General features: G+C 49.2%; 3 protein-coding genes across 3 annotated transcripts; all 3 read right to left on the bottom strand.

Moving 5' to 3' along the window:
- Window positions 1-3,574: 3,574 nt before the first annotated feature.
- OPTC (opticin) lies at window positions 3,575-19,290 on the bottom strand. Its single transcript, XM_033195800.1, has 8 exons — window positions 19,038-19,290; window positions 16,704-16,975; window positions 15,812-15,950; window positions 14,083-14,241; window positions 13,093-13,295; window positions 9,417-9,512; window positions 8,680-8,875; window positions 3,575-3,794 (listed from the first exon to the last, which is right to left on the bottom strand). Exons 2-7 carry the CDS (start codon window positions 16,932-16,934, stop codon window positions 8,705-8,707), a joined length of 999 nt encoding a protein of 332 aa, XP_033051691.1. The 5' UTR covers window positions 16,935-16,975; window positions 19,038-19,290; the 3' UTR covers window positions 3,575-3,794; window positions 8,680-8,704.
- A 3,922-nt stretch (window positions 19,291-23,212) lies between these two features.
- On the bottom strand, window positions 23,213-38,357 carry PRELP (proline and arginine rich end leucine rich repeat protein). The gene is made up of 3 exons (XM_033196968.1): window positions 38,198-38,357; window positions 28,722-29,710; window positions 23,213-26,163 (listed from the first exon to the last, which is right to left on the bottom strand). Exons 2-3 carry the CDS (start codon window positions 29,692-29,694, stop codon window positions 25,988-25,990), a joined length of 1,149 nt encoding a protein of 382 aa, XP_033052859.1. The 5' UTR covers window positions 29,695-29,710; window positions 38,198-38,357; the 3' UTR covers window positions 23,213-25,987.
- A 20,265-nt stretch (window positions 38,358-58,622) lies between these two features.
- Window positions 58,623-58,952, bottom strand: LOC117074477 (40S ribosomal protein S27-like). The gene has a single exon (XM_033195939.1). The coding sequence runs from the start codon at window positions 58,950-58,952 to the stop codon at window positions 58,677-58,679; it is 276 nt and encodes a 91-aa protein (XP_033051830.1). The 3' UTR covers window positions 58,623-58,676.
- Between the last annotated feature and the right edge of the window lie 11,109 nt (window positions 58,953-70,061).

The following is a 70,061-nucleotide window of genomic DNA, read 5'->3' as shown; positions in this document are numbered from 1 at the left end:
CTGACCCTGGTGCTCAGCACTTAATAAAGAATCATTTTAAAAAATGAATGAAGGACACTAAAGGTGGATAAGATTGAGGCAGGGCCTGGATCTGAGTAAATCTCTTTGTTGATGGGCCTTGCACACTCAAGGGCTCCTTCTCTACCCTGCTCAGGAAGCTGAGACTCAGCATTCATGGGAGACGGGGGACCTCCTTGGTTAAGAGGACATCCCCTTCAGCCCCTGAGACGCTGTGTTCCAGGTGGGGTGTGTGCTATTGCTTCTGGGGTGTTGATGTCCCCACCTTGTCTGCTTCTGCTTCTTTGCAGGCTGTCATAGAAGTTACCTGGACACCACCCACCCCTGGGGAGTGGGGTGATGGGAACTTGCTTGGTGATGACAACAAACAAACAAACACTTTCCCTTTCCCACTTCTCTCCCGGTATTCCAGGCAGGAGGTAAGTGGGCAGTTCCTGGACATCGTGGAAGGAATGAGGCAGTAAGTTTCGTGCTGTACCCACTTGCCCCTCAAACTGTAATGCTCTAGAATGGAGAGGAGCAGCAGAGAGGCAGGGGTGTGCCAGGCCACCTCTCTAGGAGTTCATGTTCCCATTAGAAAAAAAAACTGGAACAAGAAGGCTGAGAGAGAGGCTCAATCAAGAGCTCAAACCTGGCCTAGAACACACTTGGGCTTGTTGTGACTCTGTTTACCAATAAGCAGGAAGGAGCCTATTGTACTCAGGGTTACAGAAGCGGAAAGAAATCCCGTGAATAGGAGCACAGGAGCCAAGAAGTTGGGCTCAGAGACAATAGATAGGAAGGGAGGGGGTGTGGGAAGGGAGATCCAGACTGGTGAAGCTTAGAGGAGAAAGCCAGGTGTGCAGGGGCCACCACTTAGGAACATCAGGAGAGGAGGGGTAGAAAAAGAGCCATTTACATGGTCAGATTTCTGTTGCAGGTCTGCCTCCCCACCGTGCCGTGAAGCGAGCTGGCCTAGCACAAGGTTTATTGGGTATGTTCTATGAGCAAGGAAGTGTGAGGCAAGACATGATTCAGCAGGTGTGTCAGACATGCAGCTCCAAGGCCAGAGGGCCAGCAGGCTTTGCACTCAGGCCAAATTTCAATATCTAGTCTGCCTCTTACTTAACTTCTCTGCCTTCTTTTTTTTTGAGACGGAGTCTCACTCTGTCGCCCAAGCTGGAGTTCAGTGGTGCGATCTCGGCTCACTGCAAGCTCCGCCTTCAGGGTTCAAGCAATTTTCCTGCCTCAGCCTCCTGAGTAGCTGGATTTACAGGTGACTGCCACTACACCTGCCAAATTTTTGTATTTTTAGTAGAGACAGGGTTTCACCATGTTGGTCAGACTGGTCTCGAACTCCTGACCTCAGGAGATCTGTCTGCCTCTGCTTCCCAAAGTCTGCCTTCTGTAAAACTGGGGCAGCACCCACCTTATCAGGCTACGATGGAGATGAAATGTAATGATGCATGTAATGCGCAGGGCTAGTGTGATGTCCTACAGATGGTGGCAGGTGCTTTCTGCAGCCCGCACCTCTGGCCCTGGCGTAAACCAGAGAAGATCACCATCAGCACTAGGTAAAGCCCTGCCTGGACACAGGTGCATGGACCAAAGAACCCTGAGGACTCTTTGATCCTTTGAAATACTGACTTTCTGACAGCTTCCTGTCGTTCTCTATTTCCTATCATCTCTGCAGGGATAATGCACTGATCTGCTGACTTTAGGAAGGATCCTGTTTTCAGACTGATTTCTTCAAAGGGGTAGCGTCTACATTGGCAAGGTGATTACAGCCCAGGCTCACAGCTGATTTGGAAAACTTCAGTCCCAAAAGACGACTTTTTTTTCCCCTCCTCTGCAGGATGCTTTAGCTTGAAACATCTGGTTAACTGCTTAACACCTTCCTACTTTGCAGAACATTCCCAGCATGGGGGCTGTTTGCATCTTTCTGGGCTAGTATGTTTCAAGATTATTTAAAGCCAAAGACCTCATGCACTGTGGGAGGTCCCGCTCTTCTCTGCCCACCCCATTTCTCATGCTCCCACTCCCACCCCCAACACTCCCCCAAGGGCAGAAGCTCATCTTCCACTGTATGTCCACAGGGTTAAAACCTGCCATCTTGCCTGTCTCCCAGGGCATGGCTCCTTCAGGGATGTCTTTTCTTTTTCTTCTTCTTCTTCTTTTTTTTTTTTTTGAGACACAGTCTTGCTCTGCCGCCAAGGCCGGAATGCAATGGCATGATTTCGGCTCACTGCAACCTCCACCTCCCAGGTTCAAGCAATTCTCCTGCCTCAGGCACCTGAGTAGCTGGGATTACAGGCGCACGCCACCACTCCTGGCTATTTTTTGTATTTTTAGTAGAGATCACGTTTCACCATGTTGGTCAGGCTGGTCTCGAACTCCTGACCTTGTGATCTGCCTGCTCAGCCTCCCAAAGTGCTGGGATTACAGATGTGAGCCACCGTGCCCAGCCTCCTTCAGGGATTTCTTAGATCTCCAAGAGAGGTGCTGCAGCTCTCACAGGTGCTGGGCTCCAGGAGTCTGTCCTGGGAGGCAGGGGGCCTCTCTGTGGGAGAAGCACCTCTCCTAAGACTGCCCAGTGATCCTTGGGGGACACTGATTATGGACAATGTGTAATTCAAAGGTTGTTACCTTTGGTTTCAGGATGGGTCAGAAAGGACTTGAAAAGCTTGGATTATTCTCTCTTCTGCGTGGACCAGAGAATGATGAGGAAGGCCTGCAGCTAAGCCAGCTTTAAAGCCACGGTATAGTTGATTTGGGCTCAGAAAGCTCAACTTGTGAGACTAGACTGATTGTGTGTCTGTATTTCCTGTACTTCCTTCCTTGTCTCCTTTACCATTTGATCCCTCTTTGTCAATGTTAGTCTGTGCTATTGGGAACAATAGAAGAGGGTTGTGTCTTTGTTCTTAGACTAGAAATGTAATAAGATAGGGATAGGCACCACACCCCTTGGGCTTGGATATGCTTTGAGCAACAGATTTGGACTGAGGGAACTCCACAGGGCCAGGACAGAGTGAGGTGCTGGTGTGATCAGGATATGCGGTAGTCAAACTCAGGTCTTCAGACTCTCACTCCAGTGCTCACTCCCTTGCATCACAGTTCCTTTACAGGTGCCATAACAAGAAACACTTCCACTCCCTCCTGTATCTGAACTGTGTGTTAGACACAAGAGAATAGAATTCTGGAGCCGGCACACTGGCACACATCTGTAATCCTAGTTACTTAGGAGGCTGAGGCAGGTGGATGTTTGAGCCCAAGAGTTCAAGACCAGCCTAGGCAACCTAGTGAGACCCCATCTTTTAAAAAGAGAGAGAAAGAGAAAAGAACTCTGAAGGCAGGGCTGGGATTGGTAGTGCCAGGAGGAAACAAAAAGCTATTTGCTCTGGTGCCAGGGCACAGAAGGAGAACAGAGAAAAAGGAGGCAGAAGGAGTGCAGAGAGGAGGAAGAGGAGAGCAGGTGTTCTGTGTGGGCTCGTTCGAAAGGAAGTACACAAGCACGTCCAGGCCATGGGTTTGGACGTGTCTGGAAGGGCTGGACAGGCCAGGTTGAAGACAAGAAGGCCTCAGTATGGGGAATTTTATTACAATGAGGCAGGAAGGAGGTGGTCCTTGGGCTTCTTTGTCACCCGCAGGGAGAAGGGAGACGTGAGAGCCGTGGGGAAAGAGGCAGGCATCCTCCCTCTACATGGAGACTTTGGTCCACGCTGCCGGCAGCCACAGGAGGGAGGCGTGCCACATGGCGGCTGCTGGAGAATGTGAGGCCTGCTGGTCCAAGAGATGACCTTGAGAGAGAGGAGAGACAAAATTGAGCTGGTGTCTCCTGTCGGGAGAGGGGAGGGGCAGGTGAGGTGGGAGGAGAAAGCTGAGAGGGAGCTAGACAGGGAGGGTGCGGGGTGAGCTGCGGCCACCTCCCCGTCTGGTCTGTCTGCCTCTGTCCTGGCCAGAAGGAAGGAGGACACAGACACGGGCATGTGGGGGTGCGGCAGAGATGGGGGGCCATGTGTCCTTGAGCCCCAAGGTTCTCCCGGACTGAGACCTTCATTACCTCATGTGCTTCCTAAGGATACAGGCCTTGATCCTGCTGGGAGCAGGCCCTGGACTCAAGTTCCATAGGCAGCCCCCATTTTTCTAGCCTGGGTGATGCACTCCCGAGTCCTTGCTTTTCAAAGCATTTTGGGAGGTCATGGTGGGGGGCACCCATCCTCTGCTCCAGGAGCTGGAGACGGAATTTCCCATTTCTCTGACAAGAATTCCCAAGAAGTGATGGCTGTCACTGCAGCTCCACCCCCTTGCCCATCTTTCTTTTCTGTTATAGATTGTTTATGTTAAGTCATCTTTCTCTGGGACAAAGTACTTAGCCTCTCATTTTCTGTCAGTAAAAGGAGGGATAATAATTCCTTCCTTACAGAGTTGTTAGGACTATCAAATTAGGTTCCATATGTAAAGAGCTTGCTGAAGTGCAAACTGACAGCAGAAATGTAAAAGATTACTATTCCTAGGGAAGAGAAAAAAGGGAAAAGGAAGCAGGAAGGGAGCCCAGGCAAGGTCAGGGTGGGGAAACGGCCTTGGCTCCTAAAACAGACTTAGTTCCAGCCCCTCCAGCAGCCCCTCCCACCCTCCCTTCTCCACGAGCCTGCTGTGGCCCTGGGCCTTGCTGGTAACCTTCGTTAAAACAGGACCCTGGAACTGAGAATAAGGCAGTCAGAGGGGGAGGTCATTGCAAACTCATCCTTTCTCTCACAGAGAAGAGGGGCCCTAGCCTCTTCCCCACGACCTTCTCCCACTGATACTCATAGGACGGGTTAGGGCAGGACCCTCTTGAAGGCCACAGGGTGCCCCAAAGGAGGGAGGCACTCCCCTTCACACAGAGCTGGCAGAATAGTCACCAGAGTGCCTCCCAGAGCAAGTGCTCCTGCCAAGGTCAAATATGAGTGCTGCTGGGCCACGAAGGACCTGGATGAGTGAGGTTAGGAAAGTTTGGTGTTGGAGAAGGTGGATTTGATGCAAATCTAGACTGCCGGCTGGCATGAGACCCTCAAGCTGCCTGCCATGCCTGGCTGGACCCCACAGCCCCTCCTCTCTCTCCCTTCCTTTGTACTCTCTCAGGTCTGGCTTGCATCTGCCCTGTGTCATTCTCTCCATCTTTACCATCTGCAGGATAGCAGGGCCTCACTCTGGCTAAAGAGGTGCTCTCTGCCTTCCTTACCAGTTGCCCAACCCTAACCCCTTTAGGTCCCCGAGAAACAGGAGACCTAGCTGTTCACATCAAGATCAAGAAGCAGCAGCTGTGGGGTTTCTCTCTCTCTGTCTCTCCCCATCTCTCTTCCTCCCGCCCTCCCTGGTGCAGAGGGACAGATGCTCTGTTTAGAATTTCTTCAGGGAGACAGCCAACAAGAACATTCTTTCTCTTCCTTGGGCTTCCCTAGCCAAAAATGGGGGATTAGCCAAGAGACAGCTGCAGAGGCAGTGGCCCTTGGGGAACCCCTCCCGGAGTAGCAACAATGGCCTCGGGAAAGAAACTGTCTGGAGCCGGCCTCCTTTAATTGGAACTTGAAAGTGGTGTTTGCATTGGAGTGTGGCAGAGAGCAGGACTTCAGACTCTGGCTGGATGGACACAGGATCGAATCCTAGCTCTGCCACTCTCTTGCTGTTTGGGTTTAGGCCACTCCCCTTTCAGAAGCCTGTTTCTTCATGTGGAGTCGAGATGAGCATCCCTATTCACTAGGGTTGTTGCTGGGATTAAATGAGTTGATGCACAGAAAAGCTTCTGTTATAGGTCTGGCAAACTCCGGGAGTCCAGGGATTGTTAGATCCCCTGTCCCACAATAGAGCAGGAGCCAGGTAACTTTCTGTACTCAGCAAAGAGCAACTGAGAGGCATGTAGGAATGATGTGGCTTCCAGTACCCAAAAGCCCCAGTTCTAGAAAACCTTTTTTTTTAATTGGATTTTTTAAAAAATTGGATTCCTCGGTCAGGAGTGGTGGCTCACGCCTGTAATTCCAGCACTTTGGGAGGCCGAGCCAGGCAGATCACCTGAGGTCAGGAGTTCGAGACCAGCCTGACCAACATGGAGAAACCCTGTCTCTACTTAAAATACAAAATTAGCCAGGCGTGGTGGCGCATGCCTGTATTCCCAGCTACTCAGGAGGCTGAGGCAGGAGAATTGCTTGAACCCGGGAGGGGGAGGTTGCGGTGAGCCAAGATCATGCCATTACACTCCAGACTGGGCAACAAGAGTGAAACTCCATCTCAAACAAAAAAAAAAAAAGGAAAAAAAAAGAAAGAAAAAAAGAAAATTGGATTCCTCAATCCAGGGTCTCTTACATTTGGAGAACTTTAGGCTTTCAGCTGTTGCATGCCTAGGCCTTGCCATAATCCAATAAAGCAGGATATGGAATGGGATATTGGATATGGAAGGGGATAGGATTGGTGGATGAAACAGAGAAAGGGAGAGAGAGAAACAGAAAACACACACACACACAGAGAGGGAGGGAGAGAGAGAGAGATTTCGCTGTAACATACTCTTGGAAGACAGAAAGAGGAGACAAAGGAGAGGAAGGGCCAGTGACAGCTCTGCTGCTCTGAAAGGCAAGGGGCCCTCAGCTCACTGCCTTCCTCATCCTCCCCTGGGGCTAGGTGCACTGGAATCCTAGATTCCCTGGGAGTGAAGGCAGGTACCACGATGGCATGAAGGCATCTCCCGCCACCTTCAAGACTTCCCGTTGCCAGTCTGTAGCCTGTGTGTTGAGTCCTGGTCCAACCCTGAGTCACCCATGTGAACTGGGGTCAGTGATTGGTCTCTAGTTCTCCACCTCTCCATCTGAAGAATGTGAATAATAATTTCTGACTTGGCTGCTTACAGGACCGCCATGAAGATCCAAGTGCACAGTGAGGTGCCAGACAGAGGTGGGGGAAGGCAGATACATGAATTCCTTTCCATGTAGCCCACAAAAAACACCTGCCCCTCCTGACTCGGAGACCACCAGGGACCTTGAATAGTTGCCTTGGCAACTCATTGCCTGGCTAACTCCCACTCCTTTGGGTTTCAGCTTAAACATCAGTTCTGCAAGATCTTCTGGACCCCTAAGCTGGGTCTTCCTCTTGTAAGCATTTGTAGCATTCTGTACATACCCTTTATAGCACTTTTACGAGTTGAATAGCGTGGTTATTGGTGTGCTTGTTTCACACCTGTCTTTTGCACTAAATTCTAAGCTCTGTGAGGAAAAGGAATATGTTTCTGTTGTGCACCATCTTATTACCACATAGCAGTGGGTGCTCCATAAGATCCTCCTGCATGAGTAGGTGAATTCCCTGCCTTATCCCTCTCTCATGCCTTGACATGAGGCGTGAGGCCAAGTGCCCATCCATCACATTCCCCTTGCCCAAAACCTCCTTATAAGGGTGAGGAGAAGGGTAGCATCTCCTATCCCTTCTAACTCAAGGAATAAATCATTGGCTGCATGATAGTTACCCTTCTTCCCATCCTCCCAGCATAGCAGCCCCTGCCCAGGATCCAAAAGGCAGTGGTGAGTAATTGCTATTTTTATATATTTATCTTTGCACAAGGCTGCCCTCTGGTGGTCGAACATGCAGGAGCAAATGGGAAGGATGGAAACCACAGTGGCCAGGAGCGAGCTGGCTGAGCCCTCCACGCTCAGAGACTGGCCAGTGAGCCAGGGAAGAGGTAAGTGCTACAAGAAGCGCATCTGGGTGAAGATTCATGTCAGTTCTCCATCCTTATGAATGGCTCCCTCCAAATCTAACAGGAGGCCCTGGCCTCAGAAGAACAGGAAATGAAGGAATGCCCTGTAGAAACCCTACCTACCCCAGTAGGATGGCGTGCGGGTAGAGGGAGCTGGTTTAAGTAGCTATTCTTTCTCCTCAGTGGTATGCAGGCAAACATTTTATAGCCGGCTCTCAAAAAAGGAAATCCCAATTTGTAGCGTTTACCAAGTTCTGTAGTGTAAATACCCCTACCATGGCCAATTTTAAACCTCCAATGTGATGTCACTGAATGAGGAGCTGGAAGAGATCCGAGGAGCACACCATTACCTAGAAGTTCCCCCATACAGATACCACGGACAGAAATAACTTCAAGGGCATGGTTAATAGTGAAATATAGTGAACAAATTGAAAAATGATGATTTTTGAATAATTATTACATTTGTTTTCAATATAATATATTTAATTGTGAGTTTATATAATTTAATTTTTCATAATGGCTGTGTTTAACAACTGACTTGCAAAATTCGGGAAAATTTAATAATCGGTTCCTGCAAGTAGTAAGAGCTGGCTCCAGCATATCACTGCTTCTTCTCTTCCCCCCTTCTTCCTTCTCTTCCTCCTCCCCTCTTCCTCTCCCACGGCTTTCTTGGCATTCTGTGTGGGTACAAGAGATGGGGAATATGGAAAAGAGTTCCACTGCAGACATTGCTATTTTCTGAGCCAGGAGCCATAAGTGTCAAGGAAAGAAGATGAAGAAATGCAAATTTGGCTGCTGAAAGACGTTTCAGTATGAGTGTGTGTGTGCATGCATGCGTGTACGTGTGTGTGATTTTTGCAAGGGATTGAGAGGTCGATTAATGCCTGGGCTAAAGATCACTGTCGAAAGATATTGGGCTTTATGGCTGGAGGCCCATGCCTGCATGGTCCTTGGAGGCCTCTTACCTGGGAGCAGCGGAAGGGCTCTGAACTAGGTGAAGCGGCCGATGGGGAGCCGAGGCAGGCAGAAGTAGGCGCTGGGGAAGAGGCTGAGGTTGATGGGGTTGCCGTCCAGGCGGATGTCTTCCAGCTGCCTGCGGGTGTGTTTGTGCTCCTCGGGATCACAGAATACATCTCTCTGCATGGTCTCTATCAGGTTATTCTGGGAAGAACACACACCAGCTGAGCCCCACCAAGACGGTCTGCCCCTTAAGCAGCACCGAAGGCTCACATCAGCTGTCCCTACCAGCTCTGCCTGCTCTGGTGCAACTGGAGAAACTGAAACATCTAGGGCCAAAGCCACACAACAAGGGTGAGAAGAGGAGCCCCACGGGGGATGGATGGAGAGAGAGGGCACAGAAGAAGAGGAAAAGAAGGGCAGAGAGGAAGGAGGGAAGGACTGAAGGGAAGGAAAGAGACAGAGGGTAGGAAAAAGAGAGAAGGAAAAGCAGTTGGGTGAGATAAAATAAAGTGGTGGAGGGAGAGAAAGTGTTTTAAAAAGAAAAAAATGGAGAAAATCAAACTGGGGTCATGGAAAACTATTTAGACAAGACCTCCCAATTCTTGTCTCCAATAAACCCTCCAATCAAGGAGACCTCACAGGTGCCTAAGTCTCATGCCTCTCACTGCCATGACCTGCTCATGGTATCTAACTTTCATCCTCCATGCTGTTTATCACCCTTGCTCTGGGTGAGGCTCCTTACCTGCAGGTGTACAGAGCGCAGGCTCAGGGGCAAAGGCCCTGGGATGGAATCCAGCAGGTTATCTGATAGGTAAAGGAACTGCAGCTTCTCCATTGCCTGGGAGAAAACAGAGTGTAGGAGGCTGGTGGGTCCAACATGTTGGACCCTGGCAGTGAGGATGGCTATGAGGCCAGAGACATTTGTTCACTCGGGGCTCACTTAGCATCAGTCATGAGCCAGGCTCTGTACTGGGTGCCACAGGGGTTGCCCAGGTCTTTAAGGAGCTTACAGACACTAACTCCAACTGGATGCAGGAGGAAAGCTGCTACCACTGAGGTGCCAGCCACTGAAGTAGGAAAGAACTAATCAGCTGGTAATGACACTGGGTGGTGCAGGGGAGGGGCAGGGACAGGGTAGAAGGGAGGACCAGGGAACATTTCAGCTCTGCCTCAACTTCTCTGCTATCAGAAGGGACTTTCCCCAATGACAAGTCTCCAAATGCTAAACCTGGGGCCATGGATAATTATCTAGACAAGACCTCCCAATCAGTGTCTCCAATAAACCCTCCAATAAAGGAGACCCCACAGCTGCGTAAGTCTCATGCCTCTCACTGGCATGACCTGCTCCCTGGTATCTAACTTCCATCCTCCATGCTCTGTTTCTCGTCCTTGCTCTGGGTGAGGAGCAGGTACGGAGCAGATGCTCGGGAGACAGCCAGACTATTAGAATGAGAACCGCAGGCACAGAGAGGCACACAGCCTGTGCATGGGACTGCGCTCTCGGAATCAACAGTGTTCATCAGAGAAGGGTTTGGGAAGAGACGAGCCTTCAGCAGGGCTCAGTGAGCAAAGAAAAATGATAGCTACCATTTATGGAGCATCTACTATGCATATCTAACCCTCCTGTTCTCTTTGTAAATGCTATCTTATTTAACCCTCCAGCAGCTGTGTCAAGCAGGTATCATTACCCTCATTTTGCAGATGAGAAAACAAGGTCAGAGAGGTTGGTGACTCTCACACAAACCCAAGTCTCTGTGGCTTCCAAGCCCAGGCCTTATCCTGGGCTGAGAAAACAGCTCTGAGTCAAGGCAAAGCAGCACCCCCTAATATGGAGACAGCTGGAATGTTGCTGAGGCTGAGCAGTGGGGAACTTCAGGGATCATGCAATCCCGTTCTTAGAGACCGAAAGACTGAGGCCCAAGGTCACGTGGCAGGCTTCTGATTCCCAGTCTAGTGCTCTTCCACCACAACAGTGGTAGTGACACTGTGTTCTGTAAAATTCCCTCAAAGACCACTGCAGACAGGAGAAGGCTGAGAGGGTAGAAGGCACTGGGGAGGGCGGGGCGAGAGAGCAAGCAGGTGTGCCTCTGTGCCCTCATCCTATTTCAAAAATACAAGTCTAATTTGGTTTATTTGATGCTTCTAAATAGGAATTAGATTGCATAAAGGATTCTACTACTTGAGAGACAGACAGACAGAGAGCGAGCACGCGGGCGAGCATACCTGGGGCTCCTCCTAGCCCTATTGAATGGGCCGTCCCAGGGGGCATATTTGTGTCATATAACTTAGCCCTTCCCATCAAAACTGGCCAGCCAATGACCAATCAAATAGTCTCTCTTGGACAGGCGCAGTGGCTCACGCCTGCAATCCCTGCACTTCGGGAGGCCAAGGTGGGCAGATCACCTGAGGTCAGGAGTTCGAGATCAGCCTGGCCAACATGGTGAAACCCCATTTCTACTAAAAATACAAAAACTAGCTGGGCATGGTGGTGCATCCTGTAATCCCAGCTACTCAGGAGGCTGAGGCTGGAGAATTGCTTGAACATGGGAGACAGAGGTTGCAGTGAGCCGAGATCATGCCACTGCACTCCAGCCTGGGCGACAGAGGGAGATCTGTCTCAAAACAACAACAAAAAAGTCTCTCTTGAGCATTTGATCATAGAAAGACAATGATTAATCAGTCACTTAGTGGCGGGTTTTGGAAAAAAAGGATATGTAGAGTTAGGGCCAGAATCAGCACTATTCCAAGCCAAACTCATGTGTAAGTTTTCAGGGAGCAGAACCTGTGAGTGTGCAGAGGATGCTGGTGAGCAGACAGGTGAATTGAGCAGATGCACAGAAAGAAGCCAAGACAAGAGGCCTTGTGCCCCAAAGAGGGAGAGAGAGTTGTCCACCTTGACTTCTGAACCCCCATTCCCAGTACAGGTTGAGATCCCAAATCTGAATATCCAAAATCCAAAATGCTCCAAAACCCAAAACTTTTTGAATGTCAACAAGATGCTTAAAGGAAATGCTTATTGGAGCATTTTGGATTCTGGATTTCAGGTTAGGGATACTCAGCCAGTAACAGGCCCATTAGGCCTAATAGTGCTGTTTCCATTCATGGCGGTTCTTGGGATTGCCTTTTCTTGGGTCAGAATCAGTTTCTTGCAACTGAAAGAAACAGTAAATAGCAAATTTAAAAGGATGAAAACAGTAGGTGGTGGTGGTGGAAGTGTGTGGTGTGAGTGCAGGTGGGTGGTAGAGGTGGGTGGTGGGGGCGGGGGAGGAGGTGGAAGTGGGTGGTGGTGGGGGAGGACGTGGGTGGTGGGGATGGAGGTGGTGGTGGGTGGAGGTGGGTGGTGGTGGGGATGGAGGTGGGTGGTGGAGGTGGGTGGTGGTGGGGATGGAGGTGGGTGGTGGGGATGGAGGTGGGTGGTGGTGGTGGAGGTGGGTGGTGGGGATGGAGGTGGGTGGTGGTGGTGGAGGTGGGTGTGGGGATGGAGGTGGGTGGTGGTGGAGGTGGGTGGTGGGGATGGAGGTGGGTGGTGGAGGTGGAGGTGGGGGTGGGGATGGAGGTGGGTGGTGGTGGTGGAGGTGGGTGGGGGGATGGAGGTGGGTGGTGGGGATGGAGGTGGGTGGTGGGGATGGGTGGTGGTGGGGATGGAGGGGGGGGGTGTGTGGTGGGGATGGAGTTGGGTGTGGGGGTGGAGGTGGGTGGTGGGGATGGAGGTGGGTGGTGGAGGTGGAGGTGGGTGTTGGGGATGGAGGTGGTGTGGGGATGGAGGTGGGGGTGGGGATGGAGGTGGGGGTGGAGGTGGGTGGTGGAGGTGGGTGGTGGTGGTGGAGGTGGGTGGTGGGGATGGAGGTGGGTGGTGGTGGTGGAGGTGGGTGTTGGGGATGGAGTGGGTGGTGGAGGTGGAGTGGGTGGTGGGGATGGAGGGGGGTGGTGGTGGAGGTGGGTGGTGGTGGTGGAGGTGGGTGTGGGGATGGAGGTGGGTGGTGGTGGTGGAGGTGGGTGTTGGGGACGGAGGTGGTGGTGGTGGTGGAGGTGGGTGGTGGGGATGGAGGTGGGTGTTGGGGATGGAGGTGGTGGTGGTGGTGGAGGTGGGTGGTAGAGGTGGAGGTGGGTGGTGGTGTGGATGTGGTTGGTGGGGATGGAGGTGGTGTTGGGGATGGAGGTGGGTGGTGGTGGTGGAGGTGGGTGGTGGGGATGGAGGTGGGTGGTGTTGGGGATGGAGGTGGGTGGTGGTGGTGGAGGTGGGTGGTGGGGATGGAGGTGGGTGGTGGTGGTGGAGGTGGGTGGTGGGGATGGAGGTGGGTGGTGGTGGTGGATGTGGTTGGTGGGGATGGAGGTGGGTGGTGGGGATGGAGGTGGGTGGTGGTGGGTGGAGGTGGGTGGTGGAGGTGATAGATAGTGGACCTAAGGCCTTGACTCACCCTGAAGGCCACAGGTTGTATCCCCGAACTCCGGAGCCGATTTTGGCGGACATCCAGGATCTCAATGCCACTGGGCAGCACGGGCAGAGCTTCCAGCTGGTTCTCTGGGAGGATGAGGTCCTGGAGGGCATGTAGCAGGCGGAAGGCATCATTATCGATGGAAGAAATGAGGTTGCTGGAGAGGTCAATCCTCTTCAACTTTGCTGAGAGAGGTTGGGGAGAACAAAGACATGAACCAGAACACAGTCTTTCCTTGCCCAGAATGGAGCTGTCTCCACACCTTGCTCCTTCCTTTTCAAGATGAGGGGATTCTAACCAGCTCCCCACCTGCACTAACCCAAACCAGAGGAAATAACATAAACCAGAACTCCTTGGAAAAGCCCTCGGATGCCTCAGTGCCCCTCCCTGGAATCCTGTCCTGTGTGGTGGCCGCCGACCTTGGATCCTTTAGAAGTCTCTTAAGAGCGAGAACCAACAGGCCCAGGAATCCCTGGATCCACCTCACCTCCACTTGTGAGTCTACACAAAAGGGCACTGAGGCCCAGAAAGGTTCTGGGTAATTAGTGGTAGAATCGGGATCAGAGCCCAGGTCTCCTGTCTCAAGCAGGGCATAGGGCATAAAATAGCAAAAAGCACACAAACAACCTTGTAAACAGCATCAGTGCCATGGAGAGTAGATTTAAGACAGTCCTGCCCAGAGGCCAGCTGATCACACAGCTGTCATTGCTGGGACATCCTGAAGATGTTGGCAGATCATACCTTCCCCTTCCAGCTTCCCAGACCTTTTTGTAGAACAAATAAACATAGGTCCCTTCCACCATCTAAACATTTCAAGGAAGGGACTTCTAGAGACTTCGGGCTATGACCCTTTGACAGCTGGATGGACTGAGAGCCAACAGGAAAGAGTTAACCCAGTGTTGGTGACTGTTCTAGTGGCAGGGTGGCTTCCTATGCCTGCCCCTACTCATCTTTTCCCAGGGCATTACATACTCAGCCCTTCGAAGTCTTCGGCCCTGATACGGCTGATGCGGTTGAAGCGGGCATACAGGTAGGCAGTCCTCCGGGGAAGAGGAGGAATGTCCTCTAGGTCAATGTCATCGCAATACACAGAGGAACCAAGACACACACAAACCAGGCAGGTGGGCAGACCTGGCCCAGGTGAAAGACAAAACAAAGGGAGATCTCTTTAGCCTCTGGGGCCAATGGCCCTTGCTGCAGGGAGTGTCTGAACCATGGCCATCTGTGCCTTTTTGATAGCCTATCGGTTGCTGCCCAGAACTGACAGGCACCATGTACTCAGTGCTGTGGGCTGCTCCCAGCCTGTCACTCTGTCCTTGACCCCAGAGAGGCAGGTCCATCCTCAGTTACTACCCAGTCTAAGCCCATTTATAGTTTCAGCAGACCCTGGTTCTGTGTACATTTTCCTGGGCCTATGTGGGTATTTCTAGGACATCCCTTGGTCTCTTTTCCATAGGATTCCTCTCTGGTCCCAAAAAGTAAAGCCAGAATTAAGTGGGATGGCCAGTGGTTGCTGGCTCTGCCATCTGCCTCGGGGAAGAGAAATTAGATATGTTCTGTGTGGCTCCAAGAAGCACAATAGAACCAAGGTGGAGAGCACAATGCCCACTCAGCATCCACTTCCCCTTCTTATGGCATCAGCATGCCAATTTTTCTTTGGGAAGTAGCCCTCTCCTGTTCTGTTCTGTCCATAACCCTGTCTTTGTACCCAGGGGTCATGAGGTTAGGCCAGGTCACCCACCCCAAGTAGTTGGGGAGACTTTATTGGATCATACAACTGAATAGCACAGGTGGTTTCTGTCACCTGCTGTCACAAGGCACAGAAATTACTGAGAGACCAGTTTAGCTCACCTCAAGGAAGAACTCTGGTAGCAGTGACACAGCCCCAAGATTAAGGAGCTCTTCTCTGCCCGCAGTGACCAGGAGGAGTGGGTGGAGCAGAGGGGCCCCAGCATCTTTCTTATCCTGAGGCTGTGAATGGGTTCAGCTGAGGCCCTTTATGGCCTCTTTAAGCCTGAGACTGTAGCTCTGAGAGGTCACGGATTCCTGACTGAATGGTTTTCCTACGGATGCCCCAATACCCCCGGTCCACCCAAGGCAAACATCCCAAGAAGAGAACAGGGAAGCTGGGGGCAAGCAGGTCCAGAATGAACTTCACCCTTCCTCTGCCCACTTCTGACTGCCAGCAGAGTGCCGAGGCCTCACTGCCAGGCATGCCAGCTCCAGCCTCCAGGAGGGCATCGGGAAAGGAAAGAGAGCTGCTGAAGAGGGACTTTGAAGCTGAAAAGCAGTGTGACTACTTCATTTGCTCCCATGCCAAGTGGCAGCCACAAAGTTACTTATTCTTCTCTACAGGTTTTTAATTGTCTCTAATCTAATCACCACTCAACCTGCTTCCCCTGTCATGCTATTAATTAAGGCAGGGTGGCTTTGCTAGGGCATAAGGGAGTTCCTGCATTCTTTGCTTCTTACTCAACTTGTACATTCAGGCAAAAGTATTAGGGACAGCCAGTGCCTGTCTTTGATTTCTTTTTTCCTGTTCTTATTGTGGCTATTTCCCCTCCTCTCTCTGCTAGTAAGGGTAGCCCTGACCCTCCACGTCCCAACACTGACCACGTTCCACTTTGGTACCCCTGGTGCTGGGTCATAGCTGCTTGGCCTATGACCTAGGGATATTGTGACCATGTGACTGTGCACTTACCATGGTTGGGCTGGGAACTCAGTAGCAGCCTCGCTGTAGTAGGTCTGGTCATCGTGGGGTTTGATGAGGGTGTCCTTGGAGCTGTAGTGCTCTTGGCGGGACTGATCCTGGTTGCGGGAGCGAAGCTAGTCACCTTAACCTGGAGATGTAGCACAGAGTACACAGTAACCCAGCTTTTGCCTGAAAGGGACTTAACTTTGGACCCTGGAAACCTCAGTGATGGATTTTAAACCAGCAAAAAGTCACTGTGGAGAAGGAGGGGGAAGGGATAGCAGAAAGACTGTGCGAAAAGGGGAACTGAGAGAGCATCGGGTCCGGCATGTCCATCCACTGGATGAAGAAACTGAGGCCCGGAGAGGAGAGGGATGAGGATCAAAGAGCCAGCAGGTGGTCAAGGCAGAGATGGAACCTGCTCTCCCAATTTCCCAGGCTAGCGCTCTTCCCCTGCTCCACACTGACCAGGCTCATGCAGCAATTGAGTGGGGGCTTCTGGGCTTGCATCCCATGCTGCTGCAGTGAAGGCCAAGAGGGCCTAGGAAAGAACTTCAGACTGGAGGACAGTTTCAGAAAAGAGACGGGGGATGTGGCACTTTTATTTCCCAGAGAATATGATGAGGACGTTCGAACCCCTCCCCAAGTGAGACATGGGTTTGGGTCCTACTTGACGGCAGAGGGAGGGATGTATGACTTCTGGAGAAGGAGGAGTCCCAGGTTTGTGTCCTCTTTCTTAGTATCATCTAAGTGACAAATCCCTATGGAGGGATAAGAATTTCCACCTCATAGAGAAAGAGGTAGAGGCTTGAGACCCCCATACTATGGGGCAGGTGGGAGGCCCGGGCCTCTGACTCCCAGTGTCATGCAGGGAATGCAGTCGGTCTCCCGTGTCCCTCACCTCGGGGAGCTGGTCCCCATAGTCTGTGAGCTCCTCATAGTTGCTCAGGTCAATGACTTCACCATAGTTGTCTGGGTTCAGGACGTCGTTCCCCAGAGGCAGAACTTCAAAGGAATCGCCTTCCCTCGGCATCTGCTCCTCTCTCCTCTTCCTCTCCTTCCTTGGGAGAGAAGCTGTCCCTGACTCCTGCAGCACCAAGGCCAGCAGACTCAGGAAAGCCAGGAGCCTCATGGGGAGGTGGATGGGAATGAGAATCCCTTCAGCGGCAGGTCCTGGCAAGTGGGCAGGAGGAAGGGCAGCGATCTGAGGGGTAGGCTCTCCAGAGGGTTGTGGGAACGGCTGGAAGATTTACCCCACTTCCCACTCCCACACTTGCAGACTCAGTGCCTTCATCACATGCACAGACTCCCTACCAGCTGGGACTATGTCTTGGGGGGTATCTCCTAGCAATCCCCACCCACCACTGCCCCACTTGAATGTTTTTACACTCTCACCCAAACACTGATATTCACTCACAGAGGCATGTGCAGACACATCTCAACACAGACACATTCACAAGAGTCCCCTTGTCTACAAACCAGGCACACACTGGTACATGCACACAGATGTCCTCTCTTAACCCCATGCTCAGAACATGACTGCTAATCACTAAGCTCGATTCAGAGAATGCCAACATCAAAGAATCTTATGGGGTCTTTTTGTTTGTTTGTTTGAGGTGGAGTTTCGTTCTTGTTGCCCAGGCTGGAGTGCAGTGGCGCTATCTTGGCTCAGTGCAACCTCCGCCTTCCAGGTTCAAGTGAACCTCCTTCCTTAGCCTCCCAAGTAGCTGAGATCACAGGCACCCAGCATGCCCGGCTAATTCTCAAATTTTTAGTAAAGAAGGGGTTTCACCATGTTGGTCAGGCTGGTCTCAGGTGATCCACCTGCCCTAGCCTCCCAAAGTGCTGGGATTACAGGCGTGAGCCACCACACCCAGTTGAATCTTATGGGTTTTTATAAAGATCATCTTTTCTTGCATTTGCTCAACAAACATTTATGGGTGTCTATTGAGTTCCAGGCACAGGACTTGTCTCTGTGGGTACAGAATGAATAAGGCACAGCCCTTTCTAGGAGCATCTAGTCTCCTTAGGAGACATAGACTTACAATACATTACATTCTTTTTTACATTGTATGTTGGACATGCAACCTACAATGTAAAAAAGAATGTTAGTTTATGAAATATACTTGTAAATGCAGTTTTTTAGAAACAGATTATTACAGGTACAACAGTTCTGGCTGGGTGTGGTGGCTCATGCCTGTAATCCCAGCATTTTGGAAGGCTCAGGTGGGTGGATCACTTGAGGTCGGGAGTTCGAGACCAGTCTGGTCAACATGGTGAAACCCCATCTCTACTACAAATACAAAAATGAGCCAGGTGTGGTGGTGGGCGCCTGTAATCCCAGCGACTAGGGAGGCTGAGGCAGAAGAATTGCTTGAACTCGGGAGACAGAGGTTGCAGTGAGCCAAGATGGTGCCACTGTACTCCAGCCTGGGCAACAGAGCAAGACTCCAGCTTAAAAAAAGAAAGAAAAAAAAGAGATCTTTGTGTGTGATTGCGTGAGTGTGTATGCATCTGGAAAGTTCCTTAGATAGCTGTGCGCATTTGTGTGTGTGCACAGACACCTGCGTATGATATGCATGTGAGTACACATGTTCATGTAATTTGTATATGTATAGACGGGTCAGGAAATGCATGTGGTGTGGTGCTGTATCCAGGCATAAGTGTATACCACAGTCATCCCCAGTGTAGGCTTAACACAGCCCTCCCCAAAGCTAGCTGCACAAATTTCTAGTAGGCTCTCCCCCTTTCTTTCTTTAAAATGTTTATTTTTTATCTTTTAATTTTAATTTTATTTTCTATTTTTAAGACAAGGTGTCACTGTGTTGCCCAGGCTGGAGTGTTACAGCATGATCACAGCTCACTGTAGCCCTAACATCCTGGGCTCAGGCAGTCCTCCTGCCTCAGCCTCCTGAGTAGCTGGGACTACTGCATGTGTTACCATGCCCAGTTAACCTCGCCGCCTTTCTTAATTTCAGCTGGGCAAGGGGGCAAGCCCCCAGCAGTAGCAAGAGGTGTTTCTTCACCTTACCTCCCATGCCTCACCCCAAACAAATTACATAATCTTAAAAAAAATTTCTAAGACAGTTTAGTGCCCACTCAGAAGTCTTGTCCAACTTCTTCGGCCAGAGGCCTAAACTCTCTTCATTTTCCCTGCCCAATCCCCTGCCCCAGCCAAAAGCTTTGCCCTCATTTGCATACTGATGGGCCAAAGGCCTTAAACCTTGAAACTTACCCCTTCAATGCTTCTGGATCCTGGGTGGAGAGCCCTGCAGCTTCCAGAAAGGTGGGGACTCTGGTGGAGGCAGTCTGAACTGGGGCTTGGGTTAGACAGTGGTGCCCAGGGGAGGGCAAGGAGTTGGCCAGGCCTGTGACCAATCAGACTTCTCATTCCTTCTGATGTCCAGCTGTTTCCCCTCCTCTTTCCTCAGGGGGTCCCCTGCCCCATTTCTGTGCTTGACAAAAGGGAATTCTCTCCCTGCCTTCTGCTTCGCCCCCCACCTCCAGCTCCTGCTCTGTCTCTCCTCTTACTCTGTCAGCTCCTTCTTTCTTTTCCTCGCCCACCCTCCTGATAAGGCCACATCTTTGAGGAACAGGCAGTGCCACCTCCCACAAGGAAGGGTCCCCATCCCTCATATTCTGAGTCCTCAGAGAAGGCTGGAGTGGGGGGATGTGGAGAGACAGAGCTTGTCTTTCCAGCTTCTTTCTCCAGCCAGAGAGTGATGAGGCTTCACTTCATAACCAGAATCCAAAGATAAAATGAAGTGGAACTGAGGCACTTCACCCCCACCTAGAGTGCCAGCACAGAGACCACAATTGAAGAAAATCACCAGAGGCAGGAGCTGCAGGCCTAGGTGGTTCAAAGAGAAGGTGTATGGGGGATGTGATAGGATTTGAATGCCAACTTCAAGTTCACAGATGATCATGAGGATACAGGAAATTCTCTAAATCTGCTAGGAAGAAACTAAATGGAAATTGGGAGATGGGCCCTAGAAAGGATCATAAACACCAGAAGACATTGTGTAGGGTCCTCGGGGGCCTGGGAAGTATCCTCTCCCCAACCCTCAGAGAGGTACAGTCGTCCCTCAGTAACCATGGGGGATTGGTTCTGCACATCCCATGGATACCAAATCCACAAATGATGAGGTCTTTTATATAAAATGGTGAATCTGCATATAACCTACGCACATCCTCCTGTGTACTTTAAATCATCTCTAGATTACCTATAGCACCAAACACAAGGCTTACACCTCACTCTGTTCACATAGATTCCACACAGTACTGGCACACAGTAAATTCAAGTTTTCCTTTTCAGAACGTTGTGAATATTTTTTTTCTGAATATTTTCAATCTGCAGTTGGTTGAATCCATGGATGTGGAACCCACAGATACAGAGGGCCAACGGCAATTATCTGGAAGCACTTCGCTTTCCTTGGTACCTCTAGCAGGCTGCCAAGCAAGTCCTTGATGAAGACAGATGTGGAGTGGTTAAAGAATCTTCCTCCAGCTTCTGCCAGCCTGTGCCCCGGCGTCCACCCAAGTTTCTCAGTGACTCTCCTTGTTCCCTACTCCTTTCCACCAACCAGATACTAAATTCCAGCTGTGAGCCCCCGTAAAGATCTAGTCCCAATCCTTGTGGTATAGATGAGGAAAGTGAGGCCCAAAGAGGTGACATGACTTGCCCTAGGTCACACTGAGCCAGGGCCAATGCCTAGATTTTTTGACGGTGGGGTTAGAGAGTTTTCTTTAGTTCATATGACCCTCCCTATTTCCACCTTCTTCCCCAGGAATCCTGAATCCATATGTTTCCAGGCCCTCAGAGCAGATGGCTTGGCAGAACTCATCTCTGCCCTGGCACACCAGGTGAAGAGGCAGATCTAATAGCCTGGCCCATGAGGGCAGCATTTGGCTTGCTGTGTTCCTGGGCACCAGCTGGTGTGAGAGGGGGCTTCCCTCAGCCCAAGAGCCTGGTCACCAGAGAAGAGCATGTTCCTGTACCCCTGGCAGCCCCCCACCTGGGGAGAGACACCATCAGAGGCTCTGCTGGGTGGAGGGAAAGACAGTCCTGGATCCTGGAGGGCACCCAGGAGGCAGATGGCACATTTGGCGGGCTGTGTGCCTCCCTCTTCTCTCCACAGCCTGGGCTTTGCAGCCAGAGGCCCTCCGCCCTCACAGCCAGCCTAGGCGATTTCCCCCCTCCCACCCCACACATTTATTCCTGGGAGAAATGCAAATGCGAGTGTTCATTCACTCTCCCTGCCGCCTGCTCCCACCCTCCCTCCCTGCTTTCCCAGTGACACACACGGTCCTGCCATCCCTGCTTGGTTGCTGCACCCCCACCATCGTTCCTTCCCAATACATACACACCTGCTCCCCCTACTCCCGGCAGGAGTCACATCCAGACACAGGCTCGCATCCTAGACCCTCTCCCAACTTCTCCTCTTGCTTTCCCAAGTTCGCAGGTCACACGCTCTTGTTCTCATGAATATAAGGGGCTGTCCATGGATGTATACATGCGACCTGGGGGGGAAACGGCTAACTCAGCAGACTGTTGTTCCAGGCAGCCCAGCTCCCCGAGAGCCTGGCAAAGGAAGCAGGAGGTGGGGGAGGCGTCCTAATCCTAATCTCTCATTAGGAGAGGCACACGGCGTATTGATGAATCGGAGGTGGCAGGTGGTATGGACAGAAGTCTGGCCAGCCAACCCTGTTGTTGCCCTTTTCATGGACAGGGAGAGAGAGGCAGGGAAGTTCAGGAACCCTCCTGTGTTTTGGAGGACGGGGGTATATCCCCTGCTGAGGGCTTGTAGCCACATAACTCCATGCCCGGAACATGACCCTCTCTTCTTTTTCAGACACACAAGCCCCACAGAGTAGACTCCACACCTTCCTACCTTTGTACTCATGCTGTTTCCCGTCCAGGTGGCGTCTTTTTTTCTTTTGTCCACCTGGCAAAACCTGATTTATCCTTAAGAGCCAGCTCACATGTTAGGAGCCTTTCTGGTTTTCCTCAGGTAGAGGGAAAAGCCCTCTCCTCTATGCTGTTCATACACAGCATTATTACAAACACTTAGGACACAGAGGTATCTACAGGTATCCATTCATGGATTTCTTTCCCTTTACCAAGGTAGAGTTCCTCAGGGGTGTGCCGCTGTGTATATTACCCGTCGTTGAATGCTTAGCGGGGGACCTGGCATGTGACCGATGTCTGCTGAACATCTGTGAAGTGAACTGAAGTAGATGTTTAGTAGCCAGGCAGCAGCAGCGAGGGCGTCACCTGGCAGTTCTCTTCTAAAGAAGATGGTGTAGGCTGGGAGGGTCAGGAACCCCACTTTTGCACCAACCTTCCCTTGGAAGAGAGGACACCCTGTTCTAACCCTTCTGTGGACTTCCGCATGGCATGTAGACCATTCCAGATGACTTGGCTCTATGTTCTCTGCCCTCGAGACAGCTCTTTTACTGTTTTGTATGCACACTACATCTCCCCAGTTAGTCTGTAAGCTTCACTTGGGCAGGAAAGACGACCGTTTTGTGTCTTTCTGTGTCTGCCTCGGTACAGAGCTCCTGGGAGACCCTCAACAATTTAGTACGTGTGGGTTGAAAGGACCTGAGGATTTGGGTTTCAAATGCAGTTGTTAGATTTCTGGTCTGACTTTAGGAATATATATATAGATATTTGGTCTGTGTGTGGTCAGTCTTGTGGAATTGAGGATTAATTTTTCATGAGGGTTGTGAGTTTGGGAGAAATTCTTCAAGAAAAGGCTTTGGGGCTCGGCACAGTGGCTCACACCTGTAATACCAGCACTTTGGGGAGGCCAAGGTGGGAGGATCACTTGAGGCCAGGAGTTCCAGACCAGCCTGGGCAACATAATGAGACCCTGCCTCTATTAAAAAATATGAAGAAAAAGAAAGAAAAGGCTTTAGGATAGCTTTCATAGGAATTTCTTAAGAATATAATCTTCTCTCCACTCATTTTGTTAGAGCAAGTAAGGCTTTGGGGCTTGGCATGGTGGCTCAACGGTAGGGGATGGGTGGCAAGATGACTTTATTTATATTTTTATTTATTTATTTTGAGATGAAGTCTCATTTTGTCTCCTAGGCTGGAGTGTAGTGGTGCAATCTCGGCTTACTGCAACTTCTGCCTCCCGGGTTCAAGCAATTATCCTGCCTCAGCCTCCCAAGTAGTTGGGATTACAGGCATGCGCCACTACACCTGGCCAATTTTTGTATTTTGAGAAGAGAAGGGGTTTCACTATGTTGGCCAGGCTGGTCTTGAACTCCTGACCTCAGGCAATCTGCCCGCTTTGGCCTCCCAAAGTGCTGGGATTACAGGCATGAGCCACTGTGCCCAGCCGGCAAGATGACTTTAAAGTGTTATTCTTGACCTTTTCACACCGTCCAGTTCAAGCAGGGTGTTTTTCATATTACTTTATTTCCTCTACTGTGAAGCGTGTTGAAATGTGGAAGTTATTTCACAAAGTTAACACGGTCTTCAAGAGAGAAGAGATATACGTGCAGAGTACACATGTACACCTACATACACACCTGTGTATGTCGATGACAACAGCATGGAGGGAATGAACTTGTGCATGGAGAAGGGGGCTTTTTTAAACTCAAAAGAAACCAGCCCATTGTGTGTGTGTTTGGGGGAGGGGAGCCTGTAAAGCCAATTTACCTTGCATCCCCTTTGGCTTAGAGCTGCAGAGGGCGATGGAGAGCAGACATATTCTAGATTGGGCAGTGGGATGATGGTGACTGCGTTGCTGCTAAATGAGTCTGGGTTTGCAGGATGGAGGGAATGACCTCTCCCCTGAGGGCCTCATCAAAGGGGCTGAGGTTGCAAGCTGTGAATAAGATGCAGAAGGAGCTCTTATCCAGGCCAAAGCACCAGGTTGCTTTCGGCCATAGCGCACCATAACGCATCGACTTTAAGCAGGAGCCTTGGAGAAACCAGCTGCAGCTAGAAAAGAATGCGGCAATTGTAGTGGAGCACGGGGGGGAAGGAGGCTATGATGAAATGGGCCCTATTTTCCATAATTAGCAAAAGAGAGAGGTGAGAAGGAGCATAATGGGAATTTCTTGAAGTCAGGGACCCAGCTTAATCCAATTTCTTAAAAACCTCTGGAACATTTTTCATCTTAACTTGGGGGTGGGCACTGTGTCTTACTCATTTCTAGAACATCCATCCCCTGTGCCTCCCACCAACATACACACGTAGGGGGCTGAGAAGGGGCAGCATCCCTTGGAGGAAGTTAGGGGGGAAGGTGAAGTCGAGGCAGCCCTGTCTGGACCGGGTTCCACTTGGAGACCTGCCAAGCCGCTCACCTGGGCCAGGCATGGAGGGTGGGGAAGCCTCTAGGGGAGAGACAGTCCATACAGAAAATAAATTACTCAAGGGAAGGGGCAAATATTTAGGACTTGTCCTGCATTCGAGTATGATTTAAGGTGTGGAGCCCCAGACTCAGAACATGAGCGCAGGAGGGACCTCAGAGGAACACCTTTTTTTTTTTTCTTTCTTTCTTTTTTGAGACGGAGTCTCACTCTGTCGCCCAAGCTGGAGTGCAGTGGCACGATCCCGGCTCACTGCAACCTCCGCCTCCCGGGCTCAAGCGATTCTCCCGCCTCAGCCTCCTAGTAGCTGGGATTACAGGCACGCGCCACTACACCTGGATAATTTTTTTTGTATTTTAGTAGAGACGGGGGTGGGGTGGGGGGGGGTGTTCACCATGTTGCCCAGGGTGGTTTCGAACTCCTGAGCTCAGGCAATAATCCGCCCGCCTCGGCCTCCCAAAGTGCTGGGATTACAGACGTGAGCCACCGCGTCCGGCCAGGAGCATCTTATCCACCTCCTCGGTTTACAGATGAGGGAGCTGAGAAGGAACCCGGAAAGGGCATACAACAAACAGGAGCCGACTGTGTCCTCACCTGGGCTCACTCACGATGGGAATGAGCCCAGCGTGGGGACGTTTGTGCCCGTTAGACCTTAGAGGAGAGCGACACCATGCATACGGCCCACGGTTATTCCATGTTGGGACCCCACTGGCCTCCTCCACCGAGGAAAATCACCCCAGGGAGAGGGCCAGGCGGAAGACTGGGGCCAGCTGTTACCTCCACCAGCCACTAGGTGGCACCCACGCGTCTGTCTCCGGGGAGGAGGCGCATTTTCAAACGTGGAGGGGCTTCTGGGAGATGTCCAGGTGCTCCGCCCCTTCCTCCCTGTTTCTCAGGAGCCGCCTCCCGGGGGTGGAAAAGGCTGGGCCACGCACACTGATGGAGAACAGATGGCGGGGGCGGGGCTGCTGCCTCTTCCCTCCCCCGCCCCCACACAAACACTGTGAACGCTGCTCCCTAAACCCGCGGCTGGGCAAGGGGGCCGCAGGACCCATCGACGCCACGCGGGCCCATCCGGGCTTGAACCCCTCCCCTCTCCCATGGCTGCTTCCTAGTTCCTTGGGCCATTCTTCTCCTTGGCTGTTCCCCCTGAGGCCCAGCCAGGAGAGTGTGTGCTATGTTCACTCTGGAACAGGAGAGATCCCCCTGCGCATCCCTGTGACCTGCTGGCCAGATGCAGGCCCCTGCGAGAGCCCTGACCCTGCAGCCCACCTCCGTCATTCCCTCGCTCCTCCTTCCCGGACACCCGGGCCAGCGGGGCCAGGGCGATGTCTGGTGCCGGGGAACCGCGCGGCGGAGCAGCAGCTTTGCCAGAAGGGATCCTTGGCCCAGGAGAACTGGGTTTCTCGGCCTCTTTAAGCCAGAGCTGCCCAAGATGGAGGAGTCCCCAGGGGGACTTTCTGAACCTTACCTCCGGGCTGCTTGCTCTGCCAGGACCATGATCAGATGTCAGTCCACGGCCCAGATGTACTCAGGAGTGGCGGGTGGGGGAGGAGAGAGAAGGGGACACCAAGTCTTTAGACACATCTGTGTTTCTGGAACAAAGGGAAACCACAGAAGGCCAGGAGTTTGGGTGTGCACTGGGTGTCTTTCAACTGGGTGGGACCAAACCGAGCCCTTGGAAGTCTCGCTCCTGAGGCTGCAGAAGAATAGATGGTTTTTCCCTGCCTCGAGGGTGGGATAAGGGAGGCAAAGCTGGGAGCAAGAAAGGGAGAGAGAGAAAATGAATGGCGGGCACAGGCGCCTGGGCCCCAGCCTTCAAGTGCGGTCAGAGCAGATCCGGTGGCGGAGTAGGGCCTAGATGACCACGGACTGCAGGAGGCGGAAGCACATCATGAGGTCCAGCGGGATGGGCGGCTTCAGGTAGTTCCCATCCAGCCGCAGGTAGCGCAGGTGTGGAACGTTCTCCAGGTCCGAGGAGAAGTCATGGAACGCCACTAGGTTGTTGGGGCAAATCTGGGTTCCGTTGATTTCTACGGAAAAAGAAGACGAGAAATCAGCGGGGAGTGGAGGCTGGCGGCCAAGATGAGGAAGCGGAAGGGGGAGGACACCCGAGAGCAAGGACTGTAGACTTCTCTCTGAAACTGGCTAGCTTTGGGAATGTGTGATCATAGATGAGCTGCCTTGACCTCCAGACTCAGTTTACTCATTTGTAAATTGAATTAAGTTGGAATTGATAAACAACTGTTATTACAAGTTCACTCTAGAGAATTGGAAGTACATTTTGAACCGGGCCTTCAAGAATAGGTAGGATTACAACAGGTGGAGACCTGGGGGATGGTGTTCTGATAGAGGAATCTTTGAATGAAGTTGTGGAGGCCAAAATTCTGCTTGTGGGCGAATCTGGGAATAGTAATAGTGCAATGTGGTGTACTAAGGAGAGTAAGCTGGGAAGGTAGTTAGGCTTTCAAACAGTCTTTCACTAAGAGGCTTTTGGTCTCTGGTCTGAGGAATGGCAGTGAACAGGACTGTCTTTATGAGAGCAATGTTATTAATAGGATACTTGAACCATGGTATCCTGGAGTGTTAAATCTGGAAGGGTCCTTAGGGATCCCTATGTTCAGGTTTATGCTGTACAAAGATGAATCTGGCTACAGTGTGGAGAAGCTATGGAGTAAGGTGAGATCTGAAGCCAGCAGATGGATGAGAAAATCACTCTGCAGGTTTTCCTTTGAATTGGATGTGAGACGTGAGGATGGGCAAAAGATGTTAACTGAAATAGGGATGACAGAAAGAGGAAAGAGGGTCTGGGGAGAGCTCTGGAGCCCCAGGGACATGATGAGCCTACTGATTCTGAAGGGTCTGTGGCCTGAGATTCCATTTCCTCCATCACATCTTGTTAGATGCCGGTGGCACCAGGCATGCCAGCATTTAAATGGACTGTTTTATTCTCCCTAAGCCTTGCCTCACTTATTTATGGAGGAGGAGGAGGAGGAAGAGTAGGCATCGTCTTCATTGTAATTGTCTTCCTCTTCCTTTTCCTCCTCTTTCTCCTTCACCATTGGAGTAGCAGAAGTGCCCTGACACAGGGGTTTTCTCTTATGAGCTTGGGGCTGGCTGTTGCCTATCCACACTGATGCTGAGTTCTTCAATCTGTGAAATGGTAAGAGTGGTGCCTGCCCTGTAATCAGGGGAGAGAATGTTGGCAAAGGCATTTTGCAAGCTGTTTGAGGACAGTACCAGTGGCAGCATTACGGTCATTGTGAAGAACGTAATTGTCACACTGACCTAGGCCCCACTCAGCCCATTCTGTCTGTGAAAGACACAGGAGACAGGCTGGATGGGGTGGGCCCATGTGGCTGAGGTGTGAGTTCTCTCACTTCAACCTTAGAAGGCTGGGATATCTTCTAGCAACCTGTTTTTCCATAATCTGGTAGAGACCTATCAGCCATTTATTAATCAAGGTATCCTTTCTGTCTGTATTTCGGCCTCATAGCTTCCTGGGGGTAATGTGTTTTATTTTAGTGTACTGTCTCCAGGGTAAAATTAGACAGTCTTCCCCTTTTCACATTTTGTTTTTTGTAAGATTAAAAAAAAATCCTCCCCTACTTCTTGAAATTATCCCAAATGAGTGAACAGATCTATTTGCCCATTGTTGGTGTCAGTAGAGACACCAACAATCTCCCTCTCATTCTTTGGCTTGGAACCTAAGGATCCCCAAATATCACTCTAAGGGTCCTTCTCTTCTCCCTGAATCCCTCTCTTTCCTTCTGCTGCTGCATCCCTTGTGTGAATGTAGGCTGATTTTGTTCAAGGACCAGAAAATATTATTTCACTTCTAAAACTTTCTGCTGATGCTCTACTCAGAGTTGAAATTTTTGATTGAAGCAAAACTGCAACTTCCAACCTCCTCTCCTGGGCTGCAACTGATACTCCAAGTTCAGGACCCTGTAAATGTCAGTCAGGCAAACTCTCCCTTAAGTCCACCTAAACATTGCACACTTCCACATAGATTCAGAAAGCAGCAGCATACAGACCTTCTTTTCCTGACTGCCACATTTTTACCAGTTGCGTACCCTGAATAAAAACCCAGGCTCAGGGTTGGGAAGAAACATCCTCCCACAGGGGCAGGTTTCTGCAGAGGGCCGGCCCAGGACATTTCAGGATAGGTATTAAAATGTCTCTGTTCTGTCTTTAGTATAATGTCCAGGAGTATATTCCATGTCTACCCTACCTATAGATCCAGTTGCCAAGGAACTGGGACTGAGGAAGAATGGAGGAAGAAAACCTATGGCCCTCCAGGTACGGTATTCTGGGCACTTTCTCCATATTAAACTATTACATCCTCATATCACCTTCGTGGTAGAAGGTATTATTACCATTCTCACTTTACAGATGAGGAAACTTCCCAGAGAGGTCAAATATCTTTTCAAGGTCGCCCAGATAGCAAGTGGCAAGGCCATAAATTGAAGTCCAGTGCCAAAGTGGATGCTTTTTATACCACCCCTCCCTGAGACTCCCTAGAGAGGGTGGAGGTGCTACACAAGCCAACATCCTTGCCTTTGGCCCCGCCCTGGCCCACCCCACTCACTCTCGATGCTGTTGTTGTTGAGGTACAGGTGTTCCAGCCTGTTGTTGATGGCAGGCACACTGCTGATCCTGTTGTGCGACAGGTGGAGCACGAGCAGGTTGGAGATGTTAAAGGAGTTCTTGGGGAGTCCCCTGTCTGTCAGCTTGTTGTAGTTAAGCCGAATGAAGGCAAGATTGGGAAAACTCTTGAAATATCCGTTAGGGATGGTCTCAATCTTGTTGCTGTCCAGGTAGAGCTGGTGAATGGCGGTAGGGACCCTGGGCGGCATCTTTCTCAGGATATTGTGGGCCAGGTTGAGCTGCATGAGGTTCTTGAGGCCCTGGAAAGTGTCGGGCTTGAAGACGCCGTCGCTCAGCCTGTTGTGCTGGAGATCCAGGAGCAGCAGGTTCTCCAGCTTGCTGAAGACGCCAGGTGGGATTCTGGAGATGTGGTTCTGGCTCAGCCTCAACTGCTCCAGGTTCCGGGGCAGGGCTGAGGGGACCTCTTCCAACTGGTTCTTCTCCATGTAGAGGAACACCAGGCCAGGCAATTTCTCCAGCACCCTCTGGTCTATCTTGCGGATTCGGTTGTTGTCCAGGTTAATCCATCGCAGGCCTGTGGCATTCTGGAAGGACTCCAGCGGGAGCTCAGTGATGAAGTTGTTCTGGAGATAGAGGTAATGGATGCGGGGTGGGATGACAGGGACCTTTCGCAGGTTGCGGCTATCACAGTAGAGGGCAGATGGGAAATCAGGGGGGCAGTAGCATTCGCGAGGACAGTCAGGGAAGACAGATGGAGGGCCTGGAGGGAGGGGAGGAGGCAGGTCTGTTGGCTCTGCTGGTTCATGAGGCTGAGGAAAGCTGGGTGTGGGCCTGGGCCTGGGCCTGGGTCTGCGCCCGGGCCCAGTCCCGGGTCTTGGTCGTCTTGTTGACTGGCCTTGGGCCACCGAGGCCAAGATGAGAAGTGGGAGGAGCCAGCAGAGGGGTGACCTCATGATCCAGGTGATACACCTGCAGGGAGAAGACACAGGAGGTCCTTAGCCTTGGGCCCTCAGTAACTAGATGTCATGTTTTTGAAGCCAGAATTGAGCAGAACTAGAGCTCCAGGGAAGATGGGCAGAGTTCGGGGAGCTGTAGAAGCATCTCCTTGTTTGCCTATACCCAGCAGGTGAGGGAGTAACAAGGGTTTGAGGCTCTGGATTCCTTGGCCATTGGCTTAGCCACTTGATGTGTTGAGCCTGCTTTGAAGAGGGCAGGGGGCATGCTGGTAGAAAGCACACTGGGGGCTGGGCACGGTGGCTCACGCCTGTAATCCCAGCACTTTGGGAGGCCAAGGTGGGTAGATCACGAGGTCAGGAGATCGAGACCATCCTGGCTAACACGGTGAAACATCTTGTTTCTAACAGAGATGTTAGAAACATCTCTACTAAAAATACAAAAAATTAGCTGGGTGTGGTGGAGGGCTCCTGTAGTCCCAGCTACTCGGGAGGCTGAGGCAGGAGAATGGCGTGAACATGGGAGGAGGAGCTTGCAATGAGCTGAGATCACTCCACTGCACTCCAGCCTGGGCGCGACAGAGTGAGACTCTGTCTCAAAAAAAAAAAAAAAAAAAAAAAGCACATTGGGGCTGGGGCTGGGGCGGTGGTGTACACACCTGTAATCCCAGCACTTTGGGAGACCAAGGCAGGTGGATCACTTGAGGTCAGGAGTTCGAGATCAGCCTGACCAACATGGAGAAACTCCGTCTCTACTAAATACAAAAAATTAGCAGGGTGTGGTGGTGGACACCTGTAATCCCAGCTACTTGGGAGGCTGAGGCAGGAGAATCTCTTGAACCCAGGAGGAGGTTGCAGTGAGCCGAGATTGCACCAATGCACTCCAGCCTGGGCAACAAGAACAAAACTCTGTCAAAAAAAAAAAAAGAAAGAAAGGAAAGAAAGAAAGAAAGGACACTGGACTTGGAGTCAGGAGTCCTGGGGCTTGTCAGAGCAGATCCTTAACCACTCTGGCCCTCAGTCCTCCCATTCACAAACTGAGAAAATCATCAGTGTCTTCATGAGAGGGATATTAGAATGTATGAACATCCTAATGGATGTATGAACCATAGTCCATAGTTAGGACTATGTACCGTAGTCCTGGTTAAATCCAGAAAAGTCCTTAAAGATCCCATAACATAGTAGTTTTCCAACTCTGCCTTCATTTCTGTGGAGCACCCCTGTGGGGAGGAGACTGAGGAGATGGCCCTGGGGTACCCTCAACCCGTCCCTGTGCCAACCTCAGCAGCTCTCTTTTTAAAAAACCTATTATATATAATGAGGTTTACCCAAAGCATTCATTTGGTGTAGGGAGGGAGGGGGACATGTTTCTTTGCTGAAAATGGCTTGAAATCCACCAATCAACTCCAGACCCCACCGTTTACAAAACTGAGGACGGGAGGGAAGAAGTGGCTTGCCAAGGCCAGGATGCTATTTAACAGCAGACCCAGGACAAGAACCAAGGCCTCCTCCCTTCCAGAGGAGAGCTAATGGGATCTTGGGAAGGGAGGGAAGTGCTGCCGACACCTTTGCATCCACCCTGGCTCATAGATGCTCTGGGCCTCCTCACCCCTCTCCCTACTCCCTGCACTTGGCTCAGAGAACGCTCGTCTTTGCCATTGGGAAACATGCCAAGAATGTCTCCCCAGATGTGGAGGCTCCCAGGAAAATAAACAGGGAAGGGATTGAAAGATGTGGAGAAACACTTTCCTTTCTTTTGATCAGATATTGCTTCTCCCATATCCTTTGGAGTTGGTGGTATTGAGGTGGGATATCAAGAAGAACCTCCCACTAGCCTCAGTGACATTGAAATATGCAGCTGAAGGATGTTTTGGTGTTGCCTTCCTTCCCATTGGCCCTGATGACCATCCAGATAAGGCCATGTGGTTTGAGTTGAACTGAAACTGGGGAAATAACAACAGACTCATGACTGCAGACAGAAATAGGCAGCTCCCACGGGCATCCCCCTGGCCTAGGCTAGGAAGGGTCCCTGGAGGGAATGACCTATACCTTCCCCTCTCCAAGGCTATCATTCCTATGACACCCCCAGCCAGGATCCACATTCTAACATTGCTTCAACTGGCCCTCCTTGCCTCTTCCTCAGAATTGGGGTGCCCCTTCCACTGCTTCGAGGTCTGGACACACTGGGGATAGAAGCTTCTCTGAGATAGGGTGGGCTGGAGTATGTCCCCAGCTTGCGTCTGGACCCTGTGATCACTGTGCTGATTCAGACACTCTGCCTCTCCTGCCTTCCCTCTGAACCCATGTCAGCTTAGACTCTTTTCTTGCTTGACCCAGTGCCTGGCTCCTTGCTGGCTTTGATCAAAGGAAGACAACAGAAGCCGCTCACAGCTGTTAAATTCTAGGACAGATGCTCAGGAGAAGCTGAATGTGACAAGAAACTGGAAAGAGAAGAGCTTAGCTATGGATGGGTGGAGGGTGTCTCACCGCAGCTTATGCGCAGGGACACACACACATACACCCTTGACCCCCCAGTCTGCACACTCTCACACACACACCTCTCCAGGTCCCATCACATAAGCAAACTCACTCACTTATCCTCTGTGTGCATATGTGAGCCCTTATGCAATACACTGAGTATCGGAAGGAAAGAAGGAAGGCAGGAGGGAAGGAGGGCAGAGACTGTCCTTCAGCCTCTATTGCTTCTCCACCTCCCTCTAAGGTGGTCTCCTCCAAGGCAGGCCTCTCCAAGGGGGTCCGGAAGGCCATTTTCCCTGGCCTCCTATCACAAAGGATCTTGCAGTTAGGTTTTTGGCTTAATCTGTTAAGGATGTAACATTCTCAGAGATACATTGCAAGGATTAAAAAGAGAAGGCATTAATTGCAAAACTTTAAGCTTGAGTCTTGTTGGCTGAACCCCACTTCACTTGTAATTGGTGAACTATGAATTAACATTGTGTAAGTTCTGTTATTTTCTGGAAAACAGAACAGTCATCTTGCATATAAATTAAGGGGGTGGTTAAAGCATTAGTATTCTAAAACAAACATTTCTAAAAGCTTCAATTTTTATGACCCTGATTTTAAAAAAGTATTTTCTAATCACCCAGAAGCCTAGAAATGAGCAAGAAATCTTTCGTACTGTGAAAAGCCCTGTCCCAAGGAGGCTCCCAGCACTGGCGGGGTTTTCCTGTATCCCTTCATTGCCTTTGTCACTGAAAGCATATGCCAGGGACTGGGCACCAATTTGCCCAGGGCTTCCAGCAAAAGCAGTGAGGCATCGTGACTGTGACTTGTGCTGAGGTGGGGGGGGGGGTGCGGGGGGCGGGTGGGTTTCCTTGGCTCAGTGCCAGGGCAGCCTGGTCTTCATCGTCAGGGGTGAGAGGAACAGGCAGGTCACTCATAGCTCCACCCAGCAGGCTAACCATGCACGCCTTCTCATCCACAGTAAACACAAGCCTTCCTCTTCCCCGTGTGCAGCACCAGACCCTTTGGTAACTTATCTTTTCACTAGGCCTCTGACCTGTTTACATTCCAAACCTCTGGGCCTACCCAAGCTGCTCCCAGAGCCAATAGGAGGTTCCCCAGGAAATCGCTCCCAGGAGCAAGTTATGTGGGGAAGCTGAACGTGCTCTCCTCCCCTTCCCTCAGCCCCAGGGCTGAATCAGAACCCTTCCAAGTGCAGGGATGCTTCTCTCTTAAGGAAATAGCGTTCATTTCTAAGGCTTTTCTCATGGGGTGATGCCTCTTCCTGCTGGAGCTTTGCCGTGAGGCAGGATGAGAAGTTGTGACAGCTGACAGCACAGCCATTCTCTCTGGCAGGGCTCCATGATGTCCTAGGTCTCTAAAACCAGAATCCATGTGACAGACTGAGAGTACCTGGACTCCATGGGTAGTCATAGTCCCTCCTACAAAGCCTCAGAGCCTCACTCTATGCTCCCCTTCTAGAAAATTCTGTCCAATCGTAAGATTCCTTAGGATGGGTCCGTGTGTGTTTTTAAATTTTTCTTGTGCTTTCGCAAGTGCACCTCTCCACCCACAGCTTTCTACTGGGCTCTGCTCATTGCTCAATCAGTGAAGGTTTGTTGACCACCTACAACAGCCAACTGCATGCAGTTCTGCTCTCCACCATTGGTTCTGGAAAAGCTGCTGCTTAATGATAGAGAAAAGCAATGCTTTGCCCAACCCAACACTCACTCTCTACATTTGAGAACGTTTCCTGAGAGAATTTTAATTTCTTTTTTTTCTTTTTTCACTTTAAACAAAAATGAGATGGGGGTCTCACTCTTTGCCCCGGCTGGTCTTGAACTCCTAAGCTCAAGTGGTCCTCCCACCTCGGCCTTTCAAATTGCTGGGATTACAGGTGTGAGCCACTGTGCCCAGCCCCTAAGAGAGTTTTAAATTCTAATTTCAATTCCAATTATTGTGGATCTGGGCTTGACTCCTGGCTCTGACTCCCCAACCCAGGCTTCTCATCTGTGTGAGGATCAAATGAGATCATGCATTTGAAGGCATGTTATAAAGTGCAAAATATCTGCAAGTGGCAGAGGCTTACTTACTCATTTATTTGCTTATAAAGAGCAGATTATCCAGAAAGACGCTTTGATTTTTTTTTTTTTTTTTTTTTTTTGGTGATACAGGGTCTCCCTTTGATCAGGCTAAAGTGCAGTAGTACAATCACAGCTCACTACAGCCTTAACCTCTCTGGGCTCAGGTGATCCTCCCATCACAGCGTCCTGAGTAGCTGGGACTACAGGCATGCGCTACCACACCAGGCTAATTTTTGTCTTTTTTGTAGAGATGGGGTTTTACCATGTTGCCCAGGCTGGTCTCAAACCCCTGAGCTCAAGTGATCTGCTCACCTCAGTCTCCCAAAGTGCTGGGATTACAGGTGTGAGCCACAGCGCCCTCATGGACTCCTTGATTTTTAAAGTGGGATAGCCCCCTTCCCTATCTCTCTCATTAATTTACTGTTACAACCCAGGACTGGTGGAATGTTTCTGCTCAGAGCAGGGATGGATGGAAGTCCTGATGGATTGGTCAAGTCATTAGGAGCAGCTATTTAAGGCTAATTGGCTTTGTATGGAGAGGTTGAGGTTGGGCTGGGAATGAGGTTGGGTTTGTCTCCCAGGGCTAGGCAGGGTTAGCAGCAGGGTTACTCTGCACTCTGAGCTGGCATTCTTCTTACTTGTCAGATCTCCTGTCTAATTGGTCACCCCTAAGCCTCCATGCCTTGACCCAGAGCTACCCTGCGGTAGAGAATGGGGCTGCTTCTGACCCAGCACTGTGCCTGTGAACATTGGAACATCCCTCTCTCTTTTTTCCCTTCTTTCTGTTCTCAACCTAGATGTCGAAAGCCATCCTGCTCTCTTTATCTCTTCCTGTAGTCCAGAAGGGGATTGAAAGCAGGGAGAATCAAGCAGTCTTTGCCAATTTATGAGCACAGTTAGCAGAGGAGTGAGCCTGAGGCCCTTTCAAGGCCCCCATTAGGACTGATACGGTCCTGAGATAACAAAGGAGCCTTATGGGGCGTGATGACTTCAAGATGCCCCTTTCTAGGAAGGTGAAATGATAGAAGGATGAGCTTGCCTGGGGCAGTGGGAGGAGAGTCTGCTAGGTGCATACTAGTTAGAAGAGAAGATTCTCACCCCTCCACCACTACCTAGTGATGTGAACCCTGTTCTGGGCCTCAGTTTTCTTATCTGTAAAATGGGAATAACAGAATCTTCCCTATACCTATATTCTTTACCCAGTTGTCAGAAGCAAGTGTGGTTAGCAGCTTTAAAATGCACTACAGATCAAAAAGTGCTAAAAATAAAAATAACACTATTATGGAGAGACCATCTGTCTCCCCAGTGTCTACCACAAGGCAAAGTGTAAACAGAATGAAGATTTTCTGGCCTCAGGCCACCAGTCTAGAAGAGCAAGTTTTCCATTCTGAGTGATGGGGAAGAAACCAGGGTGAGACGACTTTTTTCTGACAGCCTGCCACCTACCATATCCTTCTCTGCCCCTGCCACCTACCATATCCTTCTCTGCCCCGCTCCCCCAGCATCTCCAACCCTTGAAGAAAGCCTGGAAGAGTGTGTCTGATGCCTTGAGTAGTTATAGATCTGAGACCCAAACCTGCAGTTCTTCAGATGCTTAGCTGGGTAGGCTTAGGCAAAGCAATTGCTTTTCTCCTCTGTAAAATGGGCATATTAACACATTCTTTTCTGTTTTGAGAGTTAAATGAGTCAATACACGCAAAGTGAGTGTTCTGTGAATGTTAAGGTTTTGTTGATACTATTTCAAAGTAATGGGGTCTCTTTCCCTCCAGCCTGGCTAGAGGGCAGCCCCCATGCACTGCTCAAAGGCAGGGATCCTTGCGGGTGGGGTATCAGCTCTTCCACACAGAGCAACTTCCTCCCCTTTGTGGCTTTGTGAGATCACACTTGGGTCTCAGAAACGACTAATTGAGGAGACTCTGGAAGCCCCCAGCCACCTAGGAAAGCTTGTTCTTTCTTTTTTGTCTTTTTTTTTTTTTTGTCTTTCAAAATGGCTTTATTATTTTGCCTTCCCACCAACAGTAAATGAGAGTTCCTGTCATTCACCACCTTCTCACCCATGTGTTCTGCAACAGGTGAGGGGACACTGGCCAGAGAAGGTGCAAGTCTGCCTTCCTCAGCAGGCCGTGGAGTTCCACTGTGATTCATGACTTCTCCCAGCCTTTTGCACCCAGCTTTTTGCCCCTTCCAGCCTTGAAATACTTCACTCACATGCCCAATAAATGGGGTTGCCCACGAGGGAGGTGGAGGGGGAATGAAGAAAGTGTTCGGCCCACCCTTTGTGAGAGCCCAGACAGGCGGCTGCTGGGCAGGAGGAGCAGGGACCTAGAAGGGTCAGGGGAAGAGCCCAGCACGTGCTCCTGGGGTCCTGGGGCAGGCAGATGAGCGGGTGAGGGGAAACAGAAGCTCTGTGGAGCCATCTTGGGGGAACTTTCTGACTGGAATGTTCCTCTGTGGTATATATGGCTGCTTGTGCTTGCAAGGAGGAGAGAGGGAGACAGCTCTACCCTGTTTACTCCCACTCCCCCAAAAAAGGGATGGCCTATTTGGGACACTCTGGAGCTCCTTTTCCAGGACACAGTCCTTCTGCCCAGCTAACAGTGCCAGAGTCTTGGGCTTAAAAATTACAGCAAAGCTCTCTCTCAGGCCCCTGATTCTCAAGCCCTGGTGGACCATCAGAATCTCCTGAAGTATTAAAACGAGACTCCTGGATCTTGATTCAGTAGATCTGTAGTGAGAGCCGACATCTGTATTTTTAGTAAGCCCTCCACACTCCTCCCTCTCCTGCCCTCGGGTGATTGTGAAGATCAGCTGTGTGTGGGACCCTGATCTCCCTCCACCCTGCCTGCCTTGGGACATCTCCTCTCTATTAATGGAGAGGAATGAGCAGGGGAGCAGGAGAGGGGCCACCCTTCAGTTTTCCCCTCCCCAACTGCTTAAGGAACTGCCGCCTTTTTTTTTTTTTTCCTCCTCTGCCACAGGACCTTTTGCCAACCTGAATGGTTGGAATAATTTCAGAACGTCTTTAAAGAAAAATATTTTTCTGGCTGCCTGCAGGAAAAATAAAAAATAAAAAATCAACTGTCCACAGAGCTGGGAATTAGGACCTGCAAGGACTGAGAACTGGGTTGCTTTTCTTTCTTTCCAAAAGCCAAGTGGTTTGGCCCAGTGAGACAGAAATTCAAAACTGCTGAGAAGACCCTGTGCAGGTTGGAAAAAGCCACTTTTCTCCCGCTCCTACCCAGTCAAGCCCTAAATAATGAAGAAACCCTTCCAGCTCCCACTCTTGCTTATCTCCTCCCTATTCAGCCTGGACTTGGGATGCAAGATTTTCTTCTGGCTCCGCCATCTCAACGGGAAGACGTACTTTGCCGTTGTTCTTACAGATGGGGAGGTGTGTGAAAGGGTGAGAGACAAGATGCGGGAAACATGTGTGGCTGTGTGTGTGTGTCCGCTGGTATCTGGTGACGATGTGGTCTAGCTCTGCATGTCAGATGCAGAGGGCAGAGGTGAATGGACAGGATGTCTTCATTTTGTATGGCCATGTGGGGTGGTGGTAGTGAAAGTGCAGCCTCCGTGTGATGTGTGTGACTTCCACAATGTGTGACAATACACAAAAGGTGCAAAGAAATGGGTTCTGGAGTCCAGTTTCTATGGAAACACCTGATCTGTAGAGACACTGTGCAGCGTGGCTCACTGTGCTACAACAAACATCTGTAGCAGAAAGCTTAACTTTTGCAGCAAGCAAATTAGGGGTATAGAGTGATGAAAAGAAGAGGAAGAGGCTATAGGAAAGAAATTAGGAAGACTAAATTTGAACTCATTTGAGAGGAGAAAGTGGTGGGAGGAAGGAAGGAGTAAGAGAATAGAGACTAGATCAGTAAACGGACAGATCAGGAGGAAACTTACTGGATGAAAGATACTTCCCAGTCTCCTGCCCATCTCCCGACTGGGCTTACCTGCACACACCTGCCTCTCCTCTCAGCTCTGAGTTTAGTCCTCCTCTTCCACCCCCTCCCTTCAGCGGAGCTGTGGCAGCAGAGAGCCAGCTAGAAGATCTGATCTCCCAGTGGTGTGTGCGTGCTTGTGTTTGCCTGACTTTTCTTCCACCAGATCCTATTGGGGTGGGGAGGTTAGCTTAGGGGGAGGGAGGGGCAGATCTTAGGGAGGGAGGGAGGAGAGGAGGGAGGAGGGAGGGAGGAGGGAGGGAGGAGAGGAGAGGAGAGAGGGAGGGAGCTTGGGAAAGGAGGAATGACAATCAAGTCTTTATTTGGCAGCCAAAACTCCCAAAGACTTCATCCACACACCATTCCCACTAACAGACTCATTTTTAATAACATTTCCTTCTGCTGCTGCCACTTCTGAAGAGGGGTTGTTTGACCCATGTTTGGAAAACAAGCCAAATTAACAGAGGGAAAAGGCATGAAAAGCAACCTCTGTGTAAGCCAGGACTGGATGGCTGGGTCCAGCACTAGCCTGTTTAATTCCTCCTGACAATTGCCTTGCCTTCTGGGGCTGTTGCTCCATGGTGTTAAATTCCTAAACCAGTGAGGGGTTTGGGATGCTTCCTCTGAGCAGTGACAGTCTTTCCCTAAGTTATCTTCTCCAGGAGGTTGCAAAGGGAGTGGAGTCTCAGGCTGGCATAGGAGATAACTTGGGTTTGGCTGCCAGAGCTGTTCTGAGAACCAGAGAGGGAGAAGGCTGGCCTGAGTTGCACAGCAAAGTTAAGGCAGAATTAAGATTTAATGTAAGACCTAAAGTCACTGTTCCTAGCTCATGTGGACAATGCAGTGGCTTCTTTCAGCTTCTCTATATCACACTTAGGTGAGATTTAGGGGCTGTGTGGTCATCACACAAAGTGATGGGAAATCAAAATTTCCCCCGTGCATATCAACACCCCAGAAGACTCATTCAGGTAACACCACAATGCCCCTCAGTTAAGAAAGCACAACACACTTGCAGTTAAGTAGATGCCCATCAAAATTTCCTGCCATGGCTGGGCATAGTGACTCATGCCTGTAATCCCAGCACTTTGGGAGGCAGAGGCAGGTAGATCACCTGAGGTCAGGAGTGCCAGACCAACCTGGCCAACGTGGTGAAGTCTTGTCTCTACTGAAAATACAAAAAATTAGCCAGGCGTGGTGGCAGTCACCTGTAATCCCAGCTACTAGGGAGGCTGAGGCAGGAGAATTGCAGAGGCAGATTCTCAGTGAGCCAAGATCGTCCTGCTGCACTCCAGCCTGGGCAACAAGAGTGCGACTCTGTCTCAAAAAAAAAAAAAAAAAAGAAAAAAAAAAATCCTGCCATCCCAGCTGACTACTTAGGAAATGCAATACAATTTTCTTCTCTATTATTGGTTCCATGGAGAGCTGCAGAGCCCAGTGACAAGGGACTGCCTGCCTGCCCTCCCCAATATGGGGTAGAGGACAGAACACTAAAATTAGGGTCTGTAGCCCTGGGCTCAGCCACTCACAAGCTATGTGATCTTAGGTGAATCACTTGATCATGAGGACCCTGTTTCCTCATTTATAAAATGTGGATAATATTGACCTCACAGGGTTGGGAAGATTAAATATTGTAAATGTGAGAGCACTTTATAAACTGGGAAGATAGTACGGTTTAGGAAAGGGATTGTGGTGAATGCTAATCAGCCTAAGAAAAGAAGGAAAAATAAAACCCAGACCTTTCTCCAACCCCCATTCCACCTCAGATCTCATGGCTTCACACCCTGCTGGTGAGGTCTTGCTGGAAGACAGCACAGCTCCTCTCCAGGTTTACATTAACCGTGGCTCTGCCAGGCTGCTCATGCACTTCAGTTCTCATGCAGATGGGATATGGCGTCTTCTGCAGGCTGGGAACATCAGACCTCAGATCTGCTTGTTTCCCTTGGTATGGTGGGTGGTAGATGATAGAGTGCACAAAAAGACTGGCTGGGCACAGAGACTCATGTCTGTAATCCCAGCACTATGGGAGGCCAAGGCAGGAGGTCTGTTGAGCCCAGGAGTTCAAGACCAGCCTGGGCCACATAGGGGACCCCATTTGTACAAATAATTTAAAAATTAGCTGGGTGTGGTAGTGTGCACCTGAAGTCCCAGCTACTTAGGAGACTGAGGTGAGAGGATTACTGGAGGCCGGGAGACCAAGGCTGCAATGAGCTGATTACGCCACTGCCCTCCAGCCTGGGTCACAGAGCAAGATCCTGTCTCAAAAAATGAGGTGAGCAAAGTACAGTGAGGTGCAGGGAGGATGGGTAGAGTGCCGGTGGGGATAGAGAGACTACAAGGAGTGTGGACTATGGGCAGTGGCAGGGGTATCACCTGTATCCATCTGTATGAGATCCATCCAAATCCCAAGAGTCTATGCCCTTGGGAATGGATGGCCAACTTCCAAGCCCTGACCAAGCCAGTTATCTCCCTTCCCCCGTCTCCTATCTCCCGCATCCCACGCTATGCAGAGAGAATTGGAAGTAAGTATAGATATGGCCAACAGGATATTCAGAAGTGTCCAGTATAGAGTTTGCTAATCAGTGGCTTGTGGACTTAATATAGCTTGAGTACCTAATTTTTTTTTTTGACAACACATTAATGTTTTAAAAGTTTTGTGGAAATTTTAAAACATACACATATTTACACAGGATAGTATTAATATCCCCATTACCTAATACCTAGCTTCAACAATTACCAACTCATGGCCAATCTTGTTTCTTCTGTGTTCCCCACTCCCACAAATGCTACTGGTATATTTTGAAGCACTGGTTTTTTAAAAAATGGATTTGAACACCTTAGGCAGGACAAGCACTTTCCAGTTCAACACAGTCATCATCCTGGGAGCCAGGGGGCCAGGTTCTTGTCCCGCTGCATGCTGTGTGACCTTGAAGATGTCCCTCTGCCTCTCTGACCTCAGTTTACCATTTATAAAACACGAGGTTGTACCAAATGACCTCTCAGTGCTCTTCTGACAATAGTGTGAAGAGAGAGTATAAGGTTTGGGGTTAGGAAACCTGGATTAAGATGTCAACTCTGCTGTTCTCTGGCTACCTGGTGAGCAGGCCTCAGCACCTGAGTCTTGGTTTTCTCATCTGTACTTGGAAGTTAACAACTCTGCCGCATCTCTCTCCCAGAGTACACCCAAGATAACACGGGGATCACCGAAAGCAATGGTAGGGGAGTAGTTTGTGATTCACTGGCGTCATGCACCCTGGGACCATGTGAATCCTCCAGGAAGAGCCTCCTTTACTCTCCTAGAGTCTCGGGGACACCAGTGGTGTGTCTTCAACCCAGGGGAGGTATTTATCTCTTGCTGGTGTGGCCAGAGGACAGTCGCAGGCACATGATGTGAATGCTGGGGCATATGGTGAGAAGTCCAGATATGCACATTGCTGCTGCTACTGCCGTCTGGTCCTGGCAGAGGGCTAGGGGCAGCACGGTTAGGAGACAGAACGCGAGGAGGGCCAGGCAGCAGAGGGAGGGGACTCTCCAAGATGGTGGATTTCAGCTGCATTTGCAAAGTTGGGACCTGCCCACACTTCCCACTCAGACTGAAATCCATCAGGGGGCTTACCATTTCTTTGACCCTCACAGTAATTGCTGCCTTGGTTATAAGCAGTGAGTGCTTAAAGCAAGAGAAGAAAGGACGCAATTGTGTAATACTCTTTCCATAGAAGTACAGGAGGGAGGTACTCAAGCTCCCCACCTCCCCCATGGTGGTCCTGAGACTCTGCCCGGAAGGAGCAGTGTGGGCCTGAAGAGTTTGGCTCTAGCTGCTCAGTGGTCATCAGAGGCTGGCCCTAGATGGACCCTCACCCTGTACTAGTTGAGGCTCCCAGTCCAGGGTGGCTGGGATCTGGGCAAATGCGTAACAGAGGAGAAGCTGTGTAAGTCCTGTGGCAGCCCGTCCCACCCTCCAGCCTGGGGGGCCTGGGTGGCCTGGGGTGAGTGGGCCCCTGCTGGGCAGAGACAGCATCCTGTTCATCATGGTATAACCCACAGCTCCCACCAACGGCTTGGCACGCCCTGGGTGCTCAGTAGGGGTCTGTTTCATTGAATTTAAGAGGATTGAACAAGGAGATTCTGTCACCCTCTTTTTTTGAAAAAAGGTTATTATTTTTTGAATAGGTAACACATTCTCTTGATTGAAAATCTAAGAGGTATAAGAGCTTGCACAGGGAAAGTCTTTTTCCTTGCCTGTCCCCTCATCACTCAGTTTCCCCCAGAAGACAGTGCGCCAGTTTTTTGTGTCTTCACAGATTTATTTAATGCACGTGCTAGTAACAAATAAGCAGCTATGCACTTTTTTTTCACTCAGTGGTACGGGTAGATTTTGAAGATGATCATATTGGTACTTTTGGTGATTGTTTCTCTGCCTCCACCCCCCAATATTTATTTATTTGAGCAGTCTCTCTTGGTGAACATTTGGGCTCCTTTTATTTATTTATTTATTTATTTTTATTTTTTTGAGACGGAGTCTCGCTCTGTCGCCCAGGCTGGAGTGCAATGGCGCCATCTCCACTCACTGCAAGCTCCGCCTCCCAAGTTCACGCCATTCTCCTGCCTCAGCCTCCCATGTAGCTGGGACTACAGGCGCCCGCCACCTGGCCCGGCTAATTTTTATATTTTTAGTAGAGACGGGGTTTCACCATGTTAGCCAGGATGGTCGTGATCTCCTGACCTTGTGATCCGCCCGTCTCGGCCTCCCAAAGTGCTGGGATTACAGATGTGAGCCTCCACTCCCGGCCTTATTTTTTGTTGAGACAGAGTCTCCCTCTTGTCGCCAAGCTGGAGTGCAACGGCGCGATGTCCGCTCACTGCAATCTCCGCCTCCCAGGTTCAAGTGATTCTCCTGACTCAGCCTCCCAAGTAGCTGGGATTACAGGCGCCCGCCACCAAACTTGGCTAATTTTTGTATTTTTAGTAGAGACGGGGTTTCACCATGTTGGCCAGGCAGGTCTTGGTCTCGAACTCTTGACCTCAGGTGATCTTCCCGCCTTGGCCTCCCAAAGTGCTGGGATTATAGGCATGAGCCACCTCGCCCGGCCTGGGCTCCTTTTTTTTTTTTTTTTTTTTTTTGAGATGGAGTCTTGCTCTGTTGCCCAGGCTGGAGTGCAGTAGCACAATCTCAGTTCATTGCAAGCTCTGCCTCCTGGGTTCATGCCATTCTCCTGCCTCAGCCTCCCGAGTACCTGGGATTACAGGCACCTGCCACCACACCCGGTTAATTTTTTGTATTTTTTAGTGGAGATGGGATTTCACCGCGTTAGCCAGGATGGAGGGCTCCTCATTTTTAAGGTATGCAGTGCTGGAGTTGGAGTCTCACAAACTTGGTTGCAGGCCTGGCTCTGCCTCCTCTCCATGCTAACGGGGTGGCCTTGGGCTACACAGCCCTTCCTGAGCCTCAGTTTTCTCTTTTTATGTGTCAGGTATTCAAGGCAGTCCACCAGCTCAGTAGTGACAGAAATACATCTTTATCCTATCATTTCACTTCTCTAATTTCTGGATCCAAGTGCTCATTTCACCGGGACAGTGGAATACTCCACTTCAGTCCTTGGTACCCGTGGGGGGCCACCCAGCAACTTCAGGCAGATTTATTCAGTGGCAGCACTAACAGGGATGGAGAGTGTCTGTGGGGAGGGGACGTACATGGCTCCTGGCTGATGCTGCTGCGGGGCACACCCTCCATCCCACTGAGACCCCTTCTGGCCTAGCAGCCCTCTGACACTTCCTAGGCTGCATGTAGGGGACAGGAACTTTCTGCAGGGCTATTTCCTCTCTGGAAACATGCTGGCTGCCTGGCACTCTGCCAGGGGCAGGCTCTCCGATTCCCCTTCTCAGGGCTCTCATTCTCCTCCAGCTCAACCCCTTTTACATGCATATTAAAGCCAGGGGCCCTTTTCTTTTCTAGAGAAAGAAGTTTCCATGTTCCCTTTTCTTCTGGCCAAGACACTGTGTCTATGCCCAGAAGCCCCCAAGAACCTAGGCTTATGGAAAATGAAGCCAAAGGCACATGCAGGCGGCTTCTGCTTCCTGCCTCCCCACAGATCTGATGTGCTTGTTTCCATGAGAGGAAGGGACAGGGCACAGGCAGCAGAGGAAGAAATAAAACTTATCTGTCGGCCACACAGTGAGCACAGCTGGACCGGAGAACCCCTAAATCCCTCTCTGCGAACTGTCGTGATCCTGTTGAGGGGTTGTCAGCTTGTGGACCATCAGGGCAGTCCTGCGAGAGGGCTGTTGACACCTGGTAGGAATGAGGGTGCTGATACACGAATGCTATAGACATGGCGTGTAGGCCTAAGTGCAAAGGCTACACCATCAGCTGGTGTTAGCAGACAGCACTAGCCTGGGACTGTTCAGTAAGCACTGCTCTGGGCTTCCCCAGGTCTCCCAGAAGCCAGGCTCACGTGAGTGGTGATGGCATTTTGCCTTCCAAGGTGAGGTCCTCCTAGGTTCTGGGGTCTCCCAATCACATCATCCTGAAACCGCAGCCTAATTTAATTTTATGTTGTAAAAGTCACAAGTCACAGCAAGTCACAAATACCTGGATCAAATATCCAGGTTCCAGGTATCATCCTGAGCAAGCTTCCAAACGCCATCCTGCTCCATGTAATAGATTATTGGGTAATGACACTGCCTCACACAGGCACAGTCCCACTGCATCCTGTGACGATGGCCAGTCTGTGGATATGTGTGGTCAGTTACGCCCCATGTCACAAGGTCTAGGAGGGCAGGAACAATGCAGCCCTGCCAGGGACCCCCACACATGACCTTGGGGGATCCCACATCCATATGTGCACCAAGCAATGTCTCTAAATTGAGTAACAGTAACAATAATAAAGCCTCTTGAGAATTATTATAGGCAAAGCGCCCTTCTTAGCCCACTGCGTGTATCAGCTCTTTGGTCCTCACATAGCTCAATGAGGCGGGGACTGCTCTAATACTCATTTAACAGGTGAGAGACTGAGGCACAGTTAGTTTATGTTTCAAAGGTCGCAAATCTAGTAATGGCTGAGATAAGATTTGAACCCAGTTCGTCTTCCTACAATGTTCTTGTTTGTGTATATGTATACTGTTGTGATGAATGAAATGCAAATTATTTAAAATCATCTTTAAATTCATGTAACTTTGTGTTATTACGTATTCATTATCATCACATACTTTTTTTAAGTTGAAAAGAAATCTTTACACTTAAAACTGTTAAGAACCACTGATCTAGATTTCAGTTACTTCTTCTTAAAAGACGGAGTTGCTTTCAACTGTTCTCTTCACCCCGCTCCCCACGCCCCAGACTCTCCAAGTCCAGTCAGTTCTATTTCCTCCATGGCTTGACAGCTGGTCCCCTCTCTCCTGTCATGGCACTGTTTTCCTCTAGACCCTGGCCCACTGCTATGGTGTCCTGATGGGTCTCTCTGCCCTGCACCCTCCACCTGGCTCTTCCTCAGGCATAGATCTGACTAGGTCACCTTGCATGGTTCCCTGTCCCCATGATCATTGTTCTTGGCCCACAGCACGTGTTAGATTCACCTAACTGTTCCTGAAAGTGCCTGAGGCCCCAGCCCTAGAGATGCTAGTTCAAATATATGTGCGTTTTCCAGACTCTCGTCATGAGTGATTCTGATCTGTGCCCTTGGCTGATAATTAGACCTGTAGAATGCAGCCCAAGCTCCATGGTCTGTCTCCTGCTTACCTTTCCAGCCCTGTTTCTCAAAGTCTAGACTCTAAGCATGTGTGTGTCTCACAGCAGCCAGAGTACTCCAAGCTATTTCACCTCTACATGCCTTTGCCCACTGCTCCTTCCATGTAGAAAGCCCTTCTTCGCTTACGCCTGTAATCCCAGCACTTTGGGAGGCCAAGGTGGGCGGATCATGAGGTCAGGAGTTCAAGACCAGCCTGGCCAACATAGTGAAAACCTGTCTTTACTAAAAATACAAAAATTAGCCAGGTGTGGTGGCATGTGCTGTAGTCCCAGCTACTTGGAAAGCTGAGACGGGAGAATGGCTTAAACCCGGGAGGTGGAGGTTGCAGTGAGCTGAGACCACGCCATTGCACTCCAGCCTAGGTGACAGAGTAAGACTCCATCTCAAAAAAAAAAAAGTAAAAAAGAAAAAAAGAAAGCCCTTCTTCCCCCAGGTGTTACACCTTCTAGGATGCCCTCCCAACAGCACTCTCCTCTTTGACCGCTGGTCTCTCCGTTTGCTGCAGCAGTCCCCCAGTGGATGGCCCTCCCAGGAACCGTGCCACTTCCTTGCCCTTCTCTGCTCTCCTGTCTGCCTCATCCACAAGATGCTGTGGGCCTGTGCCAAATCGGATTCCTACTTGGAATCCCAAAACCTACACGGTTCTGACACACAGTAGGCGCTCAGGATCCTGCACTCGGGCCCCAGCGGGAATCAGGCAGTGAGCCCAGAAGCACTGAAATACTTTCTCCTCTTAGTGGGTTTGAGTAATTGCAAAATCCTCCTGTTTTTATTTTTTTCCTGAAGCCTTCTCATCTTCTAATCTGTTTTCCATGACCCAACAAGTGTGTTATTTCCCCAAACACAAATCTGATCATGTAATTCCCTTGCTTAAAATTTTGCAATGTCTCTCAGGTATTTATAGAACAAAATTCAAATGCCTTGGCATGACATTTGAGACCCTGCAGCCTGACCTGACTTTCTTGCCATTCTAATTTCCTCTCATAGTTCCTGTGGAACCAGAGAACCAGACTCATGGGATCCTGGTTCCCTGGGTTTTTTGTTTTGTTTTGTTTGTGAGACAGAGTCTCGTTCTGTCGCCAAGGCTGGAGTACAGTGGCATGATATTGGCTCACTGCAACCTCTGCCTCCCAGGTTCAAGCGATTCTCCTGCCTCAGCCTCCCAAGTAGCTGGGATTATAGGTGCGCACCACCATGCCTGGCTATTTTTTGTACTTTTAGTACAGACCGGGTTACGCCATGTTGGCCAGACTGGTCTCAAACTCCTGAACTCAGATGATCCACCCACTTCGGCCTTCCTAAGTGCTGGGATTACAGGCATGAGCCACCACACCCGGCTGGTTCCCTGGGTTTTTATGCCTCCATGCCTTTGCCCAATCTGAGTTCAGATGTCCTTCTTTCTCCTGTTCTCCATTTGGGGGAACTCCTATTCATCCTGCAAGGCCCAACTCAAATGTTACCTCCTATGTGAGCCTCTCCTCAGTTCCCACAGGCAGAGTGAGCTCACTCTTGACTGTGCTACCCTGGGCCACAGCTCTGCACAGCACGGTTTCTTCTTGTTTCCACATCTGCCTTCTGTGTGATTGAAGGGTCTCCAAGGCAGAAACTCAGCTCCTGGCAAATAATTAAATAATAATGATCAGGATAGCTAGCCCTTACAGAGCACTTACTATGTGCTATGCGTGTGCTCTACAGGGCATCAGCTGATTTAATCCTCATAACAACCTCAGGAGTAGGGGCTATTATTACCATCCCCACTTTACAGATGAGGAAGTTAAAGCAGAGTGTTATTATACAGTCAGTAAGTGTCAAGGTATTATAGTAAGTGTTGAAGCTGGGATTTGAACCCAGGCAGCCTGACTCCGGGATTCACACTGTCTATGCTGTCCTGATAAATGCCCTCAGAATGAATGGGAATCTGCAGGCTCTGACCTAGTGAGTGTGTGTGTATGTGTGTGTTAACAAGACATGGTATGACTCTGTCCCTGCCCACATTAGCTCTGATGTCATACTAGGTTGGAAGGGTGTTCTCCGGAGGCCTGGTACAGACTGTGGCTTTCAGTGAAATAACAGAATCATCACCTCTTCCAGCAGGTGTTACCCACACCCACCCTCGCCCACTCCCCTCATTTCTCCTACGAGCCTCGAGCCTCGGCCTCCTTTCTTTGTATTTCTGCTTTATTTTGTTTTGCTTGGCCAGTCTGGAAAAATGACTGGTTGGCCTGCAGCTCGGGAGTGGTGCCTGGTCTCCCTCTTGGCCTCTCCAGGCCCCTCCTTCTAGCCCCCATGCACAGCCCTGGCCTTGTTCAGAGCCAAATCACAGGGCTCAGGGGCTGAGCCACGTGTCTGCCCACCCCGCTGCCTTCTGAGTCTGTGAGCCTCCCGACTCCTGGCCCACCACAGGCAAAGGACCCAGCCAGAGGCAAAGACCAATACCAAGAACATGCTCAGTCCGTGCACTCCCTCCCCAGCCTCCCAGGCTTGGAACTGCTACTGCAGGATGTCACCAGCCATGGTCCCTGCCTGTCTACTCCCTGATCCCTCCTAGGCTGGCATTCCTTCCTGGCAGGTGGCCCACCTGAGCAGACCCCTCTGTTCCATGCTTACTCTGCCTTCCACTCGCATGCACTCACTTACGGATTTTCCCTGAACCCCTACGCCCATGCTTCACAAAACCTGGCTCTGCCTTTAGACCTGTGGAGTATGCCCCAGGCAGAGGGGCTGTGTCTCCCTGGTCAACCTGGCGTTTCCCAAGAGCACCAAAAGAAGGGAGTCTCCCAGTTGATGGTGTGGGAAAGTGGGGCCATGCTTGGCTTTATCCTTGTTCTCCCTCCCAGGTTGGTGCCCAGAGAGAGTAGCAGGGGCCTGGGGGCTAGTCAAAGTGCTCCATGGAGCAAGGCATGCTTCTGCTTGCTTCTGCTCTAAAAGCTGACTCACAGCCTCAAAGGAGCAATACAGATGCAGACAGGATGATCTGAGGGCACCAGGACCTATAACGACTGTCTGACCCCAAAGGTACATAGTAAAGGATAAAGACGTTTTATGGCTGTGGCTCGTGAAATAGCATGATAGAGGATCCAGAGCATTGTCATGAGGTGTCCGTGCCAAGAGACACTGTGTTTCCTTCTAGTGTTTATGCTGGCGTTGGCGTCATCAACAGTGGATTTAGCCAAGAGAGCTTCGGGCCGAGGCTATGAGCTCAGAAAGTAGTTTATTGGGTACAAATGCTGCCCCTTCCATCCAGTCACCTTTCTGCAGTGCACTGCAGCCACCCCAGCCATGCCTGAGGAGACCATCCTAGGTGCCCTTTCTTGGAAGGCACTCTGGGGTGGGACTAGAGTCCATGCAGCAGCAAGACCAGACCCTCCATGCCATGGCCTCCTCCCCACATGGTCCCTGGGAGCTGCCCCTTGCTAATCTCAGGGCCTCAGGGCCAGCTGTCCCATTCCAGGAGGCCATTCCTAAGACAGAGCAGAGCTCTAGGGCTGGAAACAGTTATGTGAGCAATGGAGCATCCCATCTTGGCCCACCCCAGGTGTGGGGAATTTTCAGGCCCAGTTGAGCCAAACCACAGAATGAAGGCAAAAAGGCAAAACATGTTTTGGAAGGTGGCTGGCAGCCCCAGCTGTCTGCTCCATGGGCCAGGGCTTCATGAAAGGCTGTGGAGTTACTGAAGTAGTGTGGGACCTGGGGAAAGGCGACCCAGGACAGTGATGGCTCTGCTTTCTTCGAGGCCGTCAGAAATGAAGTCTCTCCACCCCACTGTGCCTCATTCCCCCAGTCATGGTCAGCCTAGCACTTCAAGCTAAAATGACCTTGTTGGAAAGTTCCTCCTTCCATCTCCCTTGCCTCTCTCATGCTGGAATTCAGGCTCCTTTCTATTTAGATCCATATTGGAAGACAGAAAACCCCTCTTCCATCTTGAGTGGAACTTGGATTTGAGGAGAGCTTTGGACTCCTTGGAGACAGGTGCCGGGTGAAGGGCAGGTGTTGTCCTTAGCACTATTATGCCATTAGCATTACTCATCTGCTGGGCTCCTGCTAAATGCAGTAGCCTTCTGGGCGGGCAGCCACCCTTCCTCCTGTTTTTTCTGGAGAGGGAAAAAATGGGGAGGTGGGGAGGTGTGGGGAAGCGTGGGCAGAAGGAGGAAGAGAAAGACACAGAGAGATAAGGGGAGCCATCGACCTCTAAATCCAGGTTTCTGATGGGCTCCCATTGCTGTCTCTACTCAGGGGGAGGGTGGGCGAAGGGGAATTTGGTTCCTGAGGCTGTTACACTCTGATTACTGTGGACCCAAGACCCTTTGCCTCTCTTCTCCTTCCTCCCTCCTCCTCCCTCCTCCCTCTCTCCCTCTTCAGCTCTTTCTCCTCTTTTCCTCTCCCTGCTTTTCTTTCTCCCTCCTCTCTTTGCGCCTCCCACTTTTCTCCTATTCCTCCATCTGCCAACCCTTTCCTCCCCTCCAGCTGCGCACTCTATGCTCCCTCCTTGCTCTCTGCTTCTTCTTCTCTCCTCTGTCTTTGGGCTACTCTAGTGGCTGAGCTCAGGGAGGGGATATGAAATTCATTAGCTGCCACATTTCAGTGGGATTAAATCATTCTGGCCGCTTCTCCGACATCACTCTTCTCTCTATAGGGCCCTCGCAGAGCTACAGGCGCCTCCTGGAGCCCTTCAGTCCCGCTCCCCGGTCTTGACTTGACTCTACCCCAGCTCCTGTTGCCCAGAGCCAGGCCCCATCCCTCATCCCGAGCCCATGGTGGGTGGGCGTGGAGGTGGCTCAAAGCCTGCTCACTCCAGCTTCTCCTCTAAAGGTTTCCCTCCCAGCCTCTAAGCCCTGAATTGGGCCTGATTTGACCAAGGGAAACCATGCTTTTTCTTTTCTCCCTTGGCCCCTGAGCCTGTCTTCGGGTGCCCTGCTGCCTTCCTGTGCCGGCTTCTGTGCCAGCCCTGCCAGGTCCCTCTACCGCCCATCTTTTTCCTCCCTGGTCACTCACGCCTCTTGCCTGACAGCTTCTGCTCTCACAGAGTCCCCAAGCCACCCTCAGAGGAGTGATCTAAATTACTCTGGCTTCCCCTGTAGACTAAAAGCTCGATGAGGGCTTACAGTATATCCCAGCACCCTGCAGGCCTGGCATTCATTTGACAAATATTTATTGAGCACCTACTATGTGGGAGGCACTATAGTAAGCTCTGAGGGTATAGCTGGGAACAAAACAGACATCATTCCTGTCCTTCTTAGGTGTTCAGTCCAGTGGAAAATACAGGAATAAACAAACACATAAATCAGCTTAAGCATAAATCAGCTTAAGCATATCACAACTGGTGGTGTTATGAAGCAGGGAAAGGACCCGTAGTAAGTCCTTAATACATATTAAAGGAATGCATGAATCATTAATTAACTCCACTTTTTTTTTTTTTTTGAGACGGAGTCTCCCTCTGTCACCCAGGCTGGAGTGAAGTGGCGCAATCTTGGCTCACTGCAACCTCTGCCTACTGGTTTCAAGTGATTCTCCTGCTTCAGCCTCACAAGTGGCTGGGACTACAGGTGTGCACCACCACACCTGACTAATTTTTGTATTTTAGTAGAGACGGGATGTCACCATGTTGGCCAGGCTGGTCTCAAACTCCTGGAATCTTATGATCCACCTGCCTCGGCCTCCCAATGTGCTGAGATTACAAGTGTGAACCACCACACCCGGCCAACTCCACTTTTTTTTCTATTTCCTTTCCTACTTTGCTTTCAAGCCTGAAAGCTGGTCCGGTCTGTGCCACCTAAAAATATCTCTAATTGTATCCTGTCCTAAATTATTCTCTCATTTGTTCCTCTTGTATTATTAGTTTTGTCTCACAATTAATAATACTAATAAATTTCCATACATTAAATGGCTATTATGTGCCAGGCAACATATTAAGAACCTTAATGTATGACCTCATTTTAATTTTTATTTCTATTTTAAAGGAAACTGAGACTCAAATTAAATAACCTGTCAAAAGTCACGCAGCTAGCACCCAGAGAAGACGCATGTCTTATACTTCTTCACTGCCCCATGGGGGCCAGGGGCACCCAAGATCCCACAAGAGAAGCTGGAGAACCAGGCTGGTGGGGATTGGGGGACCTGGAGACACAGCCCCTGCTAGTCCAGCAAAAGTGAGGTTGGCACCCTCCCTGCTCTGTCAAGGATTCTGCCCTGGCGCCCTCATACACACTCTGCCACCCGAAAAAAACCAAAACAAAACAAAAAAACTCTGACTCTGATCTCCGGGCCATGCTGCCCACCTCCCAGTGCCCCCACCATCTTCACCTTTATGTTTCCCTGCTGTCCCTCCCTTCCATCAAGGTCTGCCCACAAAAGCAGCAGGAGCAAGGCATTCTGGCTCCTTCTCTTCTTGTAAGACAAGGCTTCTTTTCTAAAAGGCTTCCTTGGGTTCATCCCATCCATCTCCAGCTCGAGCCCCTCAGTTCCTCCAGACCCATTTCTATTTAGCCCTGGATCTATTCTGATAAACAATTCCACCCCACGTGATACCTACTGACCCATCTTAATAACTATACACGCTCATTAGCACTGCATTTATAAAAAGGGCCTTTCCCACCATCTAAAATTAAACTCTGGTCTCCGCAGGTGGCTGGGATGGTGAACATCACCTAGTCTTTACACTCTCCGTCAAGGGTCCAGTGCAGGGCCTCTTGCCACTGTATAATTCATTCTTCACCAGAAGCAAGAGTTCTTACTTTTTAAATCAATTTTTAATAATTATAATTTGCATAGAGTAACAGGTTACAAATAGGTATCCATTTGAAGTATACAGCTTGACAAACTTTGACACATATGTATATATATATACCCATGCAACCACCACCCCAATCAGGTGTATTGAAAAATGTTTTAAATTGACAAAAATTGGCCGGGCGCGGTGGCTCAAGCCTGTAATCCCAGCACTTTGGGAGGCCGAGACGGGCGGATCACGAGGTCAGGAGATCGAGACCATCCTGGCTAACACGGTGAAACCCCGTCTCTACTAAAAAATACAAAAAACTAGCCGGGCGAGGTAGCGGGCGCCTGTAGTCCCAGCTATTCGGGAGGCTGAGGCAGGAGAATGGCGTAAACCCCGGAGGCGGAGTTTGCAGTGAGCTGAGATCCGGCCACTGCACTCCAGCCCGGGTGACAGAGCGAGACTCCGTCTCAAAAAAAATAAAAAAATAAAAAAAATAAATTGACAAAAATTATATATATTTAGGTTATACAACATAATGTGTGTGTATATAACATGAATTAATTCCACTTGTTTTTTGTTTTTTGTTTTTTTTTTGAGATGGAGTCTTGCTCTGTCACCCAGGCTGGAATGAATATACAATTACATAATATATAATAACAATATACAGTATATACAATTACACACACACACATTGTAGAATGGCTACATTGAGCTAATTAACATATAAATTATCTCACATACTTCTCATTTTTTGTGGTGAGAATACAAAATCTGTTCTCTTACCAACTTTTAGTACACAATATATTGCTATTAACTACAGTCACCATCATGTACAATAGATCTCTTGAACTTACTCTTCCTCTCTAAGTGAAATTTTGTATCCTTCGACCAACATCTCCCCAACACTTCCACCCCCATCTGGCCCCTGGTCATCACCATTCTGCTCTCTGCCTCTATGAGTTCAACATTTTTAGATTCCACGTATAAGTGAGACCCTATGGTATTTGTTTTTATGTGCCTGTCTTGTTTCACTTAACATAATGTCCTCCAGGTTCATCCATGTTCATGCAAATGACAAGGTTTCCTTCTTCTTTAAGGCTAAATAATATTCCACTGTGTACGTACAGCATATTTGCTTTATCTGTTCGTCAATCAATAGATACTTAGGTTGATTCCACATTAGCTATTGTGAATAGTGCTGCAGTATACACGGGAGTGCAGATATCTCTTCGACATACAGTAGTCCCTTCTTATCCAAAGTTCTGCTTTCTGTGGTTTCAGTTACACACCATTAACAATGGCCTGAAAATATTAAATGGAAAATTACAGAAATAGACAATTCATTCTTTTTTTTGAGATGGAGTCTCGCTCTGTCCCCCAGGCGTGCAGTGGCATGATCTCGGCTCACTGCAACCTCTACCTTCTGGGTTCAAGCGATTCTCCTGCCTCAGCCTCCTGTGTAGCTGGGACTACAGGTGCCCACCACCATGCCCGGCTAATTTTTGTATTTTTAGTAGAGACAGGGTTTCACCATATTGGCCAGGCTGGTCTCAAACTCCTGACCTTGTGATCTGCCCATCTCGGATCCCAAAGTGCTGGGATTACAGGTGTGAGCCACCACGCCCGAATGACAATTCATAAGTTTTAAATTGTGTGCTGTTCTGAGTAACGTGATGAAATCCTGCACTCTCCCGCTTCATCTGACTGGGGATATGAATCCTCCCTTTGTCCAGCATACCCACACTGTAGATGTTACTTAGGAGCCATCTCAGTAATGAGATCAACTGTCTCGGTACAGCAGTGTCTGTTTTTACTTAATGTCTCATTTTACTTAATGATGGCCCCAGAGCACAAGAGTAGTGATGGTGGCAATTCAAGTATGCCAAAGAGACACCATACAGTGCTTCCTTTAAGTGAAAAGGTGAATGTTTTCAACTTAGTAAGAAAAGAAAAAATATTGTAGGCTGAAATTGCTAAGAGCTATGATAAGAAGGAAGCTTCTATCTATGAAATTGTGAAGAAGGAAAAAAAAATTCATACTAGTTTTGTTGTCACACCTCAAATTGCAGAAGTGATAGCCACGGTGCATGACAAGTACTTAATTAAGTACTTGTCCCCTGTCCCCCCATGGATAAGCAGGGACCACTACACTGATTTCCTTTCCTGTGGATATATATCAGTAGTAGATTCCTGGGTCACGTGGTTGTTCTATTTTTAAGTTTTTTAACGAATCTCCATGCTGCTTTCTGTAATGGTTGTACCAATTTACATTCCTAAGGGTTCCTTTTATTCCATATCCTCACCAACTTTGGTTATCTCCTGTCTCTGTGTGTATGTGTGTGTCTGTGTGTGTGTGTGTGTGTGTTTGATAACAGCCATTCTAATAGGTGTGAGGTGATAGCTCGTTGTGGTTTTACTTTGCATTTCCCTGATGATTAGTGATGCTAAGCGTTTTTTAAATATGCAGGTCAAATGTAAAATATTTTCATCACTATGAAAAATGTCATGTCATGTCACTTTCAGTGGGATTCCCCAAAACCTTTCAGTGGCATTCCCAACCCAAACCTTTCAGTGGGATTCCCCAGTTTCTAGTAATAGTGGACAAGGTTATTTGGACCAAGTCTACCACTGAAAACAAGTAAAACTGACAGATGAATTTAAAAAAAAAATTTTTTTTTGTTTAAAAACAAGCGCTAACAAGTGTTAGTGAGAGAGAAACAACCAGCCAGACAAAATTAAAGGGAAATAATGGAAACCTCCGAGATGGAAGCTAAAGGTTTGCCCCGAGGGTATTTGCTGGTCCCAGTAAATCTCAACTATTGTTTAGATGCCTGCAAGGGAAAGAAGATAGAAATCAAAGCTCAGGCTGGGCCAGCTTGGTGGTTCTCGTCTGTAATCCTGGCACTTTGGAAGGCTGAAGTGGGCAGATCACTTGAGTTCAGGAGTTTAAGACCAGCCCAACCAACATGGCAAAACCCCATCTCTACTAAAAATAAAGTTAGTCAGGTATGGTGGCAGGTGCCTGTAATCCCAGCTATTCGGGAGGCTGAGGTGGGAGGATTGCTTGAATCCGGGGGTGGAGGCTGCAGTGAACTGAGATCGTGCCATTGCAGTCCAGCTAGGCAACAGAGCGAGACTCTGTCTTAAAAAAAAAGAGAAAAGAAAAAGAAAGAAAGAAAGAAATCAAAACTCAGGGTTTGAAGAAAGTGGAGAGATATCCATCCCTTCCATAAGCAAGGACCACAAAGGACAACACCCTTGGAGCAAAGGTGAACCCAGATTGTACCAGGCTGGCAACAGGAAGGCAGAATTCTCATCACTGTGATCCAAGGAACCTCAGTTCCTCGCAATTGATTTAAGATGGTTTTAGATCAGCACTGGCCACAAGTGTTTGGCAAAGAGAAAAACAAACAAAGCCAAAAAAAAAAAAGTTTCTCTAGAAGAAAGTCACCCTCATTCCTTAGATTTCAAATTATTCCATCAAATTATTTTTCAAGTATGATGAGCAGGAAACAAACAAAAATAAGCAAACATACCAGAAATAGACACCGTGCATAAGAACCCACAGATACAACAGACATGAGAAACTAAACCGTAAAAACATTAGGTTTTATAATTATCAGACACATATAAAACAATTATGATTACTATGCTTAGAGAAATAAAAGTCATGCTTGCAAATTTTACAGTAAATAAGAAATTATAACATTTGATTTAGATTTGGAAAAATACCAAATCAAACTTCTAGAAATAACAGATTCGATTAACACAAATAAAAGCTCAAAAGATACAGCTGGAGGGAATTTGAAACTAGAAGACAGAAGAAATTATCCAAAATTTAGCACAGAGGGACAATAGAATGGAAATGATAAAAGAAACATAAAGAGCCATAGAGGACAGAGTGAGAAGAACCAACATATGTTTAATTAGGGTTCCAGAAATAAAAGAGAGAGAAATTGTCAGAGGCAATGTGTAGACAGATAACAACTGAAAATGTTCCAGAACGGATGAAAGAAACAAGTCTCAAATTTAAGGAGACAAATTCATCTCCAAAAGGATAAACAGATATCCCCACCCAGACACATTATTGTGAAACTTGCGTAAATCCAAACACAAAAAACAATATTAAAGATCGATTATCTTAAACAAAATATTTTTGTTTGTTTTTTGTTTGTTTGTTTGTTTGAGACAGAGTTTCGCTCTTGTTTCTTGTTGCCCAGGCTGGAGTGCAGTGGCACAATCTAGGTTCACTGCAACCTCTGCCTCCCTGGTTCAAGCGATTCTCCTGCCTCAATCTCCCGAGTAGCTGGGATTACAGGCACCTGCCACCACACCTGGCTAATTTTGTATTTTTAGTAGAGATGGAGTTTCTCCAAGTTGGCCAGGCTGGTCTCGAACTCCTGACCTCAGCTGCTCTGCACACCTCGACTTCCCAAAGTGCTGGGATTACGGCGCGAGCCACCGTGCCTGCCCTAAACAAATTTTTAATATGTTGAAGGAAAATAACTGCCCACTTAAAATTCTTTTCTCAGTAAAAATACATTTCAACAGTGAGAGTGAAATACAGATGCTTTCAGATGATAAAAATAAAGTGGAAAAACAACAACAACACAAAGATGTATTTGCTACCAGCTGATTCCCACTAAAGGAAATTCTATTCTTCGAGCAGAAGGGAAATGATCTGGGTTGGAAAGTCTGAGAGGCAAGAAAGAATGAAAAGCAGTAAAGTGGCAAATGTGTGGGTAATCCAAATGAGCATCCGCTGTATAAAACAGTAACAGTAATGTCTTATGAAGTCTACAGTTAAAAAATATAAAGGATTTCTCAAACTTGTAATGTCCAAACTGAGATCTCTGATATTTTCCTCCAGACCTAATCCCATTATATTCTTCCCCATCTAAATAAATGGCAACTTCATTTTATCAATTGCCCAAATCTTGGAGTCATCTTTGGTCTCTTTCTCTCATCTCTCACATCAGCAAATCCTGTTAGACCTACTCAGCGGTGTGCTGAAACTGGCCTATATTGACTCCCAAGAGCCAACAGTTACAAGTTTTAGAAATCTCATCAGCTGATTGACATCCTGCTGGTAGCTTGAAATCAGCCATGATAGGAATATTTACATCACAGAAACCAGCCACCCCTCATTCCCAAGAACCAGTTGTTAAACCTTTGCCAGCACATCACTGGGTTTACCTGCGAACTACATCCAGATTCTGATCACTTCTCACTACCTTCACAGCCACCACCCTAGTCCCAGCTACTATTGTTGCAATAGTCTCTCAAAGCGTTTCCCCTCTTCCTCTCTTGCTTCTCTTCATTTCAGTCTCAACACAGCAGCAAGAACAATGCTGTTACTCCAGTGGCTTACAATCTCAGAGGAAAACCGAAGGCTCTGGGCCCTTTGGCTTCCCCTCCCCAGTCTTACCTCTCTGACTATTAATCCTATTACTCACCCTTCATTCACCCAGACCCTCTCACTCCCTTCCTGTTTCTCAACCAATCCAGCACCCCGCTTTGGGCCTCAGGGTCTTTGTGTTAGGTTAGTTGCAAAAGTAATTGCAGTTTTTTGCCCTTGAAAGTAATGGCAAAACCCCGCAATTACTTTTGCACCAACCTAGTATCCCTACTCCCTCTTTCTGGGTGTTCTTCCTAAGATCCTTCAGGGCTTTATCACATTTCACCTTCTCAGCAAGGCTGTCTCTGGCCACCCTACCTGAAATTGCAATACTCACACAAAACTTCTTAACCCCCTTTTGGCTTTATTTTCTCCCTAGCAGTGATTATTAACACATTATACATTTTATAAATTAACCTTTGTGTTATGTCCTCTAATTAGAATAACAGCTCCATGAGGCCAGGGCTTTGTCTGTTTCTGTTGAGTTATATCTCATATTACCAAAACCAAGTCTGAGATATAGGTGTTCAATAAATCTTATTGTGTTGACCCACCCCAGGGGCATTTGAATTTTTTTTTTTAATCCAAAATGTGTTTATTGAGATGATTTCCCACTCATCTTGATTCAGAGTGCTTTTAGTGCTGCTTCCTCCTAAAGGAACATCCTTCTGTAAGCCTTGCTTTTCCTCCTGTAGGCTGGCAGAGGACAGTGGAGCCGCCAATACACAAAACTACCATTTGTGCATGGCTAAAGACTGTGCTGATTTTATAGCATCCTGGGCATTTCACATCCATGAAGTAGGAATTGGGGCTCTGCACCAGGCGTTTCTTCTTGTGTTTCCTCTTCTCCTCTTCTGGGGAGGGATGAAGGAGATCCTTTGTGAGAGGCACGTTCTCGTGTGGGTAGGTCATCACCGCTGGAAAGCCTGAATTTTTAAATTCAGGTGGGGTGGGGAAGGCTTTATCTGGGCTTTGTTGGCATCGTGGAGGCAATGTAAGGCCCAAATCTGCAAACTGGCAGCCTGGAGCCCAGACCAGCCCTAAAATGTGTTTTGTTTAGCCCACTAGACATTTTAAAATAAACTAAATTAGTTGTCAACATTCAAGAATGGGAGATTTCATCTTTTAAAAATCCAGATTTCCAGCTTCTCTGGAAAAACCCAAAGTTCTCACAATCCAGAGGCTTTGTTCCCACCTGGCAACAATCAGCAGCCCAGAGCGGCGCCTGCCCTCCCGCCCCAGCCTGCGCCCCACCAGCTCCCTTCCTGCATGCGCTGGGGCCTGCCTGCTCTCCCGGGCTTGGGCCTGTGTCTGTCTAAATGGTGAGGTCAAGTAGCAAGACCTCTGAATTGAAGTCAGGACCTCTGAGTTTGGTTCCTCATCTGTAAGTAGAGATAACAATGATACCAACCCAGAAGGTGGTTATGAGACCTGATGAGGCATCTGTGAAGGGACTGTGTGAGCTGCAAAGCCCAGAACACCCTGAAGGGATCACACTCCACATCACGTCCATTCATGTCAACACATCGGGGCTGCTGATGTCTCTCTGTACAGGCCAGCCCTGCCTGAGGACCCCACCCAAACATTCCATGCAACCTCATTCTGCCTCTCAGGTAACATCTGGCTCCCGTGCAGACCGTGACCTGCTCACCCTTCTCTGTCCAAAGACCCCTGTCCAAGGACCCCTACCTAGCCCCCTTCCTGGCATGTCGGCTCTGCCATGCTGTCTTAGTGGCAGAGCTGTGGGGTCTGTGCGTTCTCTCTGACAAGGCTCTACTGTCTTGGGCCAGGAGCCATGCCAGTAAAGCCCCGCAGGTTGAGGCCAGAAGTTAATCTACAGGATCCTGTGCAGGCGGGCCCTGAGAGGCAGATGAGGGCTGTGGCCCCTCCGCTCGTGGTGCCCACCCGCACTGCCGCTGGAGCCGTGTGGCTCACACCGGGCTCGCTGCCCGAGACCAGGCAGGCAGGAGTGTGGTGAGGTGGGTACCACTTCCCCACCCGTGGTGGGTTTGGGGCGGGAACGCCGACCGTTATTGGAAGGCTTCAGGAATGTGTGGGGAGGCCACAGGAATGCCAGGGGAGGGGGAGATGGAGGGATGGCAGGGAGGCCAGTGTTCAGGGCTTTCACATGCCACGTCTTCGGGGCTCAGAATCTCAGCTTTGAGGAACCACATGGTCACTTATTAGCTGTGTTGCCTAAGGCAAGTCACTTCATTTCTCTGAGCCTGGTTTCCTCTTCTGTGAAGACTTATTTATTTATTTATTTATTCATTTGAGACACAGTCTCACTCTGTCACCCAGGCTGGAGTGCAATGGTGTGATCTCGGCTCACTGCAACCTCCCGTCTCCCGGGTTCAAGCCTTTCTCCTGCCTCAGCCTCCTGAGTAGCTGAGATTACAGGCATGCGCCACCACGCCCAGCTAATTTTGTATTTTTAGTAGAGACAGGATTTCACCATGTTGGCCGGCCTGGTCTCGATTTCTTGACCTTGTGATCCGCCTGCCTGGGCCTCCCAAAGTGCTGGGATTACACGCATGAGCCACCGCGCCCAGCCTGAGTTATTTTTGCCTACTCCCCAGTGTCATGAGAATCCAGTGAGATTCTGTGAGACTCAAGTGAATTTAATTAATAAGAGTGGCTGCTGTTTGGCAGGCACTGTTCCAACCACTACACATGCACGAACTCGTTCACTCCTCACACAGGCCCACTGACGTAGAGGCTGTTATTATCTCCATTTTACGGACGAGGACACTGAGGCACAGAAAGGTCAAGGAATTTGCCTAGGAAGTTATAGTTTGTAAGTGGCAGAGCTGGGGTTTGAGTCCAGTAAGTGTAGGTGCAGAGGTCAGGGCCCCTGCCAAGCTCTTTCAATGTGTTTTCTCTGGAAAACATTGCTGAGACAATCCTAATATCTACATAAAAATATAAGGGTAGGGACCGCGCAGTGGCTCACACCTGTAATCCCAGCATTTTGGGAGGCCGAAGTGGGCGGATCACCTACGGTCAAGAGTTTGAGATCAGCCTGGCCAACATGTGGAAATCCTGTCTGTACTAAAAGTACAAAAATTAGCCGAGCGTGGTGGTGGGCACCTGTAATCCCAGCTACTCATGAGGCAGGAGAATCGCTTGAACCTGGGAGGTGAAGGTTGCAGTGTGCCAAGATCACGTCACTGCACTCCAGCCTGGGCGACAGAGTGAGACTCCATCTCAGAAAAAAAATAAATAAATAAAAGTAAGGGCAAAGTATTCACACAGATGGTGGGAGATTATTTCACTGGGGAAAGGAGGATTTGTTAACTCACCAGCAAGTGGAACAGTCAGGATGTCCTAAATCTCTTGAGCCCAGGGGGTTGCCTGCTCCTATGGGCAGTCTGGGATAGATGAGGCTCACAGCTCCCTGGGGAAGCTGGGACTCACAGACTAGGAAGAGAGAAGGAGTCTGGAAGGGAAAGCCTGCTATGTGTGAATGTCTGAGAGCCGCGGGAAGCTCAGAGGGGAGACACAGCAGGCAATTTCTGGAAAGACTTCTGGAGGAGGTGGTCCCTGAAACAGAGAGTGAGGGTGGGAGTCCCCCAGGAGCCGTGGTTGTGGTATGGTTTGGGATCCTTCCTGCTGATCTTTATCACTGTTTCCTGAACCCCACTTGTCCTTCCAATGAACATCTGGCTGGGAGGGGTCCCGCCATTACTTCCATTAAATCTATTAAATCCATTAATTCCATTAAATGGACAGAGGTAAGAGGCAGTGGTCTCTTTCAGCTTAGTGTTAACTGTGAATGGGCATGATCACCTGCCTCCTATGCTTCATAATAACAACCTGGTTATTTAAAGTGCTCTCCTGATCACTGTCCTCCCAGGAGAGCAGATAGTAGCTGGAGGCTGCATCCTGGGGCTGGTGGCCAGGAGGAGGAGGAAGCAGGAAACAAGAATGCCATCTTCCCTCCCTGCTGGCCCTCTCCACTTCTGTCCTATACCATTGTTTCCCCCATTTTGGGCAAGGAGCCAGCTCAGGCTAGACTGTCCCGGGGCTTCCTGGGTGGGTTTCTCGCAGTGCCCGTCTGGTTCTGGCACCGCTTGAGAAGGTCTCCCTGGATACAGTCAGAGCAGAATGAGACACTTCTCAGCCCTGTGCTCTGGGGGCGTAGAGTCTGAGCTGAAGAGTCAAGCCTCTGCTGCTGCCTTGGTCTGTCCTCCATTTGTTTGTCTTCACACTCACCATGCAAGGTCCTAAGGTAGGGACAGAATCCTATGCATGTCTCTCTCTTATGTCCCAAAGAGCCAGTCAGGTCCTGGGCATATGAAACACTTTTACTAAAACCTACTATATTAGTTAGAATATAAGTTCATGCGCTGTGACAGAAACCACAAATACAAATGCTTTAAGCAAAGCAGTTTATTTGTTGCTGGTATAAAAAGCATGGCAAAGCACCACAATGTTTGGCTCCATAGAGTCAGGAAGTGCTAAGGTGCTTTCTACCTCGTTCTCCCCTCTTTTCTAGCTGACTCCTGGTTTGCATGGCCCAAGAGGGCACATCCCCATACCAACTTTCCAGCTGGCAGGAAGGGAAGGGTTGTCAGAAGTAGCAAAGACCACCACTGTATATATCCTGTTGGCCACTTACTCCAATGTCCACACCTAACCCCAAGATAGGCTGGGAAATGTAGTTTTTATCCTGAGAAGGCATATTTTAGGACACAGCTAGTAACCTATGTTATACTCACTAACTGAAAAGTCTGAACATATTCAAAAGATAAAGTCATGTTATGAAATGAATCCAATTCAGATTTTCCTAAAACAATCAGCTCTCTAGCAAGTATTGTTCCCTTATTCATTCATTCATCAAACATTTCCTCATCTATAAATGGGACTGATAGTACATCTCCTGGGGAAACTGAGGATACTGAACTCACGAATACATGTAAATCTCCTAGGAGAGAGCCTGGCACATAGAAAACGCTGCCTCAGGGTTCACTCATAGTATTATTCCTTGGCATTGTCCTGAGTGCCGTAAGGATTAGAGGGTTGACTGAGACAAGATCCCTACTCTCAAGGAGTTCATCATCTATTGCATCAAAGAAATATGAACACAAAGAACATCTCTACAACTGTAGTTCTCTGTGCAGGGTGTGCCTCAGTGTCCCCTGGGGCTTCACTCCCTCACGGTTTTGATTAACTAGGGTGGAGGCAGGGCTGGAACATCTGCATTTTATTAAAATCTACAAGAGGCTGCCCTCTAGTCTGATGGGTGGTATATGAATGTGAGAGCTCTAGGGAGAGGCTAATCTACTCCACCTGGGTCAGCCAGGGCCAGGGTAGGCTTCCCAGAGGAGGTGATGCCTGAAGGTTTCATGCAAAACGGGTGGGAACACCTTTTAGGTGGAAGGATCAGCATGCATTAAATCAGTGTCAATTTCCGGAAACCGCAAGAGGCAGTCAGTGCCCATGGAGCATAAGTTCATGAGGGGCGGGGGTGGAAGGACAGGGAAAAGACTGCCAGAAGTTAGAAAACAGAGAAATGCAGAGGGGCTTGACTGTAGCTCAGTGGTCATTTTGTTTCTCAGACAGGATCTGACAAAGCTACCATCCCTGTTTGCAGGAAGAAAATGAATATATACACAAAATCTCACATGCAATTTCAGGAGGTTCATAGACACTGTCCCCAATCCAAGCCTATCCACTGATGGTGAAACCACTGTCAAGTGTGACACACTGAGATATGGACTACAAGGAGAACCTGGTAAGGGGGATATTAGCGAGTTCACTTTTGGACAAGTTGAATTTGAGGTGTTTCAAAAAAAAACTTTTTTTTTTTGAGACAGAGTTTCGCTCTTGTCGCCCAGGCTGGAGTGCAGTGGTGCCATCTCATCTCACTGCAACCTCCGCCTCCTAGGTTCAAGTGATTCTCCTGCCTCAGTCTCCCAATAGCTGGGATTACAGGCATGTGCCACCATGCCTGGTTTATTTGTTTGTATTATTAGTAGAGACAGGGTTTTGCCATGTTGGCCAGGCTGGTCTTGAACTCCTGACCTCAGGTGATCTGCCCGTCTCGGCCTCCCAAACTGCTGGGATTACAGGTGTGAGCCACCGTGCCCGCCCAAGGTGTTTCAGATTTGACATCCAAGTGGAAATGTCTAGCAGGCCGGTGGGTGTACCAGTGTGGAGTTTAGGTGAGAAGGGTAGGCTGGAGACAGAGATCTGGCTCATCTGCAGGCTGGTGGTAGCTGAAGTCATGGGAGTCGCTGGGATGACCTAGAGGCGGTGGTGGTGTGTGGGGTGAGAAGAGCGTCGGGACTCAAACACACGGGACTAACCTTGGCTGCTTTAAGAACACCTCACCAGGTAAAGCAAACTCTGATTAATAAACTGTTTCAGAGTAGGAAAGACAGGGATGCTACCCATGGGGGTAGGGGATGACATGAGCTAGGACAAAATGAGGGAGGGGTGAAAGACGTCATTGTCGCTGTTCCAAGTTCAGGTATAATAGGCTTGTGCGATCATTTGAGAGTCTTTTTTGAGCAGACAGGATTCCACATTTGAGCAGACAGGATTCCACAATTCTCTGGCTGAGGGGCCAGCTGCCTTGGCAGGACGGGGGAGCCCAGGAACACTTCCATTGTCCCTCAAGGAAGTTCAGGCACGCTCCTCCTTCCTCTGGAGGGGGTTTCTGAGAAATGCCTATTCCGGTCAGCATGGCGGGACCCTTAGCTGTGATGCATCCCACATGGGAGTGACAGTGGCAGGGCTCAGAGCCCTCCCACCTCTCTCCACTTGCACTTTTTCATGTTTCTTTATGAAAAGCCTCGCCAGAGGATGCAAGCTGAAACACGTTTAGCTAGTGATTTAATAGAGGACCCCCTTTAAAAGAATAAAATGATTCCTTTTGGGGACTGTTATAGAAAATACTGGACATGTGTTCACCATATTAAAAGGCTGTGAGTCTTTAGGAGGGGCAGGAAATTTTTCTGAAGTGCTAACTTACATTCCTCACCAGAATTCCCTCCTCTTTCGCTCATGCTTCCCAAAGCCTCAGGACAGGGTTGTATTAGCAGAGAAAAAAATCAGTGCACCCAGCTTTCATTCCCTTAACTAGATAATATAGATTAGGTAAAAGATTTGGGAGAAGAGTATCGTAAGGCCCCCTCCCCTTGCATGATTGAGATCTCCTAAAACTCAGGTGTACAGGGTGAAGGAGAACAAGAGAACACAGACATTGGTGAGTTTTAGAGAAGTGGGCCCTGCACCCATTTCTTCATTCATGGACCAAACTGAGCCCCAGAGAGGGACTAAATACCAGGAGAGAAGAGGGATGCAAGAACAGGGGGATCTCTGCCTTCTATATCTGGACAGCCCCATGGGGCAACAAGCTCTCAGAGAAGACGTGCAGCGTGAAGTTCCCAGGCAGGTAGTACACTATGGGAGGAAGCAGATGATTTCCTCATACATAATCTGTTTGTTCCAGCGTGTGGTGACGCTCCAGAGTCTTTGCTGAGTAGCAGAGAAATGACAGGGAGAGCCACTAACCTGAAGGGACCATGGGGCAGGGACAAGGAGCATCTTTTCCCATCTGATAAGGCCACCAGCCAGGACGATGCAGAGCGATGGAGGTCTCAGAGGATGCCTCTGTAACAGGTGACACTGAGTTCCAAGACCTGGACCCATCCCACCTTATAAATTAGACACGACCCTGGGGAAAAGGGGGTTGATTCCTGAGTTGACCAAGACAAAGATTCTGCCAGCCTAAAAGACTGAAAAGTCAAAATAAAAATTTAATTTCTATGTATTTTACTTTTTCTTTGATTTTTGTCTTTTTTCTCTTTTTTTGTGTGTTATGTTAGTTTTCCAGTCTGAATATGTTCATAAAAATTTAATTTCTTAAAGAAAATAAAGGAAAGTCACATTTCTTGCATACATAAATTGTGAACCAAAATCCATACATTTAAAATCATGTATATGTATAGATATAACAAACTGGCCTTTAAAAAAACTGGGACTTTTGGAATATATATAAGACAAGTGGTTATTGTACAACAAACCTGAGTCTTTAGGTGTCTTTAAAAAGAAAGGGAAAAAAAAATCCAAGTCCACTCCCTTAAAAAACAAACAAACCAACAAACAAACCAGGAGAAAGAAAGTCATTGTAGTGCCAGTAGTCATTTGCTAAACATTTCACTGAAAAAAAAAAAATCCCTTGAATCTAGCCATTCATTCATCTCAGGCAAATATGGAAAAATTGGCAGAATGAGCAATGAAGAAAGAAGTTACCAGAATAGGGACTGGGGATGGAAAATATTTTGCAATTCTGCAGTTGTTGCCACTTCTGTTGGTGTAATGGGTCATGAATGCAGCGTGTTCTGGTGCCTGCTGGTAAGGGGGGCCCAGCAGAGACTCCAGACACAGACTCCCTTGACCTTTGTGTATTTAGCGCCCTGCCGCCTTGATGTCTGGAACAGCTGCCTCACCCCGATGAGTCCTGTCCCACCATCCCCTGCACCCTCCCTAATTTGTGAGGTGGAGCTATGGAACCTTCTGCCGTCAGGGGCCTCCCACTGGGACAGGCTGTGCACAGATTTAGAAAATATGCTTGCTGGGGAAGAGCGGGCCCTGGCTGTTTGTTCACTGTCTCAGCACCTCAGAAAGGAGAAGAGGGCTTTGGCTGCAGGAGGAACATTACCAGATCATCTGGACCATAAACACTGGCTCATGCCCCAGGGGAAAATGGGGACTTCCCTAATCCTCAAGCGGAGAGGGTCTACTCTTCCAGCAGGAGACAGGCTAGTGCAGAAGAATGGACAGAACAGAGAGGATCACTACCCATCCCCAGTCTCAGGGTTTCTTGTCAAATTCAGGAATATTTCTGAACTCATTAGCCTATCACCTCTGACCTTGAGGGAATGGAGAATAGAAACACCTTGGGTCCGGGCATTCGTTTCTGTCTCCCTTTCTCCCCAGCTTTTTGTCTTTTAGATAAAGAAACAGAGGAGTCAGTTGTGTAATGATCAGACCTAATCAGGCAATGACACAGGCTCTTTTATTTTATTTTTTTCTTCTTTTTTAAGAGGGGGGCTCCCTCTGTCACCTAGGCTGGAGTACAGTGGTGTGATCACAGCTCACTGCAACCTTAACCCCCTGGGCTCAATTGATCCTCCCTCCTCAGTCTCCTGAGTAGCTGGGACTACAGGTGCACACACTACCATACCTGGCTAATTTTTCTTTTTTTTTTTTTGTAGAGACAGGGTCTCACCATGTTGCCCAGGCTGGTCTCAAACTCCTAGGCTCAAGCGATCCTCCTGCCTCAGCCTCCCAAAGTACTGAGATTACAGTTGTGAGCCAACGCACCCAGCCAGGCAATGAGAGTTTAAATAGCAATGTCTAACATTTTCCAGCAATTACTGTATGCCAGGCCCTTGATGTGGTATAGTCTGTCTTCTATAATTCCCTTAACAGCCTTGTGAGGTAGGGACAATTATTAGTTTCACTTTTCAGAAAAGAAAGCCAAGGCACACAGAGGCTAAGTAACTCAACTAAGATTGTATAGCTATTAAAAATTAGGCTGGGATTTAGACTTAGGTCCATCTGACTCCAGAGCCCACATGTTAACAGCTACACTCCACTATTTCCTAGAGAGAATGCAAAGAGATGCATAACATAGAGAAAGCTAGGGAGATAACAGGAGTAGTGTGTGAAATGAGAGGAGGAAGAAAATATATTTTAAAATTGTAGATGGTATCTTTAGGAAAAGGTAGAAAATTCCATTGTTGAAAATGGAGATGCTGTTCCTATGTTTGGCAAATACAGACATGGAGGTCATGGTTGCAAAAAACTGGTGGAAAAGGGAAATTGGAGTAGGTACATGGAGGTCATGGCTGCAAAAAGCTGGTGGAAAAGGGAAGTTGGAATAAGTGAGTTGGAAGGTTGGGACTGCACCAACAACTTCCTCTAAATAAAGGAGGGAGCTTACTTCCTTCTCTTTGTCCCAGCCCAAATCCAATTCTAGACTAATTCACAAACCTTCTGATGAACCATACTCTCCACTCTATCTAACCCCACCAAACTTCAGACCGAACACACCAGCTTCCAGGAAAACAGCAGGGTGGACAGAGCCCTGAATCACAGCTCCAAGGGAAGATGCCAAGGCTACCCTGTTTCCAGAAGCCAGTGGAAGGAATGATACACAAAGGAAGAGAGCCAACCTATTACCTGGCTATTCCACCTGGGTGATAGCCTGGCTCTCTGTCCAGTCCATCTGTGGACACCTGTTCAAAGTTTTGCTCTTCAGATCTCCGTGAAGAGTCTGAAGGGACTGAGGGGCTCCGTGACTCTCCAAGGGATAGAAGTTTTGGTGAAAGATTGAGCAAGGATAACTAGCTGCTTGGGAGACAGACCTGGCTTAAAATAGGGCTGACTTCTCCAATTGTCCTGTCCTTTGTGCAGCAGTTTAGTTAAAGAAACTTGCCAACAGGATACCCAGAGGACACGGGGTAGTGAGGATCTTCTCAGAGACAGTGGAGACAGCAGAAAAAACAATGGACCAGGAGTGAGGAAAGTAAACTGCCCCCAGGCCCCAGGCCTGCTTACCTTACTGCCAGTGGGACCTTAGGTAATCTAACTTAGCTAGGGTTATTGAAAGAGAATATCATAGCCCAGATGGCTTAAACAGCAGTCATTTATTTTCTCACAGTTCTGGAGACTGGAAGTCCAAGATCAGGATCCAGCATAGTGGCGTTCTGGTGAGGACTCTCTTCCTGGCTTGCAGACAGCCGCCTTCTCACTTCTCTCTTTTCCTCTTCTTATGAGTTCACTGATACCATCAGATTAGGACCCTACCCGTATAACCTTATTTAACTTTCATTACCTCCTAAAAGCCTTATCTCCAAATACAGTCACATTGGGAGTTGGGGATTCAACATATGAATTTGAGGGAAGGAGGGGCACTATTCAGTCTATAGCACGCTTTTTCTGAGCCTAAGTTTTCTCATTTTCATAGTGTCTTGTTCTCAACACCACCTACTTAAGGGGCATTACCTGTCCTCCTTCATACCAGTTGTTTTGCTCTTGTGTGAAGATAATTTAACTTTTCACTTTCAGAGTTCTTTTACCTAAGCTGTTCACTAGAGACTCCTAACTATTCTATAAGAGGGGAAAAGAACGTATTAATAAATGGTGCCAGCTAAGTGTTGCTGCATAAGACACCACCTCAAAAGTTAGTGGCTTAAAACAACAAACCACTTTATTACATCTTGAGATTTTGTGGGTCAGAAATTTGGGCAGGGCTTGGCTTGGTAGTTCTTCTGTTCCATGTGTTTTTTCCTGAGGTCACTTCGGTATTCAGCCAGTGATGGGCTGATCAGGAGGGTGCAAGACAGCCTCACCCACATGTCTGGCACCTTGGCGGGCTGGCTGGGAGGCTGGGCTCAGCAGAGACTACTGACCAGAGTGCATACTCCAGCACGGCAGTCTCAGGGTAGTCAGGCTTCTTACAGCGAGGCCCAGGGCTCTCAGAGAGTGTTTAGAGCCACCTGGAAGGAACCTGCAAGCTTTCTTATTACACACCTTGAAAGTTCCAGAATATCACAAGTGACACATTCCACTGGTTAAGCAAGCCACTAACGCCAACCCAGATCTCAAAAGAAGGAATAGCAAACATTTTGGGCCCTCTTCAATTTACCACATATCCCCATTTTCTAGAAGGAATAAGTGGGGCACACAGTGCTCACTGACAGCTTCTCAGTCACAGAGTCCTTAGATACTACATTCATTTCTTATTGCTCCTGTAACAACTTACCATAAGCTTAGTGGCTTAAAACAAGACAGAGGTATTCTTATAGTTCTGGAGGTCAGAAGTCCAAAACATGTCTCATAGGAGGAAATAAAGAGCTGAGTTTCTTCTGGAGGCTCTAGGGGAGAAGTTGTTTCCTGGTCTTTTCCAGCTTTTAGAGGCTAGTTGCTGCATTCCTTGGCTTCTGGCCCAATCCTCCATCTTCAGTGCATCACTCCAACCTCTGCTTCCGTCACCACACCTCC

The sequence above is a fragment of the Trachypithecus francoisi genome, unplaced genomic scaffold (assembly GCF_009764315.1).
Source record: "Trachypithecus francoisi isolate TF-2019V2 unplaced genomic scaffold, Tfra_2.0 Lachesis_group5, whole genome shotgun sequence".
NCBI lineage: Eukaryota > Metazoa > Chordata > Mammalia > Primates > Cercopithecidae > Trachypithecus > Trachypithecus francoisi.
Note: the sequence above shows the minus strand (reverse complement) of the source record. Positions and strands in the feature narration are given on the sequence as shown.

Coding starts and splice junctions, on each gene's coding strand:
- OPTC (XM_033195800.1), bottom strand. CDS start 16,934: ATGAGGCTCCTGGCTTTCCTGAGTCTGCTGGCCTTGGTGCTGCAGGAG. Junction 14,242..15,811: donor GAGTTCCCAGCCCAACCATG/GTAAGTGCACAG, acceptor CACCTGGGCCAG/GTCTGCCCACCTGCCTGGTT. Junction 8,876..9,416: donor TGCGCTCTGTACACCTGCAG/GTAAGGAGCCTC, acceptor TGTTCTTCCCAG/AATAACCTGATAGAGACCAT.
- PRELP (XM_033196968.1), bottom strand. CDS start 29,694: ATGAGGTCACCCCTCTGCTGGCTCCTCCCACTTCTCATCTTGGCCTCG. Junction 26,164..28,721: donor CAACAACAACAGCATCGAGA/GTGAGTGGGGTG, acceptor CTTTTTCCGTAG/AAATCAACGGAACCCAGATT.
- LOC117074477 (XM_033195939.1), bottom strand. CDS start 58,952: ATGACCTACCCACACGAGAACGTGCCTCTCACAAAGGATCTCCTTCAT.